Source organism: Cyrtonyx montezumae, unplaced genomic scaffold (assembly GCF_038088225.1).
Source record: "Cyrtonyx montezumae isolate F1298 unplaced genomic scaffold, pur_monq_1.0 scaffold_8, whole genome shotgun sequence".
Classification (NCBI taxonomy): Eukaryota; Metazoa; Chordata; class Aves; order Galliformes; family Odontophoridae; genus Cyrtonyx; species Cyrtonyx montezumae.
The window spans coordinates 45,152,019-45,224,107 of NW_027072089.1; positions in this window are offsets into that span (position 1 = coordinate 45,152,019).

Here is a 72,089-nt window from a genome sequence, read left to right on the forward strand (position 1 = left end):
CAGAACAATCTCGTGGACTACTCTGTATGCAGAATGGATTGTGAAGGGAATTCTCTTCAACAGCTCTTCAGTCTCTTCAATACAGAGAAATATAATTACTGTCTCTATATTTTTTTCAAATTATATGTCCAGCTGCTAATTTTCTAATTAATTACATTTCCATTGTGTTGGTACATACCTGCAATATCTGTGGTTATGAGATTCTGTTTAAGCAGTTCTGAGGTATCATGGTTTTCTGGAGTAGCAGTTACTTGAATACTGAAGGGAAGTATGTGGTTTTAGGAACATAAATATTGGCATTGCCGTAAAATCTTTTACTCGTCAATGAGTCCAGAAAATAAACACCAATCAAAGTTGGCAATTAAATATATGATACACATGATGAATAAGTGAGAAGTACAAAGACTTGATCCTGTAGTTGAGATTGCAAAATCTTAGAACCAGACTCAATACACACTTTGGCCTTCTGCTTCTCACAGTTTTAATGGCAGATTAAATCTTTGTTCTGCAGGGCTCATGTGTAAATGTTAATATTTCTGTCCCTTTCTCCTTGCTTGCAGAGACAGCAGACTCTTCTAATTACTCATTCTGTGCTCTACCACTTAGCAAAATGTAACGTCTACTCAAACACAAATTGTAGTAATAATTAAGGAGGACAAACCATTTCCTTCTCATTTCTGGTAGTCACAAATCCACACACTGAAAACAGTTGGACTACTCGTGATTGATTATCCTTCTATCCAGAAGCAGAAAAAGTTTCTCTAACCAGTGAAGACAGCACATTTTTTTTTTTCTGAGAGGATACCTGTCAGGTTACAGTAGGCTAATTTAATAGCACCCACCTAAAAGCCATTAATTTCAATCTAAGGTGTATCAGGAAGGTGGGTTAATGACAATTTACCATTTATAACTATATTTACAGTCTCCAGGTAAACATAATAATTTAAAGCCAGCAAGTAAATGCATCCAAGAAAACAGCTTTCCCACACATACCAATAAAGAGCAGAAGATCTAGGTTTCACAGGCAATTTTGGCTCCCAAGGTATCCATTTTTTCTACCAATAGCTTGAAAGAAAATTACAGCAACATGATTAGCAAATTCATTAGATTCAGATGAGAGAAATATTCTCCTTGCTGTATTTGCAATGTTCTACTTTAGCACTGGGTTGCATTGCTCTCAAAAGCCTCCAATCACCCTGATACCCTCCCTCAACTTTGCAACTTAAGCTGATTAAAGGTAATTTGGTCTTATCACTCTGTAACTTCTTAGAAGAGCTGGCAGCAAAAGCTTGATTACAGCTTGCTGATGCGGTTTAGTTCAGCATTCCTACCTTGGGGATACTTAGGTTAACCATCTCTCGGTTCTGAGGAAGCTCCATTGCACATCCCCTTGCTACCCCTAACTCTTCCCAATGTATTCCATTACTCCTGCCGTCTTGAAAAATCTTTCTAGAAATCGAAGAATAACTTAAAGCTTGTTTATTTTTATTTTTTTTATCAAAAATTTGATTAGAAAATCTGGTGCTTACAGTCAGTTTGGATAATGCAATTTTATTATGCAGAGGTTGGACCAGATAACCTCCAGAGGTTCCTTCCAACGTCAACCATTCTGTAATTTCATTTTTTCTTGAGCTGCATGCTATACTGTCTGGAAAGTTTGGAGATTCTAGCAAAAGTAGCCTCCATCATGTGATGTAGGTAAAGGAAAATCATTACTGTGGATCAACCAAGTGAATTCTTCCTTTCTTTAAATGAAATTTTCAATTTTCCCACCAGCTGTCAAAGATACAAATAAAACATCCAAGATGCCATTCAAATCTTGCATTATTTTGTCCTCTGAGACCTCTTCCATAAGAGGAACAATTGATTTATGTTTTAACATGGCCAAGCAAACCAATAGCAGTGTGCTTAGAGTTCCCTCCCATGGCTACTCCACAATATCTCTTCAGAAATTAATACGACCAAACATTCTGTTGTTGCTAGTAGTGATGGATAACCAAAATGCAGAGATATTTTTTTCTACTATAGAGGGAGGGAGTTAGTAGTAAATAAAACCAGTACAACATGATTGATAGAGTTATTGAAGCAGATTTCTAGTTTTCACCAGTCATCCTGGTCTAGACTTAGCAAAATCTGTTTATTTACATAATTTCAAGAGGAGAAGGTTTTGTTCTTTCTTCGGCAGCACTTTAAAACACTATCACAAGCACAGCCCCTATTTATGGTAGTGAGGCTGGATAATGTGGCAGATTAGAAGCCTCTTGGGCTTCCCACACAAGGGGTTGAGGAGACTTGGCACTGAAGTTCCCCTAGGTGTGCAGGGATCATAGGGATAATTGCACATTGAGAAATCTGCCTCTCACGTATTAATTAGTAGCTGTCCTGAGTCAGGAGTATGGGAATCCCTAAATTTGTGTGGGTCAGCAGGACATGTGGCAGAAGAGAAAGCTTTGCAAAATACTTAGTTAATTGAGGGAACATCTCTCTTCTGTATCAGACTGAGACATAATTTAACAGAGATTGTAAATACAGGATAATTTGGTCAAGGTGCTAATGGTTCCACTCATCCACAATGGTAAAATGATACCTACTTATCTATATTTTATGTCATACGTGGATTCCGTGGTATAAGTTTAGCTTCTGATGGATTGCATCTCATTGTTCAGATGAGCAAATATCTATAAAGGAGACCTGTCAGGTTAACCAGTTGTAATTGGTCAAAATCTAGATTAACTTTGTCATGTGGTATCAGAGGCAGTATTTGGCATGTAGCTCTGAACTTAAAAAAAATGAAACATGCAATAATTGAAGTTGAAAAAGACCTCTAAGATCATTGAGTCCAACTGTCAATCTGTCACCCTCGTGCCCACTAATCCACAGAGAAAGGAGCTGTTTCATAAGATGAAATAACTCTTATGCTTGTTGTTATACAGTTTGGGACTGTGAAATAACTGGATAGCTTTCAAGAATGCAGAAGAGGTTTCATAAGGAGGTTTTTTTCAGATCTTCTTAAAATGTCTTTTTATAAAGACTTATCTTGTGACTGTGAAAGTCAATGGTGATTTCACTTGGAGTGGGTTTAGGTCCTTTATATTTGGCAATCTCAGATGCACTTTTACCACAGAACAGACAGGCAAACAACTCAGTATTTGTCCACAATATGAAGAGTGCAGTGGAGTCAAACCATCATTGTCAGTATTATAATGGAGGTTCTGTAGTACTGACAGACTTCACTGTTTTTTGCACATAGCCAATGAACTTAACAGCCTCCAGTACTCTAGAAAATAAATCAATTAGTAAAACTTGCCGTGAAAATGCTTCTCAGAATTTAAAATAATATTTACTACTTTTATTTCAGTAGAGTTTACTTACTGTCTTAACCAGGGAGGGAGAGCATCTATTTCTCTGCAAAATGCTTACTGTTTTGAAGAAGTGTTATATTCCTGATGCAGTGCTTTTTAATATCTCAAGCTTTGACCTGATCCTGCAACATTTATTTACATGGGTAATGCATTTCAAAACAAAAATTGTCTTTAATTAACTTGGACTAGATGAGGAGAGAGATAATTAGGGGTTATTGTGACAGGACAGACTCCCTGACACCACCTATTGTGAAAGGGTTAGAAAGCTTCCAGAAAGAGAAAGAAAAACCCAGTTACCAGATGGTTGCACTGAGAATGTCTGTAGGAGTCAGCCTGGAGAGAGGAAAAATTTGTTGAGGGAAGTCTTACACTTGTGGTTAAAGTGCAAGTTAGATCTCTTACTTGGAAGAGTGCTTCACTGCTGTCTTAGGGAAACAAATAGTTGAGAAGGACTGGGTTACATTTGCAGGCTGTGTGATGTGTTAGGTGCTAGACCTACTTTGCACTTACTTTCTAAATTGGGAGAATGATGACACTCAGATGACACGGACAAAGACTGATCATTGGCCAGTGGCCTGCAAGGAACAGGGAGGAAGGTCAAGATGCTGCTGGGCTACCACAAAAGATAACCTTCCCTGGGGCAGGTTTCCATGCTTTTTAAATATCTTCTTTACCTCTTAACATTAATAACACAATAATGTTTTCCAAGAATGGTTCGAGACTTCTCTGTTCTTTGTGCAAATGAAGCTTGCACAAAGCTTCATTTTTTTATGAAGTTTTTCCACATTTTTTTATCTGAAAAAATAGTTTTACTATTTCTATTCTTCTATCATTTGTTTGTCACGTGTTTCATGTGTTGAAGATGATAAAACCTGGTTTTATAAATTATACTTTTTAATCAAATTTATTCATGTTTTGTTAAGTATTCTGTAAAAAAAATCAGTTTTTGAATATTATATGACTCATACAAATGGATTCCTCTAGGACAACATCACAAATACTTTTCTTAATGAAAGGACATATATGTCTATCATCTTATATCTTCTATTGTTATTCTTTCCTCACAGAGGAGCCTCTGAATGAAAGACCTTTGCATTTTGAGAGCTGATCATCTTCTGTGACTAATTATCTGTTGTTTATAGCATCAAATGTAGTTCCAGTAAAATTATTGTCATCACAGAGAAGTACAACTTAATTTGAGTAATTGTCAGCAGAAGAAACATGAAATTCTGAGAAGCAATGATATTACTTTTTATATCAATGTGTCAAAATAGGAGAAAGATTAAATATAGGCCATTTGGCACAGTTCCTTCTAAACTGAACAATTTTCAAAAATTTCTATGTGTGTACAGCTGCTCCAGAACAGGTGTGATCATTTCATGAAAGCTTTATTGAATTTAAGTCAGATTTTAACAAATTTGATGAATATCAGCTCCTGAGAGCTTCCCCTAAGCAGATTTTGTTCCCTTAAGTTATGACTTTATTTCCCAAGGAATTCTTAGTCAATGTTTCACTTCAAATGTTTTGAGTAATTCCTTTGCAGCTTGCTGTAGCAAACCTTGAATAAATAAATCTGTAATGCATAGATGTTCTTCCAATTCAAATCTTCATATCTTGTAATTAGATGGAAAAATAATAAGCAGGCAAGATTAAGAAGTAACTTATGACTCTACAGTATTTCCACAGTGTGCAGAAATAAATGGGAATATCATACCAGTTCTGTAATCCCCCATCTAGTCATCCCATAGGTGGTCAACCTATGCTCAGTCCTGTGCACAGATCAGTTCCTTGCTTTGTCCAATACTAAAATGATCCCTTTGTCTCCTCTCAAATCGGACTTGTTTTTCTTCTTTTGATATCATCAAATTCCAGCACTCCAAATACTGTATTTTCTAATCAGTGTTGTCTTCTTTCTCTAATATGCAAAGGATAGCCACCACACCACATCCCCTCATTCTCTCAGTTTGTTTTGACATTGCCCTCTGCAGCACTGCCATCTTGCCATGTGTGGCACTGACTTCCTCACCTCTTTCACAGTCTCAACACAGATGTTTTGGGAATGGAAAATCCCTCTGAAACAGTTTGTCTTCAAACTCTTCCAGCCCTCCACTGCTTCATGCTATTCGTAAATGTCTCTTTGGCTCTTGTCCACTTGCTTTCTTTCCATCTCTCCAGTGGTGACTGTTGAGCCTCTCAAAATTAACGTGAGCATTGGGTGGGGGGGGAGGTACAGTTCTGTTCCTACATACCAAATCTGTAGTGGAGAACATGCTTTCCTTGGTCGGGAATGCTTCTTGTTGCTCCTTTCTGCTTTCTCCCACACCAACCTGTAGATTTTCATTATTTATATGGGTCACTGAAACTTATTTAGCTTGTAAAGCCACTTGTGGATTGTGGAAATATTAAATGACGGAACAGAGGACTATAGTGACCTAGACAGATGGCATATGTATTTAGGCACAATATATCAGACTACTTAGTGTTCCTGAAGAGAAAGTCAGTGTTTTGGTCCAAGAGACAAGTCTTCAATTCAAAATAATCGTCACTGTAGTTTGTATTAACCTAAGCTCTTGAAAGCTGCCTGAACAAAGATGAAATTGCAGTTACATCCTCCTTGACCTGGTTGAGTTATGATGATATTGCAAGGAAGTTTCTCTAAATATCTTCAGCATATTAATACCAGGATTCTGCATTTAGACATGCACTTAAATGACACAGAGCCTCCAGAGGTTGCTGGGTATCTTGCATCAGTAAAAATTCTGAAGAGCCTTGGTTCTACTGTGGTGTGTTGAGCTGCTCCCAGTCTTCATGTTTCCATTTGAACTGCTGAATGAGACAGTGGACCAGTAGAGGTGTGTGTTATTCTGCAGGTAGAGCTGACATAAATATGAGAGAGAAGTCAAGCAAGCATGGGAGATTTCCCAGGATGATCTTTTCAAACATATGAAATGCATAGTAAATTTGGTGGATAAAGCTACAGTTCAATGGAGAGGCTAAAATCCACATGAGGTATAAAGGTAATTTTAACTGGCAGGAAAAGAATTTGATCACGAAGTGACATGCCAGCCATATGACAGCGCTTAAACAATTTCTGTCAGTCAGATGCTATGTGTCAGTACTGTTATTTATTCTTTTAAGGACATATATCCATTTACATCACTGTCATCTGAGAATCATCATTACTGAAAATAAAAAGCCAATGAAAGAATTGTAGGGGTTGGAAGGGACCTCCATAAATCATTGAGTCCAACCCCCTGCCAAAGCAGCTCCCTACACCAGGTTGCACAGGTAGGTGTCCAGGCGGGTATTGAACATCTCTAGAGAAGGAGACCCCACCAGTCTCCCTGGACAGCCTGTGCCAGTGCTCTGTTACCCTCACCCCGAAGAAGTTCTTATGCACATTTGTGCAGAACTTCCTGTGCTTCAGTTTGTGGCTATTTCCCCTCGTCCTGTCCCCACACAATGCTGAGAAGAGTCCAGCCTCATCCCTTTGCCTCCAGCTCCTCAGATATTTATAGACGTGGATCAGATCCCCTCTGAGTCTTCTTTTTGCAAGATCTCTCCGCCTTTCCTCATAAGAGAGGTGTTCCAGGACCTTTATCATCTTGTAGCCCTCTGCTGGGCTCTTTCGAGAAGGTCCCTGTCTTTTTTGTACTGGGGAGCCCAGAACTGAAAGCAGTACTCCAGATGAGGCCTCACCAGGGCAGAATAGAGAGGGAGGATCACCTCCCTCAACCTGCTGGCCACACTCTTTTTAATGCACCAGTAATGCTGGTAACCAAGTGAAGGGGAAACAAAAAAGTACGTATCATTGTAGCATATGCATGGTATGGCAGGGATTTCTGGTATTATTTATAGAAGAAGCCATTTTAGGGAAAAGAAATGATGAAAGTAGGTTTTAAATTTTGGATCAGAAACAGTAAGGATAGAAGAGGCAGATGTGCACTAGGTCTTGAGGCATTCTTGCCTGACTATTCTAGCTTACGTAGGATGATATCCTCATCTATGGAGACATCAATCTGAGCTATTTGCTTTATTCTCAACTGTAGCCCCAATCTAGCAAAGCAATGAAACATATGCATAATTTTAAGTATGCATTGTTAAGGGATTAGAAAGCAATTATAGCTTGTCAACCCTTCTCAGACATGAAATCCCTTCTCTTCTTCAGAGTCCTCTGAGAATAGCTGCAACTAAACAGGATAAAACTTCAGAACCACTGAAGCCCAGTTTTTCTGCCAAGGTGGGACTTGCATGGGCATTCTTCCCTATCCATCACATACCCTATTCTCCTTTCTGTGGAAAGGACGTCTGTATGTGTAGGGCAGGTGGCATCTGGGAGTTTGAGCAATCAGGATGCTAAGATGTTGAGAAGTGCATCTGGAGGTTGGAAGAGAGCAAAACTTGTTAAAAAAGAAATTGCATCTGAAAATACACTACTTCATTCTTTTCCTTCTCCTCAAGATGCACAAAAAATGACATTTACATATGTTGAAGAATACTGAACTGTGTATTTTGAAATACAATATTAGATGAAAGTGTAGGCATTTTCTCTGTTCTCGGAGCAGTGGAGGCAGGGTAGCAACTTGTTAGAAAACTTTTCCACCTCCTAGTTTTTTGGGATTTACTTAAATCAATCACACTCAATTCACATATAATGACCATAATATGTACCTTTTTTCCCTGTTTGCAACATATTTTGTAAAAAGAAATGAATACAATTTTGAGAAGAACACACTCTGTGGAAGCCAGTTTCTGTATTCTTTAACAGTCTATTGCTATACAACATTTTTCTTCTGAAATTGGTTGCTGCAGCACACAACTACCTGTGGAACAGGCTGTTTGAAGGTGTGCTTGACACTCCAAATAGCTTTATTTATCACTCCTTATGGTGTCACTCAGAGGCTTAAGAAATGCAAGCCTTCATCCAAATATTATTTAGGTAACTAAATTGCATACCAGTGGGCCACAAAATAGATGCAGAACACTGTGGCCTCATTTATTAATTTCTGGTGTAAAAAAAATACATCAAATGAGCTGCACAACCTTTACTGAGCAACCAACTGAATCATAGGAACAAAGCTGTTTGTAGCAAATGAAGAAAGGTCATTTGACTCACTAAAGCTCATTAGTCTTATTTAATATTGTCCTTATCCAGCACCAAGTAGATAGTTGCACAGCCTTACCTTCAATATTCCATCCTCCAGGCGATGCCTTACAACTCAGTTTATCCTAATAAAGTTCCTTCGGAAAACAACAGTGAAAGAATGAGAGATCTTTATTTGAAATACTTCTTTATATTCTCAGATATGTTTTCTTTAAGTTTGCACACTTGGTTCTGCTGGGGTCAGAGTGGTGACCTTAAGCTATTTATTATTGCTCTTGGACTTTCTAAAGAATATTAAGCTAGAAAAGTATAGTTAGAAGCATAGATATAGAAAACTTAGGTAACTGTAAAAGGGTGATCTACTCTGAACTGATTATATTATTTTGGAAGTCTGATATGTGTTAAAAACCATTTTTGTTCTTGAGAGCAATGTCAACAAGCAGTTGACTGTTTGTCACAGGAAGCCTGTGAGTTTTCTGCCTTGCTTGGTGAAGGGTTCCTTTTCTGATCTGAGCAGCCCTTGGCATGCAGAATCGACTCCCACTGTACTGGGAGCAAAGAAAAGCAGTAATGTGAAGCAGGAGTTGCCAGTCCCTTGGAGGCAGGACAAGCTGTGGGGTTGCTACTGCAGGGAACTGCGATTTTACAGAGCATTTTGTGTAGGTCAGTGAAAAACATTCTCCAGTGTCAAAGGGAGCAGAGATGGACAAGGACAGTGTGCTACTGAACACAGCTATTGTGTTACCACTTCTCAGCTCACTCATTGCTTGAAATCGGTAGCTTGTGGTAAGGGATTCCAGCAGAAACTGAAAGGTGAGACCACCAACTAAATCACACAGTAATGTGAAAAAAAGTGAATTACAAACTGGAAAAAAACCCAAAACCCACCGTGTTCTCAGTAACTCCTATAGGTAACAGACTCACCTTTCAACAGTAACATCAGTACTCTTGGCTCTCTGGCCAGGAAGGACTCACTTACTCACTCCCTGGCCATTTGTTAAAAATCACAATTTTTATATGGTTGGAATGTGCTGAACTTTGGAAATCAGCAAGACTGTATTGTGAGCTGCATCCTTTGTGCTGCTTCATTTGTTTAATCATGTGACTAAAACTTAGATTTTGACTTTCATGCAGTGTCAAGCTGAGTCCTTGCTAACAGGCTACTAATACAAAATGTTCAGGCCAGAATTTCCAAATGCAGTTGTCTGAACTAAAGCAGTAAGAGAGGGTAGAATGCCTAAGCATCTTCTAATTCGATTGTTTCTATTGGTTATTATTAAAGAGCCAGAAGAAGTCAGAAACAGAGATGGAAAGAGGAATTACGTCATTGGATGAGAATGGCTGTTCTGGATTGAACCAAAGGTCCATGTAGTCCATATTCTGTCTTCAGTGCTGAAGGAGTGTTTACAGAAGAATAAGAGGTCAGGCAAAGATATTCCTTCCTAATCAGCTCCTAGCCTTCATCTACTTTTGGCTCAGGGGATTTCTCAAGAGAAATCCAATTTCCTTCATTTTTTGTCTTGTCTATTTAGGTTGCAAGCCCTGAGATTTTATAACTGTTCAGTTACCACTGCTGTGGTGTCACATGTGGGTTCACTAGGCATACACACGGGATATGTCTGCATATGTAGGTGTGTGTGTGTACTCATCTAACATTAAAAAAATTACTTATTTCATATTCCTTGAGATGAAACCTGAAGAACTTAATGGCTCAGAATGATTTTTTTTCTTTCTTTCTTTTTCTTTTTTTTTCGGAAAACCAATGACTATGAATCTCAACCTTAAGTCTCCCTTTTCCTTTATAAAATATCAATAACAGTTCATCCCAGTTGCTTGGCTATGGTTATTTCTTTGTTCTTTTCCTCCTGTGTCTTTAGGGAACTCATTTACTCTGCAGTAGTAGGTAAGAAGTAGAAAAGATTTTGGTTGAAAAAAAAAAAAAGAAAACAAATGGAAGGCATTTTGATGTGAATCCTCTTTTCTGTCTTCAATATACTACTGATCTTCACAGAGAGAGGTCTAAGGAGATCTGTCATGTTATGTAACAAATATTACTTTACTGCTTTGTCTGTGTGTAGTTTTATTTGTCTGTATGCTGTTTCATGCTTCTTATCTTTTTACCTAATCTCTTTCTGATTTTCAGCTTTTTGTCATGCTGAAAATTTCTCTCTGAGCATGAGCTGATGCCAGCATAGGCTTCAATTGCAGGGCTGCTCAGGAGGGTCTTGGAAAAGTTATCCTCCTACATCTCTCTTGCTGCTTTCCTGATGAACTGTAGGGGCAGGCAGAGAGAAGACATGCTCATCTAGTACACTGCTCTCTTTTCTTGTCTGTTCCCTGTCATCCCACATGTGCTGTTGTGCTCTGTGTCTTAACCTAACCACACCTTGACTCTCCTCACAAACATCAGAGATCAAAAATGCCTCTCCAAGTCTGCACTTTCATCACATCCTTGTGGTCAAGAACCCCATCCAAGCATGTATATGCATATATAGCCATGTAAGAGTAGTTATCTGGGACCTGACAACACATAGAGCAACACGTGGAGAAAGTGAAAGAAACCTATTCGGTTAAGTCAGGTGGCCTTTTTAAGATGCACTGGGATATCAAAGTAATTACTAAAAAATATGATACAAGAGAATACTTCTTACTTCCCGCCATGGGGTTGGTCGCTTTTTCAGTGGACAAAGGGTTATCCGACAGAAATACATGAACATTAATACTGAATTTTGAATGTCTTGGTATTTGAAATTCAAATGTCAGAGTTTAGAGAAAGCATTTTTCTATTGACGTAGGCATTGACTGGACATCTGCAAGCCAAACATCTCCCTTCATAAAATAAACATGTTGTAGCAGTCAGTTTAGGCAAAGGTGAAGAGAATGGCACTGGTATGAATGGCTGCTACTGAGGGTTTCTGTGTTTTTTAAGATGTAGTTTTTATGGGTATTTTGTTAACTTTCTTTATAGAAAGGATTGTTTAAGGAACAAAAATGTACTATAGAGGTAAGGATGGTTACAGGTGGCAGATGAATCAAGATAATGTAACTCAGTGTGAATGAAAGTAAAAAGCCCGTGAGGTACAATATAAAAAATTCTATAAATGTAGCTTTAAAATCAGAGCTGTCACATCCAAGTCTTATATTCATTCTTGAAACCCACTGGCAATGACTTCTTTTACTTTTGTTCTGTTTGTTTTCCACTTTAGCAGTTCTTGTTTCTTCCTAGTGATTGCTATACAAAATGTTCTTGGAAGCCAAACCTCAGGTCTCTGTATGCCAGTGCGTACTAAGTACATGAACAAATCTTATTTGCACATGCATCTCTCATATTGCTTGGAGAAGGTGCTTTTCTGGTTCTGCTCTAACAAGTTCTCAGGTTCTTGACTCCACTAGAGAACATTAAGAGGAAAAAATTATTTTGCTTGTATTTCACCATGAAACCTAATATGACTCTAATCCAAGGAGTGAATAAATATCGCCCCTTTGCTACTGCTTTATACAATGAAATAGTACAGTATTTTTTATTTCTTAGCCTTCTGAGTCATGTTTGCTTAGAATAGATGTCTCTTGCCCTGCATGGGTATGTATTGAGAGAGAGAAGTTTCCTATTCACCTCTACATGCCTCTTGTGATGATGTAAATGGCTGAAGACAGACTGTTCCTACAAGCAAGTGGCTAGACGAGCAAGTTGTGATGTCTAAAGCAGGTCATTGTGACTCTTACTATATCCTGTGGCTCTGGATTGAGGAGCTCAGAGGACTGATGGGGAATGGAGTAGCTTGTCTGTTTCCTCTGAAATCACAGATGGAAACAAGTCAGTGGATTGTATCAGGGATATGTGAAAAGCAAAGAAAGAAAATTTGAGAGATTCTTGAGAAAAACCCTCAAAATGGACTAGCAATCACCCTTTGGGAAACCATAGAAAGTATGGATGTCAAGCTGGAGAGCAGTAGTAAAAACAAATAATCAGTCTGGAGATTTCAGCAGTGGAAACAATGACGATTCATTAATTACTGAATTATAATTTAGCCTCACTTTTTCAGTTGGAACATGTTTCAGTTGGCCACATTAACTTTCTTCCTGCTGTATCATCTTCCTGATGAATCCTAATGCATGGCCTCATTTACAGGAGAAAGGAAATCTCTGAGCCTTAAAGCAATGTAAAAATGCCATGAAAGTTACTGAGAAAATGGAATTACATGCTTTACTGCTGGTGCTCCTAGAAATTAGTTAAGTTACTACAATCTGTTTAATTTTCTAGCTGGACCAAGCAAGCACTGTTGTGGCCATGCTCATGTATTAACTTTATACTTAGCAGTTAAGTTTGGGTTCTCCATGAGTATGTTAGAAGAGGACCCAGTGATATAAGAAGTTCTTTTTTTCTTTTTTTTTGCTTGAAATAATCACAATGTGAATTGTATGAGTGCCTTCAGAGAGAGAAGTTCTGCATTGAAAAATTAATTTTAATTTTGGCTTTTGTCAAAGTTATTTGGTAGCAAGAAATAATCCTGGTTCCCCAAAACTGGCTTTTTTTTCTTGATCAAAAATATGATCAAGAATTAGATAGAATGCTGCAGATACTATTCTGAAAATAAAATATTGTAAATTAAAGTGGACAAAAAGACATACAAGCTTTGTTTCCTGATATAAGAGGGACAGTTTTAGCATGTCATGTACTTTCCTGGAAAATTTTAATGAAGTTTTGAGAATGATTTACAGATTTAGAAAATTACTTGCAACAGGTTACTTCCTTTCTGTAAACATTTATAAGCTATTGTAAATGGTTCAGCCAATTAAGGCTTTGTTTCTCACGTTAAGTACTGTTGCTATGGAAATTATATGGTATAGGAATAGCTGTAACTGGTTGATGCTGCAAATAAGGTTTTTGGAAAACAATTTAAGGAGTAAAATGGAACATTTTTTTATAAGGGAAAAAGATAATGACTTTGTTATCTCCCTATCTTCAGAATGCTGTAAACAGATTATAAAAATAATCACTGACTGAAGTTTGGAGTGAACCTCTCTTTATAAACTAGGAAAAGAAGTATCACCGACATTGAATAGGGAGGAAGTGTGTTCTGTTTTAGGCAACTTTTTGTACTTGATATAAAACAAAAATTGTTACTGACTCAAAACTTAGGCCACCACAGCGCAATTGCACAACACAGTGACTTCTGTAGCTCTCACAATAAATGAATTGAAGTGCCATCACTACAATAACACATATGCTTTAAAGAGCCAAAAAAAAAGGTGCTATGCAGTTTACATATTGTCCTCGCCAAAATATATATTACCTGTTGTATTTTATAAGCACAGTATAAAAATACATTTAATGCAAAAAAGCCACTATGCTGGAGGAAGATTACAATGTAGTCTGAAGTAAGCCTGTGCTTGTCTGACCTGAAAAATATATGTGGCAGAAACTCCTTCTCCTTTCAGTGCTTGTTTTGAGAGCTTCTTTGGTCCATTCAGAATTAAAAGCCTAGCCAGAGTTTGCTTGCCACAATCAGTCAGACGACAGCCATGCACATAGAACAGGTTCTGTCGGGCTTTATGGTGAACTAATCTTTTCCCTCAATGGGAAAACGATTACTGGTGACATTAATAGTGGAAGTGGGCCAAAGACGAGAATTTATGAGAGACTCCTGCTCATCGTGTTCATCTACTGATAATTAAGTGAGCATGTCTGACCTCAGCCTCGGGGAAGGGCACGCCTGGCTGGCGACTACCCCCAGCCCTCCACTGCTCATGCTGAATTCAACAGACGATATAATAGAGTCTTAGTGCCTCAAGCACTTCCTTGTCCCACCCACAAAATTTTGGCAGTGTACTCATTATCAGCCATCCATTAGAACTGTCTTGTTCGGCTGATAGATAACTCACCTCGGCAGCCGCAGAGCCTGCAGCCATAAGAGCCCCTGGTCTCCCTGCTCATATCAGCTCCTCTAGACTGCTGTCAAGTTCATTTAGTCACACTGTGTTAAATTACACTGCTTCTTTCCTTTTCTCCTACAGCCATGCTACCTCACCTCTTTAGAAACAGAAGAGGGAGGGGAAAAGTATGGTTAATCACAGGTGTGACATGAAAGATGTAGTTATAGCCCCTCTAGTTCTTGGTGAAATTTTTGCTGTTTTATGTTCTTATAAAATATGTTTACACCCTCTAAAATGTCTTTGTTGTTTTCCTTCTTATCAAAGTGACACCCAAAACTTTCAGTGATACATAGTGCAAATCTGCAACACTAACTGTTTTAATTCTACTTCCCAGCCATTTTGCTCCCAGTGTCTTCATTGTATCTCTCTAGGAGATGATTATTACTGACCGAATGAGTCCAAACAGGAGCTTTGTTACAAGGTACAAATTGTCCAGAACAGGGACAGCTCACGTTCAGATGCCCAATATGTGCATGAATATTTCCTTCCTTTCCCCTGCTGCTGCTGAGTTCCCTGTTGGATGAGCTTGTTTACTAGCCTGCCTCTTACACACCTGAAATACAGCAGTGAGAAGTCTGACAGGTTGAGTTTGGCTCAAATTTGAATTGTATTTTTTTTTTGAGAAATCTTGGTAAGAAATCAAATTCCAGTTTTGAAATTTAGTTTTTGTAAAGGTATTCTAAACAACATTGACAAAAAATAGCATTAGAATTAAATTGGCTAAAAAGCCTTTTTTATATTGGTATAATGATTTATCATGGACTAAGAAAAGGGCAAACTACAAAAAACAGTTAGGAACTGTTTTATTGTGTCCTGAAGCCACCTTAAGCTACTAGACCTGGACTATAACTGTAGCGTTGGATTTGCATTGAAGATTCAGTGCTTGGCAATGGGAATAAGATATATTGGCTGAATAACAAAGGAGCAATCTCTGTTAATGACAAGAAAAGAGTATTGAATTATAATGGAATGATCCCCTTGAACACCTCTGTCAGTTGGATTTGCAAACTGAATGAGGTATTAAAGCATAACAAAAGTTATCCCTGATGGGATTCCCTTAGAGACTTTCCCAGCATGCTAACACAGGAAATCTGTGTTTTCATATGGCGTTTTAGATTATAGTTCCCTTTAATACTATACACAATGTTATGATGTATTAAATAGGTACCATGCCCTTTGGCTTTTCTTGTCAGTTATGTATGAGTACTGTTGACATGTACTGCTATTTGTGCTTCCCTATAAGAACCCAATGGTGAAAGGATCCTGCAGGCAACATTTTTAATGAAACTGGGGAAGACAAGCATACCAGATATGCAGGAGACTGTGTTTTTGAATAGCATGTGTCAATGGTTTGTTGACTGGTTTGACCCAGTTCCGGGACACTTGGTGCAGGGGACCCACAGACCCACACCCCAGGAAAGGGGAAGGGGGGAAGGGAAAAGGGAGGTGGGCCTTGAAACAAAACAGCGTCAAAGATCTGACGAGGAAAGCTAATTTACTAAATAAGATATCGGAAAGTAAAATAACACAATATAATACAATATAATTGGAATTCAGGCTGGAATCAAATAAAATGGGCAAGAGAGAGTGTCCGATAAACTGAAGGCCTTATGCTAATGCTGAAGGTGGACGGCTGCAACAAACACCCACTGCTGAGCTCGATCCTGAAGGAAGAGAGACGGTCCCGTGACCGCAGACAGTCTTTATCCTTCCCTCTGAGCGGAAACACATAGAAATGCAAAGCATCGCACAGTCCTCTGGGGAATGTAGTTCTCTTCTCTTTGTAGACAGATACACCCAGAACTATTGATGATCCACAGAGCTGGAGCATTAACTCTTTAACTCCCAGTACACTACATGATGTTATGATGTGAAATATCAATAATATAACAAAAATCATAAAACCATGACAGCATGCCTCCTATTTTATGTGCATCATCCTTACCAGTAGCCATGAGACTTCTGTCATCAATACTACCATAGAATTTTTGACAGTAGTAAAAGATGGGTTATGGAAAGTCTAAAGAACACATGCTCAAAGTTTCCACAATTGACTGTATATTCATATGTTATATAGAGAACTATTATTGCAAAATGATTGAAAATGCCCCTCAAGAATGAATTGACACGTTGGATGGATCAACACGAGGCTGTAAGCTCTAAGTTAAGTCCTCCAGTTAGATACACAGGTGTAAAAACAAAGAAATAGAGGCTGAAGAGTGTAGGATGAAGCAGAATTATCACTTTCCAAGCCAAGGCTCCTCTTCAGAAAATGAGCATCCAAAAGGTATGACTTCAGCTTGCTCAGGAAAAGCTGATAATTGCAAAAGGATACTGGGGAGTAAGAGAGATATCTAATTGATAGCTCAGCTTTAGATTTGTCTCATGTAAATCAAGTTTTTCTGGCTGCGTTGCAAACATAACGTTTTTCTGCCCAACTGGTTTCAATACAATCTTACAAATGAATGAATTTGAGATGCAAATCAGTGCAAAGTCTGGATGCATGATATCTTTGAATGTTCTCTATTCATGAAATACCAAGCTTTTGAGGAAGATTAAGATAGAAATTAATAGATGCTTAGAATTGGGGAATCTTAAGCTTTCTTTTCTTTACACTGAGGAATCATGGTTATATCCTAGATATATCCTGTTCTGAACTTAATGATGAAACCAGAGAAATGGAGAAACAAGAGCTATAATAATGGTCATTTTATTATCAGAAAAAGCTAGGTGGTGCTACTTCAGGTAGCCTTATTAGCTTTATTCATTTCACTTCATGGATGAAGAAAGATCTCCAAAGATGCTTGGATTTTGCTGTAGCTCAGATCTTTCTTCTATCTGCACATCTCACCATCTCTTTTTGAGTTATTCCCAAAGACACCGAACCATTGATGCTATGGATATTTTTGAGTAGTTTGCATCAGTGTCTGATGGAAGCAGCAAAAACGTACATCTAAAACATGAGGCTGGTATTACTGTGTTCTCAAAACAATACATTCCTAGCCTCGAAGAAGGCACCTTGCATTATTCTTAGCAGCGTAAGGTTGACTTAAAGCAGGTTGAAACAAACTCTCCAAACAGAATGAAATTCTTGAAGTTCAACTTCGGCTCACGTATCCTTGGCTACTTGGTAGATCAATTTGTTTAACACCTTATTGCAAGATATTACTGCAGAGAGTACAAATAAACAAGTACTGTGATCCACAAATTGCAAATAATCAACTGTGTGTGTCTAGTTAGTTAAATGAGTCATATGAGATATCCAGAAACAAGTGTTTGATTTGCTGTTTAAGTTAAATTTTTCTCCTGTGCAAACTGTAATTAACTATAGACTGTGTTTAATAATGGTAAATATTTTTCTCACAGTACCAATGTTATATTTTTATTACTTGTGTTTACTTGTGGTTAATTATTGTAACAAAAAAAAAATGGATATCCTGGAAGTGAGAAAGAAATACTATTTTAAGTTGGCAAATTCTTGATAACACTGTTGGCAAATTTTTGTTGATAACACTGTATTTAATAATGTACCTTTTACTGTAGAAATATATAGAAAATTTTAAACCATCTCTTATGCTGGGCATTCTTAACTGACTGCCAGTTTACTAATTTTCTGATAAAAGTGACCATTAATGTGAATTTGAATGTAGGAGAAGTACTCCTTCTTTAGAACTAATCCTGAAAAAGTGAGGATAGAGCAGACAGAGTATATGAAAGAAGAACTAACTGAATGATGTGTTTTGTATGTGGAATAGGGAAATAATAAATAATTTGATCTATATATAAGTCTACTTAGGAGATTCCATAACTTTGGGCCTCGAAAATCACGTATCGTTCACTTAGGATGAAAAAAGCTGAGTGACACTAAAGGGCCCATTTCAGAGCTGATATAAAGCATTCAAAGAAATAGGAAGGATTAAACTAGCTGATGATCTGGTGGCTGACCCATGGTGATTGACAGATAGTAGATAGTAAGAGAGAATCTCAGTGTTTGCTCTAAGGCTCTAAGCCTACAATTTGCACTAAAATCACGCCGTTTGCAGTGCGCCATCAAACACTGGATCATTAATACACAATTCTCTGCTTCTAGATCATACAAAAACTATAATCAGGCTGAATGCCTTAGTGGATACCAGAGAATCCACTCACCGTTCAGAGTTTTTATTCTCTGTTAATAGGGAGTGAGATGATACTAGGACCTCAAAAAATAAATATTCTAAAAATAAAAAGCTACGAAGGCATAAAATAAAAGGGATTTTTCAACATTTTTCTTTGTTCTGAACAGCTCTGATTCTCTGCTGCACTTCAGAGTTTGTTGTGGAGAGGGGTATGGGTCTTGAAGCAGTACCAGGACTGTGCAGAAGGTAATTTTTTATGTCTACAGTTTCAGTGCTAACAAAACTTAGTCACAAAACCATGGTCCAACAAACTTAGTAGTAAGTGTTTGTGGGGCAGGGGTATGTTTTAGCCATTCTCTTAGCAAAAGCCTAGCAGAAATACAAATTTCTTTTTAAAGTGTATTTTAAATAAGGTCTGATAAATCATGCCTTATTAATGCATTCCTTAAATACAACACATACTGTATTTATCCTATTGCTTCAGGTAGAAACTTAACAAAAAAGACTGCTTTTAAATATGGTGTGCCTTTGAGTAATTGGATTATGTTTCTTGAGCCACAGAAACATAGATCTTGTCAAAGTGGATTACATCCGTGATCCATCTAATCCACCATCCCTTTTCTGAGTGGCCAGTGCCAGATGCTATGGAGCATGGCACAACAACCTCATGCTAGACAGATGCAGTCCTGTCTGGCACCATGCAGATCTCCTTTCAACTCCTAATAAGTGATTTTTTTTTTTTTGGCTAGCATCAATCTTCTTTAATACCATGGGAACAATGCTGTAGCAGTGGAAAAAGAAGTATTGGTGAGTTCAAAAAGAATTTTATCCATAAAGAGAAAAAGAACAGGAGAAAGAAAAGAAGAAAAAGGACACTTAATTGTATCAGTGTACTTTTCATTCAGATCCTTTGACATGAAAATACTTTCACTTGTTATCCTTCCAGTCTCCACTGCCAAGAGTTCTTGGAGAACAAACAGAAATGTGTGTAGTTAAGTGCTGATTAAAGCATCTTGATGGAGAATTTTATTCCTTACCAGGATATTTTTGGATAAAATGCTGACTGTATGTTAACTCAAAATAAAAATTAAGAGCTGATAAACGTGCTAAGAGAGCAAAGAGTATACAAAGAATAAGTGAAATTGGGAAGAAGTTTTTGTGTGGAAAAGATACATTTTCTTTAGAAGCCAGATCTGGAAACTTTTAATAAAATGTCGAGATGTTTTTTATGAAGATTTCATATGACACATTTTATAGAACAGCTATGTCATAAAAACTGGAAAAAAACAATGGCTGGACAAGTTCACTACACCCATGGCAGTAAAACTAAAATGTTTTTCATATAAACTTGTCGATCAAAACTTATTCTGTTTTCCTTTGTAGAGAACATCTTTCTCTGCCTAAGCTTAGCATTACTTTTCAGCTATTGCACTGATTCGTGGGTTTCACAGATCTCTGAAGATGGATGTAATACGATTCTACAGATACTGCTTCTTTTATTGGTTTTACTTGCTGTGCTCCATCTTATAGCTTTTCATCCCTTTCCCTCAGGCCACATGTACATCATAGGTGGAGAAAGACTACTCAAACACTTTTAAACCTGGAATAATTCACCTTGCTGCTCATGCTAGCTACTTTATAAGAGCTGGATTTCTTTAGTCAAGCCAGTTTAAAAAAACAAACTAGTTTAAAACCAGTTCAGATGTCAATGAAATCGACTGATTTGATACTCATTAACACCACCTGTCCCTAACACCTATAGTATTGCAAACAAAGAACAATCCACTTTTTCAGGGAAAAATATACTAGATGTTTTAGAATATATCAAAAATTTAAACAGATATTAAACATATTAACTGTCTTTTTCAATTTTAATTATGTAGAAATGGATATGAGAATGCAAATGAAGCTACAGGCGTGTTGCCAAATTCCATAAAGCTGTGGTGAGAAAAAGGTAAATTATTTTTGCTCAAATTTAAAGTGTTGATGCTCATTAAAAGTAGCTATCTCATATTTTTTAATTCCTTCGTTTTGTATATAATGGGGGAAATCAACAAGTACCAATGAGCAAAAAGAAGCAAGTAAATTCACATTTGAATAAGAGAATTTACCTCTCTCTTTTTCAGACTGAAACTACTAACAGGAAAGTTTATCCATTTTTTAAATTTCCATGAATATTAAACAGAAAATCCAAACAGGAAAGTGTAATGATGTGTTCTCACTTTCTGTCAAGATGCAGATCTGACAGATCACAATGTAGAAGGATGCAGCAGCAATTTTTCAGGCAACTTACAAAGTATCCTTAGGAGTTTGTATATGATCAAAATTTTAAGTGTTGTGCCACATGTGGGAAGAACAAAAAAAAAAGATCATAATGACAGCTATCCAGAAGTTACAGAGTGGGGCATTCAGCTCAAATCTTGCATTGTTGTGGAATCACAGAATTATAGAATCACCAAGATTGGAAATGACTTCCAAGATCCAACCCCACCTACCACCAATATTTCCCCACTAAACCATGTCCCTTTGTACAACATCTAAATGTTTCTTGAACACTTTCAGGTGACTTCAACTTCCTGGACAGCCCATTCCAGAGCCTGACCAGGAGATAGTTGCTCTGTCTTAAATGTCCAGCCCAGAGGCAGATTACGAAAATTTACCTTTTGCTGATTTTTATCTGTGTGGCCTCTCGATACATAAAGCTCTCTTCATTTCTTCTGTATGAAGATAATTAACTTCATTGCAGGAGTAGAAAGCAGTGTGCAGCAAAAAAGGCATAAGCAGAAATGGATGAATCTTAGCAGGAATTGACATTTTTCAAGGAGTGCTTGTTAAACCTCTTTGAAGTCTTTAAAAGATTCTGTCATGAGTCCTATGCAATCCTCTTAACCAGTTTTGCTAAAATCAGCCTCTTCCTATCAAGTTGTAAGGCTAAATTTACTGTACATCTCAACCTATTGATCTGTTATGGTTATTTTTCAGTCCGTCGTCTTGAACAAGGTTGCTAAAATCTCACAAGTGTTCTGTGATTTATTTCACAAGTGCTACCTGGCAAATCAATCCACTTAAACACAAGCACTATTGCTGGATTTTAAAATGGACCTCACAGGAAAAGAAAATACAATATGAAATGGAGAAAACTTCTCAGAAGGCAGGTGAGAGATCCTCATGGAATTATTGCAAAACTTTTTGGATTTAGAGGTTTGTTGGGTGTCTAATACCAGCTCCAGCCACAGGCTGTAGAGATGCTGTATGTTGCTTGCCCATGAGAATCCCTGTGTCTAAAGAGCTCACCTCAAGTTTAACAGCCAGTAAAGACTACATACAGAACAGATGCTTTTTTTCAGTTTTGTATTTTATAGAATTGGATCCGGACGCTGCTAAATATATTTTGATTTCAAAAGTTCAGATCCAACAGAGCAGTAACATCCGCTTGAAGCCTAAGTGGCCGTTGTAAATGTAGCTCTCTTGTGAATACAGTTGTCTGTAGTTGCACTGAATGTACGAAAAACCTATTATTTCCCATGGTAAGACACAATAGCAACATTGTGGTCTCAATACTGTGTAATCCAAGAGTAATAACTTAGATCGTTTTAGTTTATTGAACACACAAAAAATGTGCAACCCAGAGGCTAAATTGTACAGTTTAATGGAATAAAAGTGCTGGAGGTATGAAACAAGGGTGAGCAAAATACTCAAAGTGTTCTTCTGTAAACAAGAATCAGTAAAGCAAGAACTGTTGGATGATAAAGTATAGGTAGGCTTTTTTTTTGTTCGTTGTTCTGGCATATTTCACTTGCTAGATATAATCCCAAGACAAAAATCCCTCACATTTTCTAGAAAAGAAATGAGCTGCCTTCTTAGAAACATCAGGAAACACTTTGTGTTGTCACATCCTCATGTGAAAAAGTGCACTTGACTTGTCTGCGTATAGAAAAGGAAGGTACTAATCTGCTCTGCATTGAAATATTCCAGCTCTTCAGCACATATGGTCCAATTATTCAGTTTTAATTAACAGTTCATTTCCAAAAAGAAAACCCATGTAACCTTTGTATCAGGAGAATATCCAAACTGTTATCTCTTAGTATGCTTTCTTGGAAATCATTAAAGAATAATGATCATTTCTGCAACAAGCAGACTTGTTTAGGGTGGAAATTAATTTTCTCGATAAATCCAGACTTTGAAAGAACTAGTAAATTGAATTCACACTGATGTAAACTCTCTGAAGTCTTTACCAAACCTTTGGGAATTCTTCAGACAGCCTAAATACTGGCCAGATCTCTCTCCTTTGTGTTTCCAACTGGCTTCACACAAATGTCTTTCTGTTTGGTACTGGATTGTGACCATTCAAGCCTGTCATCAGAAGCACTTGGATTTCTCTGTCATGGAACCACTTGGCTTTCTCAACAAAGCAAATAAGATTGATTCAGTGTGTGTATTCCTGTGAAGATAAGTAAAAGAAAAATAAATATAAAAAAAATAGTATAATCATCCCCATGAAAGAGAACAAGAGAAGGATGTTAGCACAGCAGTCATCTTGAACTAGCTTTCAATAAAATTGCTATAAAGATCTTATTTCTACATGAATCTTTATTTTTAAATGAACGTGACTGCTTCACTTGTTAGATTTGTAACTGGGAAATGACAGCCATTCCTACTTTGAGCATTCCACAGTAAATTTTTATTCACAATAACAACAGATGCATGACACCAGGTATGATATTAGACAGCACAAAATGAAAAGTTTCACACAAAAGCATCAAATGTACTAGATAGTAAATAAAATAAAATAAAAACCTACATAAAACAAAAAGCATAAAATCAGATCTTAAATGGCTTGATTTAACACAGTCGTAAGACAAACAGATTATGACAAAGAAATTAAAAAATAATGTTACTACATCTTTTTCTCTGCTTTAGCTGATACAAAAAGAGGCAGGGGCAGTATGGCCCGAAGATTCAAGTAGCAATAACAGAACAGACTTTTAATTGTTTAGATTGTGTTCTAAAATATGGACAAAAATAATATTTCCCCCATCTATGACATTTTCATTAGTGTAAATTAAAACAAAACTATCTTAGCTTGCTAGCCATTTTTATTCTTTGTTGCTTACTATATACTTGTCTGACAATTTTGACAGCAAATTATGGTTTTTGTTGTTGTTGTTTTTTTTTTCCCATGAAATAGCATGCTGTAGCTTAATGTGTAGAGTCCATATTTGTCCTGGTTCCTGTTTTGATACTCTGACTGAATGAGTCAAAGACCAATCTAAGTAATCCAGTTGCTTCATTCTAGATGCGTACTGTCAGGGGCAAGTTGTGCAAGTGACTCTTCCTACTTTTAGCTCTTTTAGTGCTCTGTCTACATCAAAGTGGTTTGTATAAGCAGAGAGGTAAACCTTAGATTTCAGACAAAAAGTATGTTTGATAGGCAGTGAAAAAGCTAATCTTTTGACATCATTTTTCTTCTGGTGGGTAAAATCCATCTTAGGTAGATCTGCAGAAGGAAGAAATGGGTTGGTTCTGCAATCAAAAGTATGTACAAACAGGCAGGTGGGTTGTTTTGAGAACAAGTCTCCTTTAAACAAGCTTATTCAAACTGAAATAAATAAGTTTTTATTATGCTGTATCTCTTTCAGTAATTTCAATGAAAAATAGATGTTTTGTCAAAAAAAAAAAAAAGGTGAAGTACTTTTGGAATATGTTCAAGTCAGATGCCCCCTTCTCTTTTCCCCTTTTCCATTTCCCTTCTCCTCCCTCAGTAAGTAAACAATGAAGGTGTAGGTAAAATTTAACTCATATGACTGTATATATTTGAAACGCTGTGAAATTGAATTCAGATTTTTTGTGCTATTTTAGTTATGTTTTCAAAGTCAAATCAATAGCAATTTTGTTGTTATTTTAAGTAAAAGCATGTTTTCCAATATAAAATAGATCTCTTCAAAAAGCTAGGCCATTTTCACTTAAAAATGTTATTTGCCAGGACTTTCTTACTTCTAATGGTATTGTTGTAATTTTAAAATTTAATATAAGTAATACACTGAGATGCAAAGTTCATCACAGCTTTGTACATAGATATATATATCTTTTCAATATGAGGCAACAGGAAGCCTTTAGAGTAATTCTGTACTACTGAAGGTTATTAAGAGTGTTCTTATCTTCTCAATCCTTATTTAAAAGAATTCCTTTCTTTTTGCATAGATATATACATTTCATACGGTTTATTTCCCACGGATAGTAACCACAAAAAAGAAAAAATCAATTGCCTTCCAGGAAAAATAGGAGAGATTAGAGAGACAGTAGCAACAGAAAGGTGCACTTGCTGCGCCCTGTTGACAGCATAATCTGAACAAGAACTGTGCGTATCTATTAAGTTGAACAAATAAGACTTACTTTTGTCGCTGTATGACAATGTCATTGAAAATAGATAAACAAGAACTACTTAACCACATGTGCGTACATTCCGGTTTGTCTACGGTAAGAATCTGTCCTAAAAATCTTGACTCAAAATATCTCCTATGCATTTATCTTGTGAACATCTGGAGTATTTAGATTTAGGCCTGATGCATTTTAGAAGGTGTAGAGAATATGAAGATCTTTCTCTCTTATGTGTCTGAAGAGTCTCCTTCTAAATTCTGTAAATTCACACAATTGCTGTACACTGTACAATCTGTTGTTCTGCTAGACAAGAGGCACAGAGACACGAGAGTTTCAAGATGAATAAAATTGAAATCAAATCAGTGATTTTTTCTTTCCTCCACCAAATTTATGAACAAACCTCTGCTATACTGTCTGAGAATATCTGTATGTACTTACAACCAAGAACTACAGGTTATCTCCTCAATAGGTTCTTCAAAAGAGCACCCTTCTTCTCTAGTAACAATTTAACACATTGACTCTTTTTTTTCAACATAAAAGCTTCAGAATGAAAAATCTATTTTTCATTAATTTTTGAGACTAACTGGGGTGTTTCCCATTTTTAATATAAAATTTGAAGCATTTTGTGGAGTCTCCATGTCTGTTGGATTTCTCATATTTACTGAAATCTGAACTGACTGTGAATAGTCAGCATAAACAGGTTGAATCAAATGTAAAATGTTAAGCCAATGTAATTACATCTGAAGTCAGGTTATACAGAAAGATAATTGTGAATATTTATTATGAAAATATTATCAGTGGCATTTCTGATTGACAGTATTATCACTTTAAATTAGTTACAGCCTGGATGAAGACCAAGTAGTTATAAATCTCATCAGGTCTGTAACATGACACTGGGTCACTTGAACACTAATTAGGAAATGAAAATAAATAATGGTCTAATATGAGTTGAGTCCAAATAATGAAAGAAAAAAATATCCTAGCAATAGACCTGTCAAACAGATGACAAAATATTGCTTGATATAGCTGTAGTTTGAGATAAAATCAAATAAGCCACAAAACAATAGGAAGTCTGGGATAGTTTATCCCCTCAGACTGAAGTATTGATTGCATTAGCTATACAAAGCAATCCTTTGAGGGCGGGGAGAGAATGATAACGCTCTATAGTATATGAATGAGTGATTGAAACATAAATGAATGTGAGCAGCAAATGAATTCCTGAAAAGGGCAGACTAAAAACATATGGAAATTTCCACAATAAAAGCTCTGCCACCAGTATTTCAGACCACACTAAACTGTGGAACAGCCCCTTTTTAGACATGCAGATGTTCCTGAATGACAAAAACACAATAAATTATCTAGTTATTAGTCCTGTATCCCTTGTTATTTGTCTATTTACTCATTGCATTGAGGAAAGCTTTAGCACTTTGTGTGACAGCACAATGAATGGAGAAATGAAGGATATTTCACAGACTTTCCCCAACTTAGCTTATGCGTTTCATAAGCTTTAGTTTCCAGTTAGAGAAAACACCATCACTTGCTTTTTGATGTGCTTTTGAAAGGCTTTGATTATGAATTTCTTAGTGAGTTTACATATTGCAATTCCATTTCCCCACTGTCTATGTCACAAAAGAGGTTTGAAACACTGTACACCTCTTCCTCTGGAAATAACAATTAACAAATAAGGACAATATATTTAAGATAGCAGAAAGGTAATGATGGAAAAATATTTCCTTAATATTCCTTATTTGATTTATACAAACTTTCAGAGAGAATTTATCTGCAGTAGCACACTTAAGTTTTTTGTTCATTGCCTTATTCTGTATCTAGATAGCTATTGTATTATATTAGTAGTTACAAATCTACTACTGCTACTGACTAGTGGAGTGACTACTTTCACTTACACAGCTCTACTTAGCAGTCATTTGGGTTATTGTCACTTTGTGGGAGATGTCATGCAGTTACTGAGGTTATTTATAGAGTTTGTGAATGCATTTTTCCTGTAACAAACTGCTCCTTTTCCTTCTAGCTAAAATGATCACGGGTTTTTCTTCTGATGGGGCACATCAGCCCAAGAATATCTCATGAGAAGGCCATAGAAATATAATGTGTATTGACAGCAGGTACACTAATTACAAAGTATATTTATATAATGAACGCTTCCACATCATTATGGTTGGTAATCAAAAAATTCATATGACACTGTAAAGACAAGCTATCACAAACCTGGATGAAACATAACCTACCTTAACTGGAAACTGAGTAATGTCTGGATTAGTGTACGTGGATACTTACAGCCATGAGGGTTTAACTCGGTGATAATACTGATGTTGCCTTCAGATTAGTATTATTTTGCTACCACCACCAATGTGTGATTTCAGTGGTATCACATAATGAGTTTGAATTAAGGTAAGCTGTAAACTTTTCAGAAGTCTATGCACACATTTTAGAGACATTTGTGTCTGCAGAATAGCTTCCATATTTATTTCCCTAGTAATCCACTTAATGTAATAGCATTCAAGATACTAAGAAGCATGATCTTTAAAAAACAAATCTGGAAATGGTTAGGTGGTGATCCAGACAAAAGTTCAAAATATCCATCTTACCAGCAGAGGAGGGAACAGATAAAAAATAGACACCAATTTTTTACACAGTCTTATAGTGATAGAACAAAGACTTTAAACTAAGAGAGGGGAGATTTAGGTTAGATATTAGGAGGAAATTCTTTACTTACAGGGTGGTGAGGTGCTGGCACAACTGCCCAGAGAAGCTGTGCATGCCCCATCCCTGGAAGTGATCAAGGCCAGGTTGGATGGGGTCTTGGTTCAAACCAAGCCATTCTATGGTTCTGTGATTCACAAATCATCAAACATGTGCAAGTGCCCCTTGGTGAATGCTTCTATAGTGCATCTGACAGACTTAAGCTTTCACTGTGTTGAGAATCATTGTTTCAATACAAATCAACAGCTCCTCCCTCTCGCTCCATTTCCTGTCTACCCAGAAAACTAGACATTACCTGATCACCTCTTCATATCCCTGCTGTCTGGCAAAACTGCTATGCCATCATATCCGACCAGATTAAGTACTGCTGCATCTCTTTCGCCCACTGAATTTATCTGTAACACTTTGCCTTCCCGAACTTGTGATTTGATCAAGTAGTAATAATTCATCTTTGTCCCTTCCTCACCTTTGGATTCCTCCACCTGCTCAACCCTACCAGGTGCCTGTGCTGACAGTCCTCCTCTGTTCCTGTTCCTAATTGCTGCTCCCTGTACCTCCTGTTCCTAATTGAGGCTCCCTGTACCTCCCTGTACCTCCACCCAGCAGTCTGATCTTCTCTGTCCTCTTGGGCTTTCAAGATTCTCATGTTTTGCTCTTCATCTTGCTGCTGAGGAGAATCTGCCTCTGGCTATTTTTATTCACTGTGCCTTCTCATTACTTTTTTTAGGAGAAGTACAAGCAGATTAGATGTGGGAGCAAATCAATAACTTGTCAGTGATCTCCCAGTGTTGATCACTTTGCTTTACTTCTCACATATCTTTGATAGAGACTGAAAAAAAGACAGTCAAAATATATCCTGCTTCTCCAGTTCTCGATGTCAGTATTGCTGTGAGGTTTTCATAGGAAATAGTAGGCCCTCCAATAGCATGCTCCTGCAAACAGACTAAGCTCGTTTATGCAGAGACAACATCTCCTGATGACCTAGGCTTGGCATCAAGAACAGCAACAATTGTGTTTTGAAGAGGCCTTAAGTTAGGAAAAATGTGTCAGAGTTCATGGAATAATTATATCTAAGAACCATCACTAAAGGTGAAGCAGAATGGTTTTCATCCAAAGATTACACGGAGTTTGAAATGTCGGATAAGTGAGCTACTTTTTCACCTCTCGCATCTGCTGCCCTTTAATTAAAGCTCTAAAATGAAGGAGATGATGCACATATTCACTAGAGCCATGGTTTGTAGCACACAGCACAGGTCTAGTGTCATTGCAATTATGTGCTCTTTGGTGCATGCACAGTAACAGCTTGAACACTGCTTGTGTTGGTGGAAATGTGAAGAAAAACTAAGGAAATAAATGATAAATAGGCAATTTGAAGAAATTGGAGTTTGGCATGTATCTGTACTATCTGGACCAGTGCAAGAGTCCTGAGGAGAGAGGCGGTGATGGCTAAAAGCAGAATAGAGTGGAGTCCTGTCCTGCTCCTGGCAACATATTAGGTGAAGGGGAATGTACTGAATCTGCAGCAAATTTTCCATCTGAAGGAGGAACCATGGCTAGGGAGTGAAAAGTGAAAAAACTGCACAGAAATTCTCTACCTGACACGGGCCTCTGCTGCAGACTAGAAATATTCTCCAGTACTTAAAAAGTCTTGTAACTCCTCTTGCACTCTAGCGTACTGTTCTTAAGCATTCAGAAACAATATTTTGCTAAGTGCACCCAGCAGGAGAAAAAAAATGAGGAAAAAAGATCAACTGTAACAGTCCTTCTCCCTACCTAAATCCACTCTTTTCAGCACTCAGAGCAGTAACATCAGTTGTGTTACAGATATCACTTACAAAGCTAACTTGTTGAAGAAGATGCCAGAGGAACAAAATACAAAAACCCATACTCTTGCTTCCTACAAAAGGATGAAATAGTTCTGTGGTGGGGACTGTGTGGGTGAAACTGTCTAAGAGGTAGTTTAAATAAGAAAAGTTGTCTGTTTCTGTAAGGCATTGTGTTCAGCAAACTGATTTCTGGTGTGTTAATGCAAAAGAGATTGTAGTCCCAAAAGGACAATGCTCAGTTGGGCTCGTTTTAAAATCTTACTTTAGTAAAAGTACTCTTCAGCAAATTTCAGTCAGCTGTATTTTGATATTCTTGCACAGAAGGAATAATGATCTATTTCATGCAAATTTCTATTAAAATCTGTGGATATGCTGGTGGGGCAAGCTGCTGCAAAGCTGAGATGGTGGCTTAGAAATAGGCTTGCTAAGTGCAGCCTTGCTTTTAAAATAGCGCTACTGAAGGAAAAGAAAGCCTTGGGCAGAGGAAGCAAGGTAGAAAGGTCAGTTTTGGAGGTTTTTCTGCACTTCTAAAGCACAAACTTAGAATGAATTTAGATTTTTTCTAGAAAAAAATGTGGCCAGGACACCACATAACTGAATAATTTAGAAGACTGCATTTGATATATTTTGACTTCTCTTTTAGACAAATAAAGAAACAAACAAGTATTTTCACCACACATTTGAGTCACTAACATACCGGATTGGAAATGCCCTGTCTGCAGGAACTAGGTTTCTTTTTGGATTGGGTCCTGACACAGCTTTTATGTCCAGATCTGTAGAGAATCTGGAGAAGTTGTACTGGACAAAAAGACTGTCAGCCTTAAAGCTTATGTAGTGTGACTGTGAGCTGGTGCCATTTGTTGGTTTTTAAGGATGGAACTGATAAAAATTTTTTATCTACTATGGAATAGTTCTATGGGGCATCAGCTACCATACTGCAGAAAATAGTTGTATTTGTTTTCCTGAAGATATCAAACATTGAATTTGAAACTTAAAAAAAAAAAGTCAGAATTTGCTATGCAAGTTCATTTTTTCTGATCCTCTAATAACGAGGCTGTATTACAGTATGTCACAGAACGCTATTGTGGTAAAGTTCTTGGTTACATGCGTGCTCTTTCTTGTAAGACAATGTCAGAATTAGGAAAGTGTGCCTGTATTTGATTCGTTTAGAAGTTCAAATAAGCACATTACATCAGTCTTGGCATTATTTAACAGGAAGAAGGTCACATTCTAGCAGCAGATTCCTGCAGCAGAACTTTGCAGCATGCTGTAATGAGTCACTATCAAAGGGCAGGCTCGGTCTTCCAGCAAAATCTTGTGTTCTTGGTGATGTGCAAAGGGCTAGTAGACAGTATCAGAAGCAGGTTTGATTTTTGTTTAGTAATTTAATTTCTTATTAAATGAGCAAATCAAAGTCTTCTTGTTACTGTAACTGTTTTTAATACCTCTTATGTTTTTCTTCATGAAATAGGCACCACCCATTGGCTGCTGCAGTTTCTAGTACACACATGCCCAAATGTTCTTCCTATTTGATATAATTTACTGGGACTTCTTTCACCAAATAGCATTCTGTTTATATAGAAACTTTTCAATGAAGAAATTACATTTGAGCTTCCTGTTACATGTCTCTTAAAGCAGAATAGCTCATGGGTGTCTGACTTTTTTGTTTGCCTGGGCCGCACTGAATGAAGAGCCTTAGGCTGCATATATGTCATGGTTTTATGATTTTTGGTACTGGTATTCCACATCATAACATCATGTAGTGCATTTAGAGTTAAAGAGTTGATGCTCCAGCTCCGTGGATCATCGATAGTTCCAGGTATACCTGTCTCAGAAGAGAAGAAGAACTCCATTCCCCAGAGGACTTTGCGATGCTTTGCGTTCTTACGTGTTTACGCTCAGAGGGAAAGATAAAAACTGTCTGCGGTCACGGGACACTCTCTTTCCTTTGGGATCGACTCAGCAGTGGGTGCTCGCTGCCGTCCGCCTTCAGCGTTAGCGTAAGGCCTTCGGTTTATCGGACACTCTCTCTTGCTCATTTTATTTGATTTATTAGCTTTAATTCCAATTATATTGTATTATATTGTGTTATTTTGCTTTCTGATATCTTATTTAGTAAATTAGCTTTCCTCCTCAGATCGTTGCCGCTGTTTTGTTCCTAGGCCCATCTCCCTTTTCCCTTTTCCCTTTCCCCCTTCCCCTTTCCTGGGGCGTGGGTCCGTGGGTCCCCCGCACCAATCGTCACGGAACCGGGCCGAACCTGCCCGTAAACCGTTGACATTTTTGGCGCCCAACGTGGGGCAAAACCAGCTGCCTTAGCCGAGCAGAGACATACTTTTAGAGTGAATCTCTGTCTCTCGTTAGCAGGCTTATCTGTACTGCAGGTGCTGTACGGCAAAACACGACCTTGAAGTCTGGGCGTACTGCCAGTTGTCCTGGGATATTTGTAAACTTTTTGGGTACTGCCAGCTAGTTTTAGAAAAGAAAAAAAAAAAAATGCTTTCTCTTTTTAAACTGGTCTTAAAGGGACTGCATTTCATCGGTTTTTCCCTTGTAATGCTCAGAACGTACTGGGACTTAATTAAGTTTGCCAGTCTGATCCATGGAGCTTGGTCTCTATATGATAAACTAAAAACACTGATGGACATACCTACCTGGCTTTTGTATCCTGGCCTCTCCTTTGAATTCATTATGCGTTTTCTGAATGCCCATCCAATGCTTGTTATGATTGTGGTGTCAGTCTCCCTGAATGTACTTTTACTCAGTATTTGTATTTATAATATTTTGAGAAAACCCTCCCCAGAGCCAGAGAATACTGACTGGCAGGGAGTTTGGAGGGACTTAGGAGAGACTTTAGAGAAATGGGCATCACCGGTGTCATGGAACTTTTCTCCTGAACACCTGCAAGATCCTGAGAACTTAAGCAGATATTTGAGACAGGGATGTTGCGGCTCAAACAGATCTGAGGAGGCCCAAATTATTTGGGGTCTGGCTTATGCTTACCGGGCCTTATTCAATACTATCCCAGAGAGGCATAGAGTTTCTGAAATAGAGCGAGAGAGTCTCCGAGCCGAAAGGGACAGTCTCCTGATCCAGAAAGAGAGTCTTTTAACTGACAATCAGACTCTCCAGTCCAATCTAGACGCCCTCCAGACCGAGAAAGACACCCTCCAGTCTCAACAAGAAGTCCTCCAGGCCGAGAGAGACGCCCTCCAGGCCGAGAGAGACGCGCTCCAGATTGAGAGAGACGCCCTCCAGACCGAGAAAAACGCCCTCCAGACTGAGAAAGATGCCCTCCAGTCTCAACAAGGAGCTCTCCAATCCGAGAGAGACGCCCTCCAATCCGAGAGAGACACCCTCCAGTCTCAACAAGATGCCCTCCAATCCGAGAGAGATGCCCTCCAGACTGAGAAAGACACCCTCCAGTCTCAACAAGACGCCCTCCAACCTAAAAGAGACACCCTCCAGTTTGAGCGAGACACCCTCCTGTCTGAACGGTACTCCTTCAGAACTGAGCGAGGTACCTACCAGCCACAATAGCCCCTGCCCCCCAGCCAGGTGGGGGAAAGGGATAATAGAGTGTATTGGACTGTGTGGATTCGATGGCCTGGCACATCAGAACCACAGAAATATAAGGCCCTGGTGGATACTGGTGCACAGTGCACTCTAATGCCCTCGAGTCACCAAGGGACAGACTTAATCTATATTTCTGGGGTGACTGGGGGTTCCCAAGAGTTAACCATGTTGGAGGCTGAAATAAGCCTCACTGGTAAAGACTGGCAAAAACATCCTATTGTGACTGGCCCAGGGGCTCCATGTATACTTGGTATTGATTACCTCAAAAGGGGATATTTTAAGGATCCCAAAGGGTATCGATGGGCCTTTGGAATAGCTGCTGTGGATGCAGACAACGTTAAGCAGCTGTCTGCTTTGCCTGGCCTATCAGAAGATCCGTCTGTTGTGGGGTTGCTCCAAGTGGAGGAGCAACAGGTACCGATTGCTACAAAAACGGTGCACAGACGGCAGTACCGAACCAACAGGGATTCCTTGCTCCCCATTCATAATTTGATTCGTCAGCTAGAGAGCCAGGGAGTGATCAGCAAAACTCACTCACCTTTTAACAGCCCCATATGGCCGGTGCGTAAAGCCAGTGGAGAATGGAGGCTGACGGTAGATTACCGTGGCCTGAATGAAGTCACACCCCCACTGAGTGCTGCTGTGCCGGACATGCTACAACTCCAGTACGAACTGGAGTCAAAAGCAGCCAAGTGGTATGCCACCATTGACATTGCTAATGCCTTCTTCTCAATTCCATTGGCCACAGAATGCAGGCCACAGTTTGCTTTCACCTGGAGGGGTGTTCAATACACCTGGAACCGTTTGCCCCAGGGGTGGAAGCACAGCCCAACCATTTGTCATGGGTTGGTCCAAACTGCATTGGAACAGGGCGGTGCTCCTGAGCACTTACAATACATTGATGATATCATTGTGTGGGGCAATACAGCAGGAGAAGTTTTTGAGAAAGGAGAGAGAATAATCCAGATCCTTCTGCAAGCTGGCTTTGCTATCAAGCGAAGCAAAGTGAAAGGGCCTGCACAGGAAATTCAGTTCCTAGGTATAAAGTGGCAAGATGGACGTCGTCACATCCCTACAGATGTGATTAACAAAATCACTGCCATGTCTCCACCCACTAGTAAGACGGAGACCCAAGCTTTTTTGGGTGTAGTGGGCTTTTGGAGAATGCATGTTCCAAACTACAGTCTCATTGTGAGCCCTCTCTATCGGGTGACGCGGAAGAAGAATGATTTTGTGTGGGGCCCTGAGCAGCAGCAGGCTTTTGAGCAAATTAAGCAGGAGATAGCCCGTGCCGTGGCCCTGGGGCCAGTGCGGACGGGACAGGATGTAAAGAACATCCTCTACACTGCTGCTGGAAAGGAAGGTCCCACTTGGAGTTTGTGGCAAAGAGCTCCGGGAGAGACCCGAGGCCGACCCCTTGGATTCTGGAGTCGGGCGTACAGGGGGTCTGAGGAGCGCTACACTCCAACTGAGAAGGAGATCTTAGCTGCGTACGAGGGGGTTCGAGCTGCTTCCGAAGTAATCGGTACTGAAACGCAGCTCCTTCTGGCACCTCGATTGCCAGTGCTGAACTGGATGTTCAAGGGAAAGGTTCCCTCTACCCATCATGCTACTGATGCCACTTGGAGTAAGTGGATTGCGCTGATTACACAGCGAGCTCGGATGGGGAACCTCAGTCATCCAGGAATCCTAGAAGTGATCATGGACTGGCCTGAAGGTAAAAAGTTTGGAACAACACCAGCAGAGGAGGTATCACGTGCCAAAGAGGCCCCACCATATAATGAACTACCAGACAATGAAAAGAGATATGCCCTGTTCACAGATGGATCCTGTCGCATTGTGGGTAAGCACCGCAGATGGAAATCTGCTGTGTGGAGCCCCACACGACGAGTTGCTGAGGCCACTGAAGGAAAAGGAGAATCAAGTCAATTTGCAGAGGTAAAAGCTGTCCAGCTGGCCTTAGATATTGCTGAACGAGAGAGGTGGCCAGTGCTTTATCTTTACACTGACTCATGGATGGTGGCAAATGCTTTATGGGGGTGGTTACAGCAATGGGAACAAAATGGTTGGCAACGGAGGGGTAAACCTATTTGGGCTGCTGAACTGTGGAGAGACATTGCTGCCCGAATAAAGAATATGGTTGTAAAGGTGCGCCATGTAGATGCTCATGTTCCTAAGAGCCGGGCAACTGAGGAACAACAAAATAACCATCAGGTAGATCGAGCTGCCAAAGTCAAGGTGGCTCAAGCAGACTTGGACTGGCAACACAAGAGTGAATTATTTTTAGCTCGATGGGCCCATGAGACCTCTGGCCATCAAGGAAGAGATGCAACATATAAATGGGCTAGAGACCGAGGGGTGGACTTAACTATGGATGCTATTGCACAGGTTATCCATGACTGTGATACATGCGCCACAATTAAACAAGCCAAGAGAATGAAACCTCTTTGGGGGGAAGGGCGATGGCAAAAGTATAAATATGGGGAGGCGTGGCAGGTTGATTATATCACCTTGCCACGATCTCGCAGTGGTAAGCGTTATGTGCTCACCATGGTGGAAGCAACCACTGGGTGGCTTGAAACATATGCAGTACCCCATGCTACTGCCCGAAACACCATCTTAGGGCTCGAGAAACAAGTCCTATGGCGACATGGCACTCCAGAGAGAATTGAGTCCGATAATGGGACTCATTTCAAAAATTCTCTTGTAAATACTTGGGCCAAAGATCATGGCATTGAGTGGATTTATCATATCCCCTATCACGCACCAGCTTCTGGTAAAATTGAAAGGTACAATGGGTTGTTAAAAACCATGTTGAAAGCAATGGGTGGCGGAACATTTAAGCACTGGGAGAAGCATTTGGCAGAAGCCACCTGGTTGGTCAACACTCGAGGATCCATCAATCGTGATGGTCCTGCCCAATCCAGATCTCTACCTACTGTAGAGGGAGATAAGGTCCCTGTAGTACATGTAAAGAACATGTTGGGAAAAGCAGTTTGGGTCCTTCCAGCTTCTGGAAAGGGCAAACCTCTCCGTGGAACTGTTTTTGCTCAGGGACCTGGGTCCACTTGGTGGGTGATGCAGAAGAATGGGGATGTTCAGTGTGTACCACAAGGGAATTTGATGTTGGGGGAGTGCAGTCGGTAATTCCATGTATATACATATATGTGTTGTGTGTGTACTTAATGCATGTTAATCATTGTTCTTCTATACATATATATCAAACATGATGTAGTGATGTGGAATAAGGGGTGGAATGTCATGGTTTTATGATTTTTGGTACTGGTATTCCACATCATAACATCATGTAGTGCATTTAGAGTTAAAGAGTTGATGCTCCAGCTCCGTGGATCATCGATAGTTCCAGGTATACCTGTCTCAGAAGAGAAGAAGAACTCCATTCCCCAGAGGACTTTGCGATGCTTTGCGTTCTTACGTGTTTACGCTCAGAGGGAAAGATAAAAACTGTCTGCGGTCACGGGACACTCTCTTTCCTTTGGGATCGACTCAGCAGTGGGTGCTCGCTGCCGTCCGCCTTCAGCGTTAGCGTAAGGCCTTCGGTTTATCGGACACTCTCTCTTGCTCATTTTATTTGATTTATTAGCTTTAATTCCAATTATATTGTATTATATTGTGTTATTTTGCTTTCTGATATCTTATTTAGTAAATTAGCTTTCCTCCTCAGATCGTTGCCGCTGTTTTGTTCCTAGGCCCATCTCCCTTTTCCCTTTTCCCTTTCCCCCTTCCCCTTTCCTGGGGCGTGGGTCCGTGGGTCCCCCGCACCAATCGTCACGGAACCGGGCCGAACCTGCCCGTAAACCGTTGACAATATATGTAGGTTGCTCCGAAAGTAACTCCTCCTATTTATTTCCATGGAAACTACAACAGATAAAATGAACATACTAACACTGTTTGATAGCAAATTCTCAGCTAAAACACCCACTGTTTTTCAACATAGTCACCACAACCTCTGCATTCTTGTTAAAGATGAACAAGGACCTGCATGCTTCACTTGCAAAAAATCTACACCCCACACAGTTGCTGTTGTCACTGCTGAAATGCACCACACACCCATTACTGTGCTCACATTCATTGTTCGGTCTCTACAATCATCCAGCAAGCAACAGTGAATGTTAGTGGGTGCCATTTTTTCTGCATGGAGGAATTCAGTGACACTTATTTATCTGCACTTCCATGTTAGGTGTCATTTTGTCAGACTGGCCCTCTGCTGCCATCTGCCACACAGCAACAACATACAGTGGATTATTGGTGGGAAGGTTCAACCCCTACTGTCATTCCATCAACATCCGCCATGTGGTGGATCAAAATCATGAAACAGGAGGCATTACTTTTGGAGCAGTTCTCATAATATATATAATATAGTTAATATATTACATAGTTATAGTTAATATAAGTAACAAAAGGTTTATATTTTTTTAATATTTTCTATTAAAAGTTAAAAAAGGAGAGCAATAAATGCATAAAAGTAATGGGATATGTGACCTGGTTTTCATTAAACGAATGTGTCACTCTTGTTTGATGGCAGTGATTGCGATTTGTAGTGAGCTCTCAAAGTGTTCATCAGAGAGTTTTGAAGAAATTTTATTTTACCTGTGTTTCATCCTTCAAAACAGTTGTTCACAAATGCACGTACTGCTGAAAAGCGGTGACATGAAAGAGGCATGGCTGTGAAGTGAGGAGTATTTCTCACTGGTAAGAGAGGGATTATAGAAGTCTGGTAGAGAGATATGATCACATTTTTGAGTTGATTATATGATTGCAACTCTGCTCATACCATTTGAAAATTCGCAAGTAATGTATTTATGTCAACTAAAAATGGAGTCACAGATAAACCAACAAATTGATGATTTTTATAGCAATCTTGAAACCTGTCCTCAAATTTCTTTATCCAAATGCAAAGCAGTGTTGCACATTTTTTGCTGTTCTCAGGACTGCCTTTAGCCAGCGTATCAAAATACATAAACTTATTGACTATGACTTGGGCTGGCCAGAGTGACATACATGAGAGAGTGAGGGAAGATGGAAACTCCACCACTGTTTTCAAGAGGAAAAGTTAAGCAAGAACAAGACCTGGGAGAGCCTCACCATTCCCTTTTCTTGCAAATGTAAGTGGCTTTAAAAATCTGCAGCCACTGCAGAGGTGAGGAAAGGAGACAGCAACAGAGCAGGGTCAAGAGACAGATCATCTTTTTTTTTTTTAAACCAGCAGCAGTGCAGAGACTTAAATTCATCCTATGTGAGAAAGCTGCACTGAGTAGGCAATTTCATAATTTTATATCCTTTTTCATAATTGCTTTCTCCTCAGCAATCTGAACACATTTTGAGCTGGACAGGACCGCTTCAGGTCCCAGGCTGAAATTAACCTCTTGGGATGGCCTCTGTGAGAGTCAGCTAGTTAAACTCTGGGATTAGTTTCTCTGCCCTGTCCCCTTCTGGAATCCATCTAGCTTTTTTTCTGACTACTACCAGCTATGTTTTCAGTTTGTTATTTCTTTTTCTGGGATTTTTTTTTTTATTTCTATTAATGTATAAATATTTTAATTGCATTTACTTTTTACAAATATTTCAGTTTCTTAGAAGGAGTCAATCTTCTAAGACTGCTGATTTGTGCAACATAAGTTAAACGAAAGAAGCTGCAGCTTGACTTTGGAACACTTGGGGAAGACAGAATCAGCGTACTCTCATTGTGTGAAATTGATTCATTTCCTACATCATCTACTCTCATAGCTTCCAAAGAATTGTTAGAAGCCTGCTTCATTTTTATGCACAACTCTGTGTCTGACACTTTCCTCATGTGTAGAAATTCTCCTCATCCACCTTTTCTTTCTAACAACAGGGCTTAGAAAGAAGATGGCACAGTTAACTCTTTCCAAGTCTGTGAGTTCTTGCTGAGAACCTGTTAATTGGTTTTCTGTTTCCTTCACATTCCAACAGTTAATGGCTCTGAAAACAGCTCTCTTCAGTGCCTGGCAAACTGCTTAACAGCATTGTTAATGTATACCTAGTGTTTCTTAGTAGCTAATAGAGCAGATACTTATAATTCTTCTCCATAATGAGAAAGAAAAAGACCTCATGTTATGTTGCCAGGTTTGTAGATAAGGAAAAGTCTTTAGTATTTTTTAGCACTAGAACAATCTTTGATTTTAAAGGTCACTGTGATTTACATGAGAACTTTATATCCTTTTAAAGTAGAAGGTAATATTTCCTTACTTCCCAGAAGTGAATCTTCTATACTAATATATTTCCTTATACTTGAGATCATAGTTTGACAACTTGGCAAAGAGGAGTTTTCTGTAACATAAACAGAAAAACAAACTGTTCTCAAACAAAAATACATACCTATGTAACAGTTTTAGTGCATTTGATGCAACTTAGTTGAATTAAAAATTAAACATTAAGCAGATATTCAGTTTGATTTTTACTATTTTTCCTCAGAAATTTTGCATAACACCAATACACAATCATATGTGCCACTTAAGCATGAAAAAAAACTGGTATGAGAAGAAATTGCAATTCAAATACGTTTTGCTTTTTCATTCTGTTTAACTTGGAAGAGCTTATTTTTTTGCAAAATTGTTGTAGCTATATCAGGTCTTTATGGAATATCTCTATGCCACATATAATGCCTTGTGGGTTTGGTAGGATCAAAAAATAGATTCCTTCTTGTTCAGCATTGATTTACACAGGAACCAGTGTGGAGGAGAAAGCAGATAAAATACATATGGCAATAAATAGCAAGGATGGAATAACAAAAATAGGCAGAACGATGTTACATTTAGAATCAGTCTTCAGAGTGATGTCTTTAGTTTAGCGTGCTTCACATATGTTTGATGGAAAAGAGCTGAGACAAGGCATCTGATCACAGGCTGATGGCACAAATTCCATCTGATCTTTTGCTCTTTGCTGATCTGCTTTGCCTGTGATCTTCTTCCCCCCATCCCCAAAATCTACCCCAAGAGTTCTGGTATTTTCTCTTCCTTGCTGGACTGCACAGGGTAATGGTTTTCCGAGAAATGTATGTCTACTTATACACGTCAGCAAAAGAGCTGAGGAAATGAAATCTGAGTAAGGAGGCTGCGTGGCCAAAAGACTAAAATCATATCCTGAGATTCAATCAACTAGGGATAAGGAATAGACAGAATGACCTCTGTGGTTATGGTCATGCACCAGTCTTACTTTTCTCCTGTCAGTAAGATTAAAACATTTCCTACTCTTATGACAGAAGAATAAAGGATAAAGGAATCTAGCTGACATAATACCTTTGCGTTTATGTCTTGTATTTTTTTCTATATAATTGCAATTGGACATGTTGTCCATCACAAAAATAAGTCTTACCCAGAATGCATGTGAGCCCTGGTAAAATTCCAGATCCCAACCTTTGGGGTCTCTCATGTGCTACCTGTTTTTCATTTACATCCCTTTACCTTTAGTTGCAAAGTTTCTGTAAAAGGAATTTGTAACGCAAAGGATGCAGCAAGCAATAAGCAGTCCTTCCTAGGATTGTATATTCAGCGTAAGGGACACGAACAAAGAGCCATAGAATTTTTACTACCTCATAGAGAATTTCCTGCCCTCCCAACGTAGATTTCATCAAACAACTTTAACTACCTGCTCATAAAGGTATTTTCCCTTTTCAGGAAAGTGAAAAACACAGAAGCAAAGGAGTCATTTTAGACAGACCTCCCCCCCAAAAAAATCCAGCATTTAATTCTTTAAGTAATGGATCTGGATCACAGGTGCAGAACTGTCCAAGTGACTACATATGACATACACTTCTGAGTGCAATACAGGAGTCATTCCACTGTGGGGAATGACTGTTCTCATACTTGGACACTGCTGCAGGAATTGGGTAAATCTTGGTGAATGCATCACGCCAGCACAGTGAGAGAATCACTGCTGGTACTCACTTGCCTTTGAAAGGTGTGTAATGAATAAGAGGACTTTAGGCACAGGAAGGACAGTCATTCTGCATCTTCTTCCTCCAGAAGAATTGTCCTTATTTACTTTAACAAACAGATGTGAACAATGCAGATCTCGTTCTCTCAGCATTAAAATTGAATTTAAAAGCTCTTAATTTAGAATGATTTTCTAAAGGCAACAATAAAAACTTTTTTTTGAGTTCTGTTAAGCTTTCTTTTGAATTCCCATATAACTGTAGAGGGCCAGTACAGAGACCAGGCTTTCCAGTTACATCCTACTTGTGGAGCCTTTTGTATAATATGCTCCAAAACAGCACAAGATAAAGATGTGACTCAAACATCTTCATGCATTCCTGAGCTCTCTAAAACATGCCTTGAGAGGGGATTAAGGAACAAATGAGCATATCTGAATAGGAGCTGGGTCATTTATAAAGCACACCTAGGGAAAAGAGGCTGTTGGGGATTTTTTGTTGTAGCTTATCACTGCCTGGGACTACAGGCTTAATCGTCCTGGTAAAATAAAGCTACATCTACATTGCAAACAGATAATTTGGAAAACGTTAATCAGAAGAGGAAGTAAAATTTCATAACATGCATAAAGATTGCCTGCTACAGTCCTGGAGTTTTTAAATGTCATCTGCCGCTCTGGATGGGATTTACATCAGTGAAGGAGGAATTGTGTGACATGGTTATAAATCTCGTAAACAAGCAGACCAGATAAATGGATAAAATTCTCAGGCCTAAAGCTTTTTCTTGAAGGTCGCTTGACATGCTCCTTTTCCTTAGCTTGAAACAAAGTCAACAATTACAACTTAGGTCACACCTTCACTACCCCTGTTCCTGCTTAAGCACTGCTTTAGTGCTCCAGTTGTCAGACTTATTTTGCAGGGGTGGGCCCTGGGGCCATCAGCCCCAGCTGCAGTAAGACTGGAGCACGGATCTCCAGCTCCCTGCAGCCCTGCTTTGCACAGCCTTGGGCCTCAGTAAGCCAGGCCACTCACAGGCTCATGTCCTTGCCTGACCTTGGCTTGTCCCTGTCTCCAGGGAGGTGCCCAGTGTGTGGGGTTGAGGGTGCCCTGAGTGCCCTGCACCTGGGTAGGGTGTTGGGACAAGTCCTAGCTGCCCTCATGACCTGTTTCTACCTTGGGCCGGAGGGATCTCCATTCCTGCAGCTCCTAACAGTGTCTTTAAGAATGCTTCCCTGAATTTCCTTCTCTTTTGATCATTGACTCACCTTAAATCTTAACTGAATGTAACTGTAATCTGCTTATACATTTCTTTGGGTAATGACATGAAGCCATGTAAAAAGCCATAGGTCCTCCAACTTTGACTTTGCAGGCAGGTTTTTGACTCTGTAGGCTGTTTTTGATATTTAAACTCTTTTCATTTGTAAACATTATGGACAAAATTCTCTTTCTTTTCAGGGGTTAAATGGCTTTGCCAGAGTTGGCCTTGCCTGTGACTTGGGTAGCGAGTACTCTCCTTCCCTTGCATGTGTCCCAGGAAGCACTTAACACTTTGTTATTTCCCCTGTAGTGCTGTCATGTCTGGGTGAGATCAGCAGATATTTGCACGCTGAAGTAGCACGGAACAAGCCACATCTGGTCCTGCATTCGAGTCCATTTGAAATAATCCCATCCTGCATTAATGGATACACTTATGGTGCATGACACTAGAGGTGCATACTCAGCGTTCAAAGAGAAAAAAGCACGTATCTATGCTTGTCCAGTTCTTAAGCTGAGCTAGTGAATGCCAGGGCATGGGATTTTTTGGCTGCCCTGCTCCATGTTAGTATGATCTTCCATAAAAGCTGTGTGGGCTGGATGAGGTCTGCTTTGCTTTGTTTACATGTCTAAATACTGTGTAGACATACTCTCACTATTACTTAAAGTATTCCCAATTATGTGATGATAACAAGCATTCATGGTTGGGGCTATAGCTTCAGCACTCTTGGATAAAAGCCCTGGAGCTAATGTATGATGGCCCATATCTGATTACACAGATATGTCTAACTCTGACAAAAAAATATGTGGTTTTCAAATGTATAAGTAACATTCTTGACTGCTTTAACGTGGATGGGAAGGCAGTATTCCCCCAGAATAACATACTAAGTAGACTATCCAAAGAAGTCACACAGATATTACAGAATTGTGTGAGCTTTGAATTCTTCAAAGGGTTAATTGTCTGTTTCTGTATTTTCAGTTGAGGTAATTAAGGGCATGAGCTGAAAACTAAGCAGTAGTTGGGGATGATGGAGCTGGAACAAGGACATTTAAGCATTATTCTGCTATAACCTGGCCCTTCCTCAAAGGGAGGAAAAATTTCTTATGTCTTTTACTTTATCATTTTCTTGGTCACAGATAAAGAGAAACTATTCAGAGCTGAGTCTGATCCCTCTGGTAAGGCCAGTTTTCTTTTGAGAATATGTAGCAGGCTCTTTCTCAGCAATGAATAAAACTTCATTCTTTCCAGAGATAACATGATCACCTCAGCAAGACTGATCTCTGCGTTTCTTCTGCAGGTTGATGGTAATGAGGTTTAATATTTGTCAAAATAAGCTGCTTTATTTGAAAATGATCTTGCTTTTGTTAAAACAACCTTCATTGTGAAATTTCAGTATATATTCTGAGTTACAGTGCCTGAGATCAATAATTTTCATCACTAGTGTGCAGCTATGCAATAGCTGTGTTAAAGTAGTTCTGTCAAGTTCTGCAGAAAAAGATATTAATGGAGGCTTTATTTATATCCCCCTTCGTCATTGTTATGAAACTGAACAAAGTTCCTCTGGTTGCTGAAGGTAAATGCTCTTTTTCCTGTTCTTTCTCAGACCTCTTCTTCAGTACTATCATTTTGTTTGCCCTTTTACAAGGAAGGAGTGAACAGCAAACCTGACTTACAGAGTTTGCCATCACCCTCCACACAGCAGATGGACCCTTGTGATACAATTTCAAATGCAGAAATGTCTCCAAAGTTTCTCTGTAAAAAGGAGGTTCAAAGAGAAGTCTTCTCTCTAGGATCTTAAGGTAGAATCTATCCCTTTGGCATGAATAAGGCTTTTGCCCATGCAGCATAGAATGCTGGGAGGAGGAATTTTCTTGCAACTGAAGTTTTATCTGTATATAAGAAAAAGTGTCTTTTTTCAGCTTTTTCTGCAGGCTAAAATTTCTGGACTTTTTAGTCTTAAGTGCAATTGTGTCTGAAATGCATTCAGTTCAGTCAAATGGAGAAATTGGTTGCATGTAATTATTAGTGGCAGAATTGTTCAGTGATAACTAATTAATATAGCTTTCAAAAATCAACAGATCAATAATTTTCTTGGTGCTTTTTGAAATTTAGCCTTTTTTTTTTAATCTAGATCATCATTCATTATTTTCTCAAAAGTATTAAATTGTAGTATATATTAGCCTGCAAAAAATTATATGTATATATATAATTAAATGATCAAATAAGAGAATATCATCAACCTAGTGGGATTTAGATAGTTCTATTTACTAATTTTATCAAAATAAATAATGGTGATGAATTTTTTTTATATGTTTTCAGTGTGAAACAGTAAAAAAAAAAGTCAGTTTACATCCTTAGACTAAAATCTGTTAAGTTAGGACTTGTTACTATCTAGGTCTTATGAACACTTATCCCCAGTTAACGACTTAGTTCATGTCAGTTAGTTTATATCAGATAAAGAGATATCAGTTCCATACAGTTTATATACCAGATATCATGCCTAAAGAGCATCTCAGAAAGTTCACATGATTCTCCAAAATGAAAGGCATAGACAAATATGTGGCATTTTCTTATTGTCTGCAATTATGAAGGCAATTTTAGCAATTTTTACAACTCACTGTACTTGATTCTAAGGTTGTCTCTCTTTCCAAATAAAGAGCGTTCCTTCTTCTGCTGTAATTGAATTAAAAGTGCTGTTAATAATGTATTGTGGAAACTGCTAGCAGAATTGTTATTGAAGAACAAACAATGTTTCTTTTAAATACAAACAAACAATTACAGTAGCAAATAAGAATATTCTGGAAGACAATAATGGATAAATCATAAAAGCAGAACACTTATTTAATAAGAGGCAGCTGAAATTCAGAATTGGTAAATATGAAGTGATGCACATGGGGAAAAACAATCCTAAGTTTGCATACAAAAAGATGGGCTCTGAGCTCCCATCATCACCCATGAGTGAAATCTTAGGGTTATGACTCATATTTCCATGCAAACATGAACTCAGTGCTTGGTATCAGTCAAAATGCAATACAGATTTTGGAAAATATGAGAAGAAGTTCAGAGTCTAAAACTGAGAACATTATTATTGTGACTCAGTATAAATCCATGGCTCACTTGTGGCTCCAGTGGTACGTTCCTCTTTGCAAGGAGAACAGAGCAGAAATGGGAAAAGTCCAGGGCAGAGAGGCAAAGTTCTGAAGACAACAAAAGTAATCTTTGTGTATTTCAGTAAGACCTTTGACACCATCCCTCACAGCATCCTTCTGGACAAATTGTTCAACTGTGAGATGAACAAGTTCACTTGACGTTGAGTGATGAAATAACTAACAGCAGATCTCAAAATGTTCTAGTAAATGGAGCTATGTCTGGCTGATGAACAATCACCATCAGTGTTCTTCAGAGCTCATTTCTAGGACTGATTCTATTCAGTGTTATTGTCGGTGATCTGGAGGCAGGAGTGGAGTGTATCCTCAGCAAGTTTGGTGACACACGAAGCTGGGAGGTGCTGCTGACTCCCTGAAGGGCTGTGAGGCCTTGCAGAGGCATCAAGATGCTTTGGAGCATTGGACAATCATCAGTGGCATAAAGTTCAACAAAGGAAAATGCCACGTGCTGCACCTGGGATGGATTAATGCTGGACTGGGGACAGACTGGGGAACAGCTCAGCAGGAAGGGACCTGGGGGTGCTGGTGCCACCAGCTCAGTGTGAGCAGCAGTGTGCCTGGAAGACAAGAGGGCAAAATGCATTGTGGGGTGCATTAAGTGCATCACAGACAGCTGATCAATAGAGTTGATTCCTCTGCTATACTCAGCATTGGTGTGATCTCACCTTGAGTATTATGTGCAGTTCTGGTCTCCACAGTATAAAAAGATGACAAAGTCATTGAAAGAATCCAGAGGAGGGCAACAAGACTGTTAAAAGAGTGGAATGCACTCCCTGCAAGGAAAGTCACTGAGCTGTCCAGTCAGGAGGAAGCCAACAGTTGACCACTCTCTAATGTTCTCTGAGAAGGAGAAGCAGTTTCTTGATGACAGCACATATGGGAATGGCACAAGGCTGCACCAGCTATGGTTCAGACTAAATATAAGGAAACTCTTTTTTTCTGGGAGGGTGACCAAACATTATTGAAGGCATCCTGGAGAGGTGGTTGATGCCATAACTGAGATATTTGAACAAAACCCTCAATAACAAGCTTTAACTCTTGATTAGTCCCAAAAACGTCAGGCAGTTGGACTCGAAGATCTTTGAAGATTGCTTACATCTGAACCATTCCATTCCATTCCATTCAATTTGCTTCCAAATCACTGGTTACAAATCTGGGGACTGTAGAGGAAGCAGAAGCCTACACAATTCGGAGAAGCATAAAGAGAGCAGAGAGAAATCTCTCATTTGTTATCTCCTCCTGGCTGGAAACAAGAGGCTGTGATCCTCTGGTCATAGGAGCAATAATCAAGACAAACACTGTGAGTCTGATCTTAATGAAAAATGCAGGAGGCCTGTAGGATAATGCTGTTGAGAGTACTAGAGGTTTCTCTGTGTCCCATAGAAGACTGTAAAACTTAATGAAAGACAAATCTGTGGAAATTATTGCAATTGTAGAAGATGCAGGTAGCTCATCATTCTTCTGAGCTAAAAGTTATTGAATATTAAGAGACTATTAGGGAGGAAAAAAACAGATATGCTAAGACTGGTCTTATACCCCTCCTCAGACGCTCTCATAGGTCAACTGTGGAAAAAAGCATAATGGGCTAGATAAACCTATGTAGTTACGTGGTACAGTCACTTTCATGGTCTTACTCAAAGGAGTCTGGGTTGAAGCATTTTGCAGTTGAATAATAGGTTTTTGGTTAGGCAGATCGTATTTCAATATATTCAGCCTTTCAGAGTGTCCTCTATCCTTCACACCTCAATCCTACAAGACATGCTTGAACCCAGAGAAAACAAATGCACAACAGATTAAAAAATAAACATTTGAAGTATGCTGAGGATCCTGGCTGACATGTAATGTTTGAAAAAAGAAAAATTGCTAGTTTAGGTCTCATGTTTGATTCTGAACTTTCTTTTTCAATGTACCATAACAAAGCAACACAATGAACCTAAAACACAGAAAAGGAAATGCAGACTTTTAACTGTTGTCTGATGGACATGTTTTATATGATATTTTATTTTGCCTGCATTACTAATGCTCTAACCATACCCTGATCTGCCAGCACATTAGATTCTGCCCTGTGGCTAAGATGACTGGTATGCCTGAGGTCATATAAAACTCCTTGCAGAGCTGCATCACAGTGTAAGTTTCCTGGCTCTGGGCATCTTGCTCAGAATCAGGCATGGGCAGCAACTACAAGCTCTTAATCTCCAAAACTGCCTGTGGTCCATCTTTAGTTTGCTAAAGTAAGAAGCAATAAGGCTTCTTTTTAAGGAAGCATATTTCTGTGTAGGAAAATCCCCACAAAACAGATGACTGATCCTTTCTTGGTACAAAGGCAAACTGAAAATAACACTTCTTTTTTTTTCTCTCTTATTTTTTTTTCCCTCTCAAATAGTATCTTTTGATCTAAGATCTTTGAGAACCAGGAAGGATTTGCTTATTTGGTACACTGGTCTGCTTTTCAGAGTTGTTGTTTTTTCTCTATTTCTATATAGAATCATAGATTATTGGGGTTTCTAATGGTTCTGTCTGTGGTTGTTATCCACATACTCTCTGTATTTGGCAGTTTCTATGGAGAGACAGTAGTTCTGAAACCTGCAGAGATGTGGAAAATGCAAGAACTCAGGTTGAATTACAGGCAACTTAGGTGAGGAAATTCCTTTTACAAAGAATATGAACAAGAGACGAATTTGATAATGCAAAATGTAATACCGGATTCAGCTGCTACATAGCTGATAGTCTGTTCAGTGTTTACATATGAAGTCACTGCAAATCACTAACCTTTCCATTGCTTTAGTTTGAAAATTAATTCCATAGGTTTTTGTCTTTTTGTTCAAACTTTTCCATTTAGGCAAGGACTCTTGGCCCCTCCAGCAGTGAATCCAGCTCACTTGCAATATTATCATTTACTTGGCTAATTCAGGCAGAAAAACCATCCAAGAATGGCATGTTACTTGCCAAACAATAACCAGTTTGTCATAACTGTCCTGCAGCTAGAACTTGGTACTAATTAACTCAGAAAGCCCTTTCTGTCAGAAGATGTTATATACTGTTGAATTAAATTTTTGCTTTGTGACAAGTTAACACATTTGAATGTGCGTTGGAATATGTGTGTATTTGTATAGTTGAAATTATGATCATGTATTTGGCACTTGAATCTCTGACACACATTTGGAGTAATTGTACCAAGGACTTGTTATTTCTGTATGACTCTGGCTTATACAGGCTCCTGCAATATTTCTCTAACTTGCAATATAACACATCTTTCTGCGGCCAGTTGATCTCACAATCAGCTATTCTGCAGCGGATTCTGCACAACAAATGCCAGATCTTTGTTTTAAATGTACTCAATTGAGATGGGCCAAGTGAGAAAGACATGTGTGTCTGGAAAAATGGCAAAAGGAGGCACCACCCCAGGACTTGGCGCAATGTCTGGAAAAGTGCCCAGAAGTGTGCAAGGTTTCGTGTCAATGATATACAGCTTTCCTACCATTTGCTGTGGGAAGCACTATGCAATAGTTGTATAGGAGGAGGTATTTCTTGGAGAAACAGCAATAGCAAAGACAAGAAAGGAATATGTGTTTTGAACCATAGTTCTCTAATGCAAAGTGAAGGAGTACAGACTCCTTCTGGAATTTGCTATGTGGTAGTTATTATCTCATCTATTCTTTAAGGAAGGGTAGAATTATTTTTCCACGTATATTATGGGGAAAAAAACTATTACCAGAGTACTCTGATGACTACATTAAAGGAGAAATATTAATGTTGATTTCTACTCTTCATCATTCCTGAGAAACACTATGAATTTACATGGCAGTCACATAAGGAATACTGAAAATTCTTCATTTATAATCCCTTTCAATTTAGGATGGAGGTATACATGTAGCAGTAAATTGGGTGACTCACATACAGAGGATAATGATTATTTTTCACCTCTTGACATGAATTCTTATTTATCCCAGGCACCGAACATGGCAGGAAGTAACTACCATTCATTTCACATCTCCATGTGTACCTCTGTGTAACCTGCCAGATCAAAAGGATCATGACACTAAAAAAAGCAAAATAAAAAAAAAATTTCTCAAAGGGTATAGCACTTTTTGAGAGGTGATTTACAAAAATACGTTTACTTGAGCTGCAGCTGAAAAGACTAAATGGCTAGTTGTGAAGTTTGCTTGTATTGGCTTAAGAGATCTGAATTTATGGCCCATTTTTCTCTACGGTTTTCTGTTGCCATACTAACAGAATCTAACCTCTGTGTGCCTTTATATTTGATATATACAAAGATACAAATATTTATTTCTCCTACTCGACTTACAAGCTCTTCAGAGTGGCGACAGAGATTGTATCTTGCCATGTGTACATAAAGATTGGTGCCTCTGGGTCTTATAATCAGAATAATGTTCCTGGTGCCAGAAGAAAAACCGCTATTAAGTATGAGAATAATAATTTTAACAGGATATTACCATACAAAAGAATGTTTCCTGGAACCCAGTAAAAACTCCTATGTGCACCTTAACAAGCTTCTTGTAATGAAGAATCGCTTGGCAGCCCGGGTTCCTTTTATGGGTCTTATGAAGTACAGTAAGCCTTACCATCTGCTGTACCCTCTAATTACCAGTGAGAAATGGACTCTTTTCCCTGCTGAACCACACAAAGAAATAAGATTTAGATATGCATGTTACTTATCCAATGTAACATACATCTGTTGTGTTCTCATATTTTAGACACAAATCTGGGAGGAGGCACAAACAGCCTTGCCTCAGAGTGTGCATGCTTTTCACTGTACTGGCGCAATCATAGTCTTACTATTGGGTAAACCTTCTGCAAGTCCTTTTCCCATTTCATTTATTTTTTTTTCTCTTAAGTCATGTTGCTTGTGATCTGCCCCTGTATTTTATCTGTAAAGTAAAAAATGTGGGTTGAAATGCTTTTTGCAGATTTAAGGTTACTTTAGAAAATAGGCAAGTCAACCTTGGGGAGTCTTAAGCTTTCTTTTGAAAAACTGCCTAGAGAGAGAACAAGGGAGAGGTAAAATAAATCACAGCATTTTCCAGATGTTTTCTCTTTTCTCTGACCTCACTAAGACTACAGAAGGGTGGAAAATCTCTTGTATTCCTGTAACTCAAGGAAAAATGGGAAGAGATTGGGTAATTGCAAGGAGGCAGCACAGTGACCTCCATGGTAACTGGTGCCATCTACTAGTACCCAAGCTAGAATCATGGAACAGATCTGGATGCGGTCAGACAAGAGGTCTGCTAGTTACAAGGCAGGTCCCTAGCAATGTATCAGATCCAGAGGCAAGCCAGTGATCTAGACTAGCCAGTACTTAGAAATGGGGGCAGTGTAGCTACACTGAAGCTCAAGCAGTGACCACAGGTGAGGACCAGAGGTTAAACACAAGCTGGGATTGATGGTAGGGAAGACTCCCAAAGTGGCTTCTCCCAGGTCACAGCAGCCTGTAGCAAGGCCACCCAGCACTATGTCAGAGCTGGTCTAGGCCACAGACAGCTTGACTCCTAAGGTTTGGAGGGATGTAGGGCTATGGCACTTGGAGAAATAAATGTGAGTTTTCCCTGCTAATCTACTAATGGGACAAAGAAACTGTTTTGTGTTGCTGAGAGTGTTGAGGGCTCATTGCTTTGAGTATGTTTCCACATCAAAATCCAAGCACATCTCTATTGTAAACTTCTAAATAATAGAATACCTCTGTTGAATATATTTTGCAGGTTGATTTCAGTTTGGGAGATGATTAGTGAGACCTGATCTTTTTGGCAGTGTGGCTTATAGCACTGCACCAAGTCAAAGAGTAGCTGCCATATAAAGATCTGTGGCTTGTGGGCAAACTAGAGCAGATATGCTAAAAGCATTCAGTCATGATTTGAAGAGTCTTATGACGGAAAGGCAAACACAATCCACTTCAAAATATACATACTATTTAATCTAAAATATGCTTTGAGGCTAAATGTATTTATGAACTCAGCAAACTTTAGGAATCTTTCAAATCCCCTGATTGTTCCTTTAGCTTGCTTATCTTTCCACAGTAAGGGCAGGGGTCCATCACGTCTGTTTGCTGTCTGTATGAGACTATTCTCCTCCCCTTTCAACTGCTGAGGATTCACAGATCCTTAACTCCATTCTGTAAAATAACTTGCATTGTCTTTTGAGCTATTGTTCCTCTTCCTCAGAAGGTACAATTCCTGTCTGAATCTGAGAAGCTGACTATGATCAAAGATACTGTGTTCAAAATCTTACTTTCTGTAACATGTTATCATTATGGTAATGATTAATGGCTCTCTGTACCTGTAAACTTAAAAATCAGACTATCAACTTACTACTATTATGAATGTGCAGAAAAGTCTCCTTGCTTTGACTCTAAGAAAGCAGTGGTTGGCATGGCTATACAAGACAACTCTTAATGGATTGGCATATAAATTTTATTTACCTGAAGACTGTACATGCAAAAAAGAATCTGATCTCTAGACTAGTATCCCCGAGGCTTTAAAACTGATGGTCTTTTGTGGCACTGGAGGAATACTAAGAACTTGTAACTCAGTTACATGATAAAAAAAAAAAGTTTTTTTTTATAAAGTTCCTTTGGGCAAATCTGATGTTTGTTTGTTGTTTGCTTGTTTAATTTCTGACAAAGCAAACAAATAGTCTTAAAATATATTTTTATGTCAACCTGGACTATTTCCATTAACCTGTTTTAATAAAAAAATGTATTTTGGGGGGCACCTAGACTTTAAAAACTCATTTTTACTTAATTTGAGGACTGAATTATTTTGCTCTCTCTCTCTCTCACAGAAAGACACACAATAGGAACAAAATTAAAAATGCCAGAGCTCACTGGATTTAATACAAACAGGAGACAGAAAGATAGCAAAAAAAAAAACATTCCAAAAGTGCATTTCTAAAAAAAGGAAGCAGTGAACAAATCCCAGTGAGAAGATAAAACTATTATCAGATATTGGGAAAAATTGAGTGCTTAAGTGCCTTTTTTGCTTCAGTTTCACTAACCAGGATAAATGTGGCCAGATGGCTAACACAATGAACATCGGTGACAGATGGTTAAGTGCTCTAACTAGCGTCAAAAAAAAAAAAAAAAAAAAAAAAAAAAAGAAAGAAAAAAACAGGTTAGAGATGTTTGTGAATTGGCAGAGCCTGATGAAACTCACCCTGGAATACTGAACGAGGTAGCTGAGATTGTCCCTGCTTCCTCAATGACACAGAAAGTGGATGAGGTTCCAGAAGATGGGAAGGGAAAATCATAATCGCATTTTTAAAAGTGAAAAGAAGGAAAGCAGAGAAGCAAAAGGGGAGAAGGAGGAGCAAGAGAATCACTGAGCAATAAATTTGACTTCTGAACCTAGAGAAATACGAATAAGCAATCCATTTAATAAGAGTAGAAAACACCTTTTGAACAAAGCACATCAAATTAGACTAATTACCTCTTGTGACATCATGGAATGAAGAATAGAGAGGCAATTATAAATAACATATCTTTGATAAAGCTTTTGGTATTGTCTTAAATGGCAGTTTCCAAAACAGCCAAAAAAACCACAGCCTAGAGGTATCTACTACAAAGCAGATGTGAGGCTAGTTGGGAAAAACACAGTCATAGTAATTACCAGCAACTCATGATCAAATTGAGAGAATGGATCTCATGGAGTTCCCCTAGGGTTAGTCCTGGATCTGATCTGTGCAATGTTTTCATCAGTAGGCTGAGCAATGAAAGAGAATACGCATATTAGCCACGCAGGTAGAACCCAGGCATATCGAGCGGAGGATGGAATCACTCCACGACAGGGGCGTGATTAACATCAGATCTTCAGCACCTGGAATGTGATTAGGAGACACTGAGATGGAAGGATATAGAGTTAATCCACACCCCTCCAGAAAGAGGGTAGCATTGCCTGCAACCTCTTCTGACAGAAGTTTGTCTAATCCACTCCTGAAAGTCTCTGATGAAGGATACTCTGTAATTTCTCCAAACAATTAAGTTCATCGTTTTACTAAACTTACTGCTAAAAAAATTCCCAAATGTCTCACCTAAGAGTTTGCTCCAGCTGAAGCTTATTGCTTCTTGATTTATGCAGAAGATAACTCTAGGCCATTTTCTGTCCTTGCATCATGTTTTCATGTGTTACAGAATGGTGCAGAGCTGCAACTTATCCACTTGTTTTTACATTTTATACAGCTGATTATTCCTGCTTAAGTGCAGTATGTTGTATTCTTTCTCATCAAATGCTATCCTATTTTTTTTTCCAGCCCATGTCCCCCCGTTGTCAATCTCTCTTTCAATCATTTTTATTGCTTTAGGTTTCCTGATATTGTATTTCAAGTCATAGAATCATAGAATGGCCTGGGTTGAAAAGGACCTCAAAGATTATGTAGCTCCAACCCCCCTCTCATGCACAGGGTCCTGAACCACTAGATCAAGCTGTGCAGAGCTTCTTCCTAGTGTAACCTATCATCACAAAAACATTTATTATAGTATTATAAACGTTACAGTGGCCCATACAAAAATGAAAATCATATGTAGCTCAGACACAGCAATACTTTAACTCAGCTTGTCACCTGCACTGAGGTGATTTTCTTCAGATGAGGCCTGGATCTGTGGCAGAGAATCCAGCAAGGAGTATTGAGAAAGATCAGAGGCCATATTTAGGCTGTCTGAAGGAACTGTAGCTGTTAAAGAGGGAGACCAGCAGACTTGGAGAACAGCTTCATGCATACAGAAGTCTATGCCAACAGCAGAGAGACTCAAAGAGTAGGACAGAAGCAATGAGCACTACTTGCAATAAGGAATATTGAGGGTAGACAGGAAATACTTTGTGCTGGAAAGGGGAATATAACCTGTGGTCCTTAGAACTCCTAATAAAAATATAGCAAAATGCCTGAGGGTTTATGTTGTTTTCCCCTACCATTTATCCTCCCAGTTTTGATCCTAATTTAGAAAGAGCAATGAACCATTTAATTTTGTGAATTTCAGTAATACTTGGAAAAGAACAATCAAATCTAAACAAGATGGAAATGTATGATATTCTCATGCTAAAGAAATAAATAAAATACAATTTGAATTGTTGAAAAATCTTGTATATGATGGTATGTGAAGTAAGGGATGTGGTCTTAGATGCTAGTGTGACTTCTGTCCCAGAGCACAGCCCCAGCTAGACAGAACTCATCTCTAAAATTAACACAGAAACTGACCTATCTTCTATGTTTTCGGAGAATAAATGTGGCCTTCAGAAGTATTTTGGCCACTTACTGCTTCACTTACACCATACTTGGTCCACCAGTCAGTAGGACACAGTTATTCACCAATGAACATCCTAAAAAAGCAGAACTGAACAGTAAGAATTACTTTAATACTGACACCAGGTAAAAGCATGACATTAGCTAAAAATAACAGCCACATTCATGCACGGGCTTTTAAAGCATGTGTTCCATAGTACATGTAGTCTCATAATCCAAATATTTTTATTAGCTGTTTTTGCATTTGGAATAAAACAAACATTTGTGGAGTAGTAATATTGCATTATCAGTTAAAAGTACCTCTCGGTATGCATGAGAAACAGCTGTTCTTCCTGAACACAAATAAGAGATACATTTATGCCAGTGGGTGAAACATCCCTGTAGTAACTGAGCCCACATCAATGTGTACTGCACTCCTGCCTTAATGTGACCAGCACAGGTTCTCATTGTAAACAGCTGATTTAGAAACATGTAATGAAATCTAGGTTGCAAGCAAAAACTTTCAGTACAATAGGGAAACGGTATTACACAGTTTTTGAATCTCCTTGCTTTCCTTCTTTTTATAACATTGCACAGAGCTACTGTCTTACAAAGCAAGATTTCAAAGATACAGATGACGAGAAAACATTTTCTATAGCAGTAAGTTGAATCTTCCACCTTTTTTGACTTGAACAAAAATACAAAGGATACAACACAGTAAGATTCAAACCTATCTCTGTCCTTTAAAGCGCAATTTCAGAAGCTTTAGGGAAGAGATCAAACTCCGAATGTGATGATCAGATTCCTTTTTCTCTGACTTCTAGTCATAAGTTGAACTATAAAGCTGGGAGAGTAATTTATCCAAATATTTGAACAGTCTTTCTCATATATAAGCATCTTTCTTCTTTCAGAATGCAAGTCTTCCCTGCCTCTCCAATATGTCATTTGTGCTGCACAGGTAAAGTTGTCCACATAACCATAAACTGAGATTTGTTTTTAGCTTCTAATAATGGAAACCTTATTTTTAGATGCTCTGCAAGTGAAACACAAGATATACAAGCTAATGCATCTATGGTTTATATTTATATGAAAACTCATATGGTGTATAGTTATCTAAATCCTGATCTGCTGTACAGCAAGAGCCATACCAAGAGCAAGATGCTAGCAGGGAACAAGGCAAAGCACAGTTATTACTTCTTTGTTCATATTCCTAATTCTCAACCTGAGTTGCATGTGCACAAATGCACAACATCTGTATAATAAGCAGCTTGAGTTTGACAACTTGAATGAAATCTCCACAAGTTTCGGGTTCTCCTTTTCATGTTATCACTCTGTTCTCAAAATGCCTTCAGGAATGAATTCTTAATATTCAGACATTCTTAAGCTTTAGAATTCTCTCAACTCAAAAGAACACATTTTTAAGAATCTTTCTAAATAACTTCAGCTACTAAATTTCTTTTACCTAAATCTTTTGTACCTTACACTTAATAAATAGTATTGAAATCTTTTAGAAGTTTATTAGTTTCATTTTCTCATTTTTGTAATTGTTCTTTTAATGTTGTTTGTTTATTTTCCCTTGACAATGATTCTGCTTTTGTCTGCAAAAATGGTTTTAGGGACTTTCAGAAAAGCAGTAGTAGGTCTCAATCATAGCCAAGTTTTCCTACCAATGTGAGGACAGAGATCTGTAGTTCTCATTGGTGTATTTAAAATGAACAAAATCTGCTTCTGATCCCTCTTGAACTTTTGTAAGGATTTGTAGCAACTTAAAGAAATGAATAAGCAGTTGAGTGGCTGATAGGAAGGAATCATTACAGTTCACATTGCAAATGAGCCCACCTGTCAGGGGAGCTCTGCAGGAAATTACCCTCAATTTTCATATAGGACTTTGGCAAAAGTGTAGCAGGTGATTCATGAGAAAAACCTTTTCTGAGCCTGCTGTCTTGTTTAATGTCAGGGGTAAGAGCTAGGCAGAAACTTGTGAAGAATTATACAGAGAATTAGATGTGGAAGATGAGAAAGTTGAATTTCATTTCAGTGATGAGAAAAACTCCTAGGAATATTTCAAAAAGGAGTTCAGTGTAAGCCAAAGAGCAAGTTGCAGTCCTGACATCAATGATGTTATCTAAATGTACTGAAGCAAAGATTGGATAATCCACTGAAAAAATATGGGTAGGTAACTTGCTAAATGAAATACATTTTGAATTAAAATGTTTTCAGAATAGATGGAAAATCAGAGTGGATTTTTAAAAGTAGATCTGATAATATTAACCACCAGAAAAGAAATAAATTTCATATTTGGATACTGACAAGGGGTTAAAAATCTTATGTTAAACCTAGGAGGATGGGATTTTCCTGCTAGTCATCTGTTGGTTTTGAGCTGTTTTTTAATTAATTTATTCATTCTTTTTACTATTTTCTTTCTTATTGAACTATATGTGTTCAGACAGTATATGCTTATACAGTACATTAATATACTCTAGCAGTTATGGTTATAAGCAGATGCAGGTGTCTGGCAGGATAGACCATTATTTTGGGGCTCAGATGTTATTAATTAACACCAGGAATGTTGTGAAATAAGCTTGAAATCAGACTAACCCCCTCCTGATGCAATGTGAATGGTTAAGTACATTTCCTTTCAGATAATAATAAAATGAACTCCTTTTCTTACTCCACTGAGAAGCAATATGAATAATCAATAAGCAACTACAGAAAATATATTTGAGTGCTGAAAATCCATAGAAAAATCGGAAAAAATGAATGTTGTTTTTTTCTCCTTTCACTGCCTCTGATTTTATTTAGCAGAAGGCTGCAAGGCTTCAAATGTGCTAAACAAAACCAGTACCTAAAATGTCTTACAAAAAAAAAAAACCAAAAAACAAAAAACCCAAAGAAGACAACCAACCTAACAAACAAACAAACAAACAAACAAAAAACAACAAAAAAATCCCCACCCAACAACAACAAAACCCAAACCCAAACCTCTTATTTTTTTATTGTCTTGGTATTTCTTCTGCTTCTTTTAAAAAAATAATAATAAAAAATAAGTTATTTACAATTTTGTAGGTAATGTGACCTGATAGAGAGATGCTCCATTCAGGGGGATCCTGCCAAATTTGTAGCAGTTCAACTACTGTATCAAAAGATACGGAACGAGTTGCTCTGTGTAGGCAAGAATATAGGGACTATTGCAGTGGATCAGACCAAAGGTCTGTATAGCACAGCATCTTGTCTATTGATACACTGGTGAAGATGCTTAGGAAGGGGTTGAAAACAAAGGCTGAACAGTGCAGTACTTCTATTTTCCAGCAAATGGCTGACAGGAATAGCTGAGCTGCTTGAGCTGTTTTCAAGTAATCTTTGTCAAACAGCCATTTGATAGACTTATTTTCCATAAGTCTTTTGAAACTCTTTTGTAAATTTGGCTTTAATGGCATCTTCTGGCATTATGTTGTTCCAAATCTGATTCACACATTTTGTTTAAAAAATAATGAAATGTTCTTTTTTAATTGTTGTTGTTGTTTTGATTGAAAACTTCTGCTTGAAAATTGTCCCCTAGATACAGGAGATATGAATACAGAATCATTTCTCACCCTTCAGATTTGGATGCTGTCAATCTCAATGATTTTCTAAATGAGAGATTACTATTTTAGTCTCTCTCTTCACACAAACTGTATTCTCCGTGTTTCTGATAAATTTTGTTACCCTTTCCTTATAGCTGTGGTAGCCTGCTAAACCCTTTTCAAGATGGGATGACTGGAAATGCACACAGGATGCAAAATGTGTACCATCTCAGTTTGTGCACTGACACAGCAGTATTTTTAAGTTTCTGTAATTCTTTTCCTCATGTTGCTGCATTGTTTGAGTTCCAAGTTTGATTTTTTTTTCCATTTTCCCCTATAAAATTATCTGCAGTGCTCTGATGCTTTTTCACATGCGATGATAACAACATCGCTGCACACAGATGTATGGATGCTTTCCTTGGCATTGCATTTCTGTACATTCACTACTTCCAAGTGGGATTCTCTGACTTCTCCTTGTGTACTTTCCCTGTTCTGTCATGTTAACACTGCAAGGAAATGAGAGGGAAACTTTATTGATAAAAGATCATCAGGACTCTGCATTGTTCAAGAACAAGAAACAGTTAAGGTAGTTCCCTGTAGCGATCCAAGTTTACTCACCAGCAATTCTCTTATCAAGTGCTACCTGTCAGGAAAGTTCTCCAAGTTCATAAATATGATCTGATATGGAAGCATACCATCATACTGTTTTGCTCCACCTTCCTTTACTGAACTTCCAAAAAGTTGTCTGTCAGAACAACTGCATCTGAATTTGAAAAAGATCAAAAATTAACCAGACATCGCTGTATGAATGAGGACCTCTTCTGGCTGTTTCCATGAGCTTTCCCTATTAAAAGCCACACTGAAAATATCTGGGTCAAAAAGTGCAGCTGAAGATAACTCTGTGTACAAGAATGATGCTATAATAATCCTAGTCCCTGTTTTCACACTTCTTAAATGGATGGATGAGCATTCTCTATTATCTGAATATTTAATGTGCTTAGTTTTCAAGGCTCCTTTGCAATCTGCTGCTTATTTTAACAGCTCAGATCTTAGTTTCTTTACTTTCTTTATTGTAATAGCTGTTGTAAGGCAGTAGCTGTGCAGAACTCTTAGAAAATTCAAAGGCAGTGACCTGTGAAAACCAGCTAGCAGTAGCTTGCTCAGAGAGAAAAACAAAACACAAAATCAAACCTTCCATCTATGTATTATCTGCAGAAAAACATGATTAACGTGCAAAAACATAAGTGTTATTTCCTACCTGCTGAATTTCCCAGAATAAAAACATGTTGTTATAAAACAGTTGTAGAAAAAAAATCACAGAACAGAACAGATTTGCTTAGTCCAAAGCTTTTTTTTTTTGGCTATGTTTATCATATTAGTCCCAAGTGCCCAACAAGCCCTGTTAAGTGTAGTCACACTGACTTTGTATGACTACATCGTTTTTCTTTTTGCCTCCAAATATATCTCTTTATGAAAGTATGTGAAGTAGGATTTTGCCCATTATTTATCACCTTAGTGCCTCTCAGAAGTCAAACATACATCTGCCAAGCATCATTCAGAGATTATTAACACAACTTAGCTGGACACTCCTATTATGACCCTGTGACAGATGGTGGTATGGAAGTAAGGTGTTTAAAAGTCTTACATGTCCAGGCAAAGAAACCTGTTTATAAGTAACTCCATTCCTGAAACTCTTGAGCTTTCAGCCTGAGGATTTTGTGATGAGTTACTGTTTCTCTTTCCTCCTGATTGCTAATCCTGAGGTGGATTAGTAAACTGAATACTCCTTTATGAAAGTTCACATTTCACTTAAAAATGCGAATCGCAGTTCTTAGTTTACTAGCTATCGCTGTAGTACACTGTTGTCACTGTCAGAGCATCCAAAGGCTCAACCAGGTTCTGAAATACTTAATGTTGAGCATCACGCTTTGAACATGATGGTGAAGTCACTCAATATGAGGATCAATGAAGCAAATATTTATGAAATTTATTCTATAGTATGCTTCTTAAGAATGCATTTTTGCATATGGCAAAGGAGTGACTGGTTAGTATTACCCATCAACGCAAATTTCAGTAAAAAATGCAAATAGTGGAGTCTGTTTTTGTATAATAAGTATTAACATGTATCCATAAGTGTCCAAGCGAATATGTTATAGCAAGAAATCTGTTACAAGTTATTAGAAAATAATTGAATCATTGGAGTTGGAAAGAATCCTTCATAGCCATCTGGTCCAACTCCCTTGAACATGGACATGTACAGCTAGATCAGGGTGCTCAGAATCCCATCCAGCCCAGCTTTGAATGTCGCCAGGAATGGAGTATCCATCACATCTCTGGGCAACTTGTCCCTGCTCTTCACTACTCCTATAATGAAATAATGCTTTTCTTATTTCCAATCTAAATCTCTCCTCCTTTAGTATGAAACTGTTTCACCTTGTCCTATCACAACAGACACTGATAAAGAGTGTGTCCCCTTCTTTCTTATAGCCCTGCTTTAAATCCAGAAAGGCTGCTATCAGATTTTGACAGAGCTTTTTCTCCAGGCTGGACAGATCCATCTCTCTCAGCCTGTCCTCATAGGGAACATGTTCCACCTTTGGAACGTTTTTGTGGCCTTATGGGCGTGTTCCAACAGGCCTACATCTGTCCTGTACTGAGGACTTCACATCTGGAGGCAATACTTCAGGTGAGACCTCACTGGTGGAAAGCAGAGGATCACCTCCCTCTAACTGCTGGCCACACTTCTTTGAATGGAGCCCAGGATGCAGTCAGGGCTGTGAGAGCACATTGCTGGCTCATGACCAGCTTGCCATTCACTGGTACTCCCAAGTCCTTTTTGGTAGGGCTGTGCCAATTCTTATATCCCCCAGATTGTACTGGTACCAGGATTGCCTTCACCAAGGAATTTATCTTTCCTAAAATTTGGAGTATTGGTTTTACTCTTTGTCTGTCTCATATCCCTCAGTGGTGTGAACTCCATGGTCACTACAGACTAGGGAGTCTTCAATCCTGATGTCACCTATCAGTTCATTTGTTTTGATGAGCAAAAGGTGCAGTACTGCATCTTCCCTATTGGATTATCAATTACCTGGATCAGAAAGTTATCCTCAATGAGCCTCCAGGTGCCTGCTGGATTGCCTGCAGCTCACTGTGCTACTTTTCCAGCAGATGTCAGGGTGGTTGAAGTTCCCCAGCTGCCTGAGAGATCTGTGATTGTGATGCCTCTGGTAGCTGGAGGAAGAAAGCTTCATCAACAGGCTTTACTTGATCAGGCAGCCTGTAGTAGACACCAACCACAAGGCTCCCTTTGTTACCTCAGTCTCTAAGTCTCACCCACAAGCTTTTGATTATCTTGTGGCCATTCTTCAACGACAGCTCTTTACAACCTTTCTTGTTGAAGAGAGCAATGCCCCTCTTCCTTCCCTTTCTGTCCATTCAGAACAGCTTGTAGATGTTGATAGCCATGGTTCAGTTGCAAGAATTATCCCACCAGGTTTCTGGTTACTGATGGCAACTACAACATGGTTTTCTGGCAGAACAGTGGCTTCCAACACCTCCTTTTTGTTCCTTAAGCTACGTGCACTGGTGAAGAGGCACTTCAGCTGGGCTCCTTCCTTAATTACAGAGAAACCAAGGTTGTGTATTCAGTTTGTAGCTCACACAGAAAAAAAATATTCCAATTTTAGTAGGTTAAAGAATGCAGCTTCTCCCAAAGTGGTCACTTGATAATGATGGGAGAGGATTAACATTACTGGTTTAGTACCTTTAATAGAAAATCTCAAACGTTTTGTTCTTTAAGTTACTGTTAAGTAACTGTGAAAAGAGAACACTTGCTTTGTTTTGCTTTCAGAAGTTTGAGAAGCATCACTACACCCAGCCTTAACTTCTGACAAACGTAAGAGGGAATGAAGATTAAATTGGAACTCAGTTGTTGAACTTCATTCTTGATTACATTTTCTGATTCAAGATTTTTTAGGTAGTGGTCTTTGTTATTATAAATTTAACTTGGCCAATATTTATAGCTTTATTAGTCTGTGTAATATATATTCAGATAGTAGGAAGATAGATGGAATGGTAGAGACATAATTTAGGTTGGAAAGACCTTCAAGATCATCACTTCCGAACATTGCCTGTAGCAGGAATGAAAAAACATTTCTATGAAAGAAGTTAGGTGTCTGAAGAGAAATGTAGACATGAGCGGCAGCAAACTATGAGAGAGGAATCAAAGTTCAATCTGAAGTATTTGACTGAGGCACGAAGATGTTACTTGACTGAAATTATGTTGTAGCTTGTAGTTATGAGTTATCTGTATTCTTCATTTATGGCCTCAGAACTGCTGAAGCCTTATTTAGAAAACTATTCTGTTGCTTTGTTTGTATGAATGTGATTTCACAGTGGACTTTGGTGGTAGAGGGTGGGGAAGAGTTCCTTCAGCTTATGTTTTGAAAAAATGAGACAGGATGGTGGAGGACATAAAGTCTTGGAGAAATCAGCCCAGCAGGGCAAACTTTCTAAACTAAGATTTCATATGTTTGTTTCTTTTGGATTCATTGTTTGCTTATAATGATGAATTTGTTAACTAGGAAAGTCAAAAATGACAAGACCTTCTTTCCTTGGAAAAGAATATCACATTGATCATACTGTCTTTATGTTACCACTTGATAAGTATGGTAAAAGATTTGCAATAGCTTGTATGTGTCTTGGCAAAGCTACTCAAACAAGAGAAGCAACTTGAAGATTTGCAATAGTTTGTATGTGTCTTGGCAAAGTTACTCAAACAAGAGAAGCAACTTGAACAGCTGCAAAGTCTCTGAGCACCAGAATTATTCATAGTACATAAAGGAAGAAAAGCTCCTGAAAATGTATTGAATGTAACGTAATTATGGGAAGATCAAACTTTAATTTTTGCTTTGAATGAACAAACTCCTGAAGGAGTCTGTAAAATGGGAACATTGAGTAAATGACGCTATTTCATAATCATTTTGCATTTAAACAAGTGAACAGAATGTGGCAAAAATATAGAACGCAGGGATCTACCTGCAATATTTATCTATTTTCTTCCTTTCTAATGCTGTAAGATTAGGAATCTTCTGTCATGCCTAGGTAAACATATAATATAAGTCTGTATGGCTAGAGTCCTCTGTGTAGAAAGGTCCGAAAGCATGTGGTTGGTTCAAACTGTGTCTGTTTTTTAGCTTAGAGCTATGGACTTGCTTGCATATCTTAATGACACTAATTCAGAGATCATCCTTTTTGACACAGGGATTAAGCCAGAAGGTGTACTATAACCCTGAGCAGACTATGTCTAATCTAACGTTCTTGCTTTAGTTTTTTGTAGTCAGACTTCTACATGTGCCCAGTACTACAGAAGATTATATGGAGCTAAAGATTATAAATCTTCAAGTACAGAGGTTGAAGTTTATAATGAAGAAGCTTTCTGTGTTTTTTTCCTCCCATTGCAATGCATATAAGAAGAGTTACTGACTAGATAATATGTTGCTCTGTCATTCACAATGGTACTGCTCACCTTCTCTGTATCAAAGAGCAAGTACAACACTCAGAGCAAAGCAATACTTAAACATATTTTATTCATAGGGAATTCACATGTTCAATTTTGGTATGCCTCAGGCAGCCAGCTGGAGTGTAAAGTGTGTATCCTGTGGCTTTCCCTTACACCTGTTCTTGCAGATAACAACATACTTTAATGGCAGGCTCTTTCCCAATGATACCACTTAGCAGTACTCACGATCACTTTCTGTTCTCCCCATGCATTTCTTATTCGTTTAGTCCAGGTCATATGAAGAGTAAAATACTGATTCATCCCATGAACTCAGATATGTCTCTAGAAAGATGTTGGGTATGAGTGAATATGTGTGACACTGCCAGACACAGCATTCTGCAGTGACTGAGAGACATGGAGAGGCACGCGGAGCTGAGATGTTACGTAGCTCCTGTGCATGCATTATGCCGTCAGAGTGCAGAACTTAGAAATCAATCAACTTTTATTCAATCCAGTCTTAAATGCAAGTCAGATTTCTTGTTGTTTCCCTGAGCATCTGCTACTGGCAGACACTGTCTGGAGGCAGGATATTTGGCAATATAGATCTGTGGGGTAAACCTATTCTGCCTTGTTCCAAACCTTGACTAGCAGCATGGAGTTATGAATATACTTAGCTGGTTTGTAATTATAACCTATTCTAAGGATATTTTTTTTCTTTTCTCTTAGAAGTGATTTAGTGGGCATATGGGAGGAGGGAAGAGTGCATTCATTACCCAAATGGGTAATTATTTACAATGTACTAAAATGTATCATCACTGGGAGAAATCACAAAATAATTGTTTAATTTGGATTGGAATGTACCTTTGGATATCAACTCTATTGGCATCAACTCTCAACATAGAGCATGGCTGACTTTGAGAAGGTTGCTCATGTCCATGCTATGAATATTCTTAAGGACAGAGATTCCACAGCTTTTTTAGGCAACATGTACCACTATTTGACCAACATTATGGTAAAAAATATTTTAATAGATAATTGGAAGTTTTCTGTTTAAAATTTTGAGGCATTTTTGCCCTGTACTAGCCAAAGAGAATCTGTCTGTCTTCTCTACACCTAAAATGCCTACATATTAGGCATTTGTAGTCAGCACTGACAACTCCCTTAGCCTTCATCTCCAACTGCATGTGGTGTGCTCCAGCTACCAGGTGTGCACTACCCTGACAGCTCTTTTGCTCTACTTGCTCCTACCTGTCAGGGCCTTTTAATGATCTTGCTGGCTGGAAATGGGATACAGTGCTCAGGCATTGTCTCACAACAACCAAGAGCATCATTTCCCTTTATCTGCTGGATACAACCTTGCTACAGCACAATTTGCAGTTGTGCTGCAGAACACTATTGATCCATTATCAACTTCTTGTCCATGAGGCCTACAGCTTCTCTCCAGTCAATTTATCTTTAGCCAGTTGATTCCCCAAGTCTGCAGTGCTTATGGGCTTAATCTTCTTCTAGGGTAGAACACTGCATGTTCTTTGTTGAACTTGCAGAATTTGCCATCAGCCCACTTCTCCAGCCTGTCAGTAACATCCCCGCCCTTCATGGCTAATGCTGCAATGTACAGAAGTGGTCAGATAAGGAAAAGTGTTTAAAATTTTGAAATCTTCTCAAGAATAAGGCAAAAAATGTCTACTGGCGTGCTTTTCTGTGAGGAGAGAGAGCCATTTATTTAACACTGCATGAAGAGACTAATGAACATGCTGGTAATGCCCTGTTGCACAAATAGAATCACATTTCAGTTCCCCTCAAGGTATCTTGGATGGGAAGAGGAGCATGATTCTTAGTGAGATACTTATGACTGTCCCATATCTCACACTCCCTAAGGTATGCAAATATGAAACAGTAAAGTCACAGATCAGAAGCTGTTCCCAATACCTTACAACATTCAAGGTTAGGAACATGATTCATAAACTCAACAGATGCTGTGACTCAAGTAACTGCTGATGCACTTGGCAGCGTGTCTGTATGTACAAACACCAGCAAGTACAATTTCATTTCAGTGTATATGCAAATTAGGCATGCATTTCTTGTTGTCTACTGGATAATGATATCCTATTTCTCCGTGCATCAGCCAGGAACTACAAAGACTCATAAGCTAAGAAAGAGAAAATGCCTGTTAGGGTTTCATTATAATGTCATATATTTATTATGACACTCCAGATCTTCACAAGCAGAATAAGTACCAGTTTGCCAGTAAATTGCAACTGTTCTGAAAAAAGAAAAAAAAAAAAAAAGGAAATCACATACAAGCATGAAAGGATAGTTGAAGATGAGAATATGGTATACTGGCCTAAATATGTTGTCTCTGGCATCAAGCATATAAGAAACTTAATGCAGCCTGTATGTAGTAACCTTCAGCAGGTTTCTTGCTCTTATTTCTTTTATGTTAGTAGGAAAAGCTAGCAGGTTGTGCACAGCAATGGCCTGAGAATAGCACGTGCAATCAGAAATATTTTAATTTGTTATGTTGATAGGCTAAAAACACACCCACACAGGGCCAGAAGAAGGTGGAGAAGCAGGCTCATGATTCAATATCAAAACAATCTCTGTGTTCACTCAGGCTCCTGCTGCATACCTATACCTTCAGAAATGGAATCTCCACATACAGTGCATTTTGTTGCAGTGGCAATGTGATATGGGCAGGACTCAGATGATAGTATGTGTTGTGGACATTTATATGAGAGTTGGCTAAACCAGGTGATAAATTCAGGTAACTTCTTCAGTGAAGCAAGGCAGCAAGTGCAAAATGAGGGCTCTCAAAGAAGCTCTGAATTTGCTGCTTTTTCAGATGCATTTAAATCACTGTAATAGTTTCAATTCTCATTGACAATTCTTCTTGAACTCCAGAAAGAAACCTACTCCTTGCTTTGCTGTATCTGTAAGCATTTCACTAACTAGAACAAGGGTATAGCTAAAGTAACAAATGGTTTTACTTTTGTTCTTTGGATAGGACATTTGCCATGTTTTTACGTGATGGTGAGAAACCTTTCTGGGATGTGAGCTCTTCAAAAATGTATAAATGAATCCAGATGTCTGGGATCCACTAGCAGCATTGAAAAAGTAGCAGCACTGATTGAGTAGAATTAGCAGAGAGAGCAGTATCTACCATAAGAGACACATTATTGCATTAAACCAAATACAGCACATCTCTGACTAAAAGGTTGGTGTGCTTTGAAAAAAACAGTCGATGCAATGATAACTGTACACTCAAATTTGAAGCTAAATAAAAATATGCAGGCTTAGTAATGCAGAAAACCTTCAGTCATAAATGCTTTACAAAATAGCAATGGATTATAAGGGCAAGCACATCTTACAGATCTTGCTCGTCACTGGTGAGAATGCAGAGCTAGTAGTGGTAACCATGCTGTACAATAGTGTTATAGCTGAGAGTTTGCTCTATCAAACAGTTGTATTGTGCTCTTTGTGTCTCGTGTAGTTTCCATGGAAATAAAGAGGAAGCATTACTTTCAGAGCTACCTATATATCAACCCATATGCCAAAACACTAATTACACACATGTAAATGATAACAAAGTAAAAGCTCATATCTAAGGCTAATATGTATCTAGAAGAATTATTCTGTCATAAAGTAGAACAGGCTGGCCTTTGGGGTCAACAGTCTTAGACTTTTTAACAAAATTGTAGGTGAATGTATCAGATGTTAGAGTACTTCAGTTGATAACAGTATGAAAACGTAGTATGCTTCTATTGTATCCTGTGCAGATTAGATAATGGCAGTCACTGAAGTGCTTGGTTTTGAAAACTTACATAACACATACAGAAAGAGTAGAAAAGAACAGAGATTTTATCTGCAAAACTAGTGTTTTTGAAGCATTAGTTGAGTCATTTGGTGTCCTGGGAGCACGTGGCAGGAAAAGCATCAGGAGGAAAGCAAGATGAAATATGACGTACTGACAAAGATATGAATAGCATTTTATTTGAAGCACCGAAAAGGCCTATTAATCATTTTATCTATCTATCTATCTATCTATCTATCTATCTATCTATCTATCTATCTATCTATCTATCTATCTATCTATTTATTAGATAGAATCAGCTCCTGTTTTTAATTTTGTATGTTCTGGTAGAACTCATTTTTCTGTGTAATACTTCAGGAAAGGAAGGGAAAAGCAGGCTTGAAGATGCTCCTCAGGCTTAAATGAAGATTAGCAATGTTACCATTAATACTGGTTTTAGTGGTAGGGTAAATGCTTCACTGTTCTAGTATTTTCTCAAACTGAAAATCTTCAGTAATAAATCTCAGCCAATGTTGCAGATATTCCTGTGTTTCAGCCATTTGAATTTGCCTAGAAAATGACCATTTGTTGCATGAGACTTCCTATTCTTGTCAGTTTTTAACCAGAGACTTAGATACCATATCTGAATTTATGATCATCTTAGGTAAAATTACGAAAGTGCAAGCAGAATAACACCATCAAAAACCATTCTCTTAGCTTTTGTAGGGTGGTTCATATAAGACAGTATAGATCAAATATTACCTTCTGAGAAAAATGAATGCAGAGCACGTTGACTGAACAAACTTCACTAAGCCATGTCTTTTATTAAAAACCCTAGCAGACATGAGCAAGGCTGTCAGCATAGAGAAGTTATTAAGTATCTGCAGAAGTTATATATGTATAGCTTCTTTCAGTATATTAACCTTGTACTACCAGTTGTTAAATCATTCTGGAAATAAAAATATGTGTGGAAAAGTCCATTAACACCTTTAAACTAGTGATGACACTAAAACCAATGCACCCCATGAGACAGGAATTTTATTGCCTCCAGGAACCAAAGGAAACCAAGCATTCTCCCTTGAGGCAAATGTTCCTTGGGAGTGCTCAGCAGGCAGCCCATTCCCCTTAGCATCTCAACTCTATGCCCAGGCTGGTCTGGGGCTGGATGGGCTGAGGGCTGGCATTCGTAATGGGGCATAAGCACTGGCTTAAGGGAGCATTTGTCTGTCCTGGGGAGTGGAGTGCTGTAAATGAGTTGTAAGTGATGTGGAAATGATATTTCTTCTGATACTCTGAGCAATCACTGAGGGAGATGTGTACTTCAGGTGTTAAAACTTAATTTGTCTTCAGAGACAGTGGAATTTGCCAATGCAGGCACAGAATGTTTGTTTAGCAAATAATCACAGATACTGTTCTGGATAGGAGCCTTAAAACTTCTCCCAAAATCTTGTGGGAACTCTTTGGCTTGTATAAAGGTTGATGAGGAAGTTGCAGTGCTTTGAAGGACACAGTAAAATGGACAATATAATGAGAAACTTCCCAAGTGTATGTGTACAGACAATTGTATTACAGATGCATACTAGAAGGCTGCTATCAAGACAAAAATCACTTCTGTCAGGTTTCTTTTACTTGCTAGTACTAATTACAATTGTTAGTTCACTTATGCAGACGGAGAGGGGTGCATATTTAACCTGGCAAGATTCGTGGTGAATAAGATGAGTATGTTTTCATAATCCATATGCCATTTTTCGTTGACATGTGAATATGAAAATGCAGATAACAACAAGGGAATGATGCAGCAGAATATGATGTAATTTTTCTATTTTTATGAACTTTGTACACTTTAAGTGAGGATGAGTCTATAAAGGCAGCTCAGTTTCATTGGTTCTATATCTGGCACACAGCTTGCTAAAAGCTATTCAAACTTAGCTCCCACGCTCCTTTTTTTTTTTTTTTTTTTTTTTTTTGTTCTTCCTACAGAAGAATTGAGCTTTCAAACCATGATAGGAGAATGCTATTTTTTTTTAGCGTACCTAAGAAACAAAATAATAATGTTGGTCGGAAAAGAAAAGATGTATACAAAAACAAGGTCAAAGGGTTTCGGGAATAGAGGTGTTTCTTGTGATATATTTTGCTCTAATGATTATTTCTGAGTACAACCAGTGAGAGTTCAGGGGCTTTAGAAGAGTAAAAGAAAAGCTGATTGTGGTGGTATACAGGCTGTCTTCCAATCTTCTCAATTTTCAGTAATGTAAAGTGATTTGTTATCTGTTGTTGATGTGAAGTTGGTGCCTGTACCTTTTCCTCTACAGCATGGCTATGTAAAGACTAATTACTTTTTCTTTAGGGAAGGCCTAGTGGAAATATTTTGTAATGTAAAACAGAACTACACTTAGAAGTTTACTTCACTGTAAAGAGGATTATAGATTTCATCTTACAGAGGTTTCAGTTTCATGTTAACATGTTTCTGTTTGCCATATGCTTGTAAACTAGGCAGCGGGCTTGGCTTTGAATCAAGCATTCTTTGTTTCATGACAGTGGCATCAAGCTGCTACTCAGAATGTTTGCAGAGTTTGTGTTTAATATCACTGATAACACACAATTTTAAATCATTACAGTGATGTCAGAACTATCCAAAGAAAATGAAGTATAATATAAAACAGGTGATGATTCAACTTACAGATGAGTTTGTGTACTATAAAGTTTGGGGATAAGAAAAAAGTGATTTAAAGACAGGTAAGATTGGTTTTCAGAGAGATCTGACATCCTTTTATCATGTCCCTGGCAGCCAAAATAAAATCTTTAGCTCTCTGTCAGCTTCTGGGCTATCAAGCAATGTCAGAACTACTAGTTAAAAACAATGTTAAAGCTTCTCTTGCACAAAATAAAAGCAATGTTTCTGTGATATTTTATGTGATTACTTAGGCCAATTGTCTAACTAGAATTTATCCATTTCCATGCAAATAATGAATATATATAAATAATATTTGCATATAGTGAATACAGAGACACCTAAAGGTCTGAAAATGTCCCATGTCAAAAACAGATGTAAGCAAAGCTAACAAAATCAATTTCTTACTGGCTGTGACCAATCGATCTGTAAACTTTAAAGACAGCTAAGTGTAGTTTAGAAGTGCACAAAGTTGACGGTAAAATTTGAGTGAAAATAACAGTTGATGAATGAAAGTCTTGTTAGTCTAGGTACTGGGTTGCCAAGACTCCTCCAGTTATGAAAGGGCAGTGCAAAAATGACCATCTGAGTAGAAGCCATTCCTTTACTGGACTCTGTTTTACTTGGATTACGAGATATCACAGAGTCATGGAACTGTATGGAAGGGACCCCTGGGAATCATCTCACTACTAAAGAAGTTTCCCTACAGCAGATTGCACAGGAAAACTTTCAGGCAGATTTTGAATATCTCCAGTGAAGAAGACTCCACAATCTCTAAGTGCAGCCTGTTCCAGTCTGTATCTGTTTTTCTAACGCTTCATAAAGAAAAGGAATTGATTTTTCACTGCACTAAGCAAAAAGATGTCTAGCATCTGTGTCAAATGTGGAAAGTGAAGAAGAACCCAGAAGGGAAGGTGAATGCCTGTTGACTGGCCAGTTGCCTGACTGGCCAGTGGCCATGTGACCAGAGTAAGGGTTGGTGCAGTTGTGCAACCCCAATTTGTGCAGGTTTTGATCTGAACAGGGGAAATGTAGGATCAGGGCTGCAAGAGAGAAGCAGAAGCTGTGTTCTTTTGTACTGCAATGGAAATATTTTCATATAATAATTCTCAAGAAAGCACAATATTTCAGTACTTCATTAATCCTTCATTAAGTAGAGCTAAGTAAAAAGGAAAGTGAAATTCTATATCATTACACATGCACTAGTATTTCATTTATTTTTAACAAGAGCTGCTCTGAAAGAAAAACCTCTTGTTTTATGATGTTGGCCTGCAACATCAGAGGCAGATGTTAGTGGTAGAGGTTCAACCTTCCCACCAGTAACTCATTTTTTCATTGTGTGACAGATGGCAGCAGAGGGGCAGTCTGACAGAATGGCATCTGACATGGAAGTACCTATGAAGCAAATGTGTGTCACTGAGTTCCTCCATGTGGAAAAATTGGCACCCACTGATATTCTTCTTGCTGAAGATTTATGGAGCACAAGCAGTGGCTGTGAGCACAATGAGGTGGTGGGTGATGTGTTTCAGCAGTGATGACCGCAACAGCGGGTCACCTCTACTGGTAAAGAATTTTGCAAGTGCAGCATGCAGGCTCTTGTTCATTGCTGGCAGAAATGCAGAGCTAATGGTGATGACTAGATTGAAAAATAGTATTTTGTAGATGATAATTTCATCTATCAGACAGTGTTAATATGCTCTTTGTTTTGGTTATCATTTTCATGGAAATTAACATGAGGTATTACTCAACATGAGCCGGCAGTGTGCCCAGGTGGCCAGGAAGGCCAATGGCATCCTGGCCTGTATTAGAAATAGTGTAGCCAGCAGGAGCAGGGAGGTGATCATCCCCCTGTACTCAGCTCTGGTACGGCCGCACCTCGAGTACTGTGTTCAGTTTTGGGCCCCTCACTACAAGAAGGACATTGAGGCCCTGGAGCGTGTTCAGAGAAGGGCAACAAAACTGGTGAGGGGTCTGGAGCACAAGTCTTATG